Source organism: Electrona antarctica (assembly GCF_951216825.1).
Source record: "Electrona antarctica genome assembly, chromosome: 22".
NCBI lineage: Eukaryota > Metazoa > Chordata > Actinopteri > Myctophiformes > Myctophidae > Electrona > Electrona antarctica.
The window spans coordinates 11,526,545-11,587,492 of record NC_136805.1 but is presented as its reverse complement, the minus strand read 5'-3'; the positions used below and the strand labels follow the sequence as shown (position 1 = coordinate 11,587,492).

Sequence of the window (60,948 nt, the reverse complement as noted above, 5' to 3'; positions counted from 1 at the left end):
GTGCAATCATTCAAATCAAGACATCATTTTAGGATGCGTTGCGTTTGCTTATTGCTACTTCGCCGTACGACAGTGCTGCTCGTCGACAACAACCGATCTACAAGCTCGCGGCGCGTTCCGTAAACCAACCGCCGTGCGCCTGTAAATCTGTTATTTTTCGATCAACCTCCATCACGACCAACAGCATCAACCACGCGGGTGTGGGCGTGGTCGTACGGAGCCACGTGGCCGCGCGTGGACCAATAAGACGCGTGGTTGGGGCTGTGTAAGGCATCGCCAGATGATCGTCTGATGAGAGAGAGCAGTAAAGAGAGAGAGAGATAGCAGAGAGGTTGAGGACTGGTTCCCACTTCAACTTGACCACCAGGACACAACTCCACCAGAAGTCCACACACGCACGACTATTAACCAGGTAACTAAGACATTAGCAATCATTTCTTTAATCATTCTCTATAGCTGTCATTTTGTTTAAGGGTAAACTAACACAGATGGGGTGCACAAACGATCCTAAACGTGCACAAGGAGCTCATTGTTGTCTAGATCTATAGAACCGTGTTATGAATATGATATAATAGAAAACAATGACTGCTAGCCTTGCACGATGATGATGATGACTGCGACGAATGTGATGCGGGGGCCCCCCCTGCTCCTCATCAATCTGTGGCCCTGACCACAGCTTGTTGGAGATCTGCTGTGGTCAACAAGCGACACCGCGGTACGATGGGGAATAAATGCAGCTTACGACACTGCTGATGGAAGTGCCATCACCCGGATCATGTTGTTTATTCACAGATCATCCACCCTAACTAACAGTGACGTTAGTTAGCTGGTTAGCATAGCCATGCTGCCGGTGGTTAGCTTGAAAGTGGGTGTGGTGCAGTGTAGTTGTAGTGAAACGGCAACAACAACGGGGGTAAAAAGTTGTGTAGAATTTGGAGAAGTGGTGATGTTTTGACGCCCAAAGTGCTGACGCTCGGTAAAGCGGATAGCTGCTCCGCTAGCCGCATCAAGGCTAATCCCCTACCTCCATGCTTGTGTGCCAGCCTCTCATGCATTATAGTGGCTGCACCGAGAATGGTGACCTGTCAAAATCTGTGACAGAAACGTTCTAACCCACACATTATGCTTGTGTGTGTCACAATGTATGTCATTTTAATGCACATGATGCAGCATCATCGCTTCTCTGCTCACCCCCAGAAAAAACCTGTAGGTGACTTCTGGTTGTCGTAGAATTCGACGGGACACCGATATCATCTCGCTGCAATACTCCCATCCTCTCCACAGATGGTCACTCACTACTAGACAGTGACAGACAGTCCATACATTCACAGCTACTTTTCAGACAGTGGATTACGCTGTAAAATCCTGGGTGTCATGCTTAAGTCTGGAGAGTTTACAAATGCTGTTTACTTTGGATGCACGATTTACAAATAAAATCAATACGGAGAAGATTTTGTGTAACGTCCATCCTAGTAGCTACTATAGGCTGATGATCTGATATGGTCAGTCGTGTATACGTGGCATTCTAAAGCATCATTTTAGCCATCAACTATTCATTTAACAGTACAGTAGCTGGGATACGAAAACCCTCGTAAAACAGAGTAACTGATACGAGATAAGGTGCTTCTTATCAGCCCAAAGTGCCTCTTATCAGCCCCCAGTCGTCGTATCTGTCTACTTAATTGTAAATGCACAATGTTGGGCCAGTGATGAGTGCAGGGCAGCTGGGCAGGGCACCTCCCAGTTTCACCTGTTTACTGTCCTACTGTACCTACCAGTATCTGGTTTTGTCACAAAGGCTGTGAGCCGAATGCCCCCCGAAGCCATTAGTGAGCAGGTCGGTGTATAAAAGAATAATGTAAGTGTGGAGCTGGATGAGCTGGTCAGGCCACTGTGTTTGAAAGGGGAATGTCTCCAAATGGAGTACAACCTGCCATCTGCATCTGGTTTTGAATTTATTAACCCAACCGTCATCTTGTATTTATTCCAGAACACACTGTTGCCTGAACTATACTGTGATTACTTCAGCTGCTGACACACAGATAAATGAACAACACTGCAGAATTATACTGTTTTTAAATCTGAGAATGTACAAATGTATTACAGGCCATTTTAATTACATGTGTACAACACTCCATTCCAGGGTTATTGAATAACTAGTAACTACCCTGGAATGGACAGCGTAGGGGCACAAATACCTTCCACAGTGACGGGAGCTTTTAAAGATTGTGACAAGGAGGGGCGATTGGTGGTGATGTGAAATCGAATGTTTTGTTGTTGGCACTGGTAGGTCACGTCTTGCGGGTTTAGCAGCCTGTGATTCAGTTCGATTTGCATTGGGTAACCTTAATGATGCAACAACTTCCTGGAAGCTCCTGTGCTTGCATTCTAGACCTGCTGTGGCTGCCTTTTATAATGCAAACACTGTGCTGCGGTACTGAAACTAGCACGTGTCTGAATTATTTGAACACACAATATTTACTACTTAACAGGTGCTAATGAGGAGGGTTTGGCCTGGGAAATTAGCCTTTTCCTATTGTCCATTGTTCTGATAAGAGGCTCACTCTTATCAGAAAATGAACTTCAATATTAGAGAAGTGTAAGTGTCCATTCAAAAGCTGAAAGAAATGCCTGCAAGAATTTCAGCATGATTGTACAAACATTGACTGTGACTGCTGTATCCCCCACGGGACATGATGCCCACCCCAGGACTTGGTTGGAATCGTGGGATGTCATTTCCATCATGGCCACACTGTGACCTGTCCACCCTGGGACACCCCAGGATGTTTGTTGTGTCCACCCTGGGATATCATGTCTGTCCATCCCAGGGCTTGGTCACCCTGTTCACCATGTCCAACCAAGCAGAATAATAATGTAAACTACAGGACATTGTGTCCACTCCAGCAGGACGTTTTGTCTTCCCCAACAGGACATTTTGTCCACTCCAGCAGGACATTGTGTCTTCCCCAGTAGAACATCATGCATCTAGAATGCACACCTCAGAGATATGTTGTTATTGGTAGCGTGCTACATGCAGTGAGTCTTTAATTGTACATCCATCCACGTGCAGCACAAAGATGGGTCTGTTGACTGAAGGAAGTAGAATCTCTACGCATGTGTATTGCATGCACACGCACGCACGTGCATGCACGTGCATCGCGGCATGCACACAGAATGGCTGCATAAACTAAGCCTATTGTTAAATAGTGTATGAGAGTTTTAGACTCAAACACAAAAGTAGACAAACCTATTTACTGCACACTAGCGAAAATAAAAAGTTGGTGCATCTTCTCTTGAATCTAGGGGGACGCGTTCTAGCGTGCACGCACATGCACCGTTCCGTTCCGTCCCTGCACGTGCACGTCAAAAAATTACTGGTACCATGGCGTGGTACTGCGTTCTACGAGCATGACACCACTGGTTATTATGTACATGCTGGAACTCCAGGCATTGGAGTATGTCCTAAGACAGTGAACTGAACTCTCTGTCCTCATAAGAGATTGAACAGAATTCATAGTTTAAGCTAGCTTGTTATACTTTTTTTTGATACATCAGCTCGGCTGTATAATTGCTGAAACTGATTTAAGGTGGCCTTACACTAGCCGATAATCGGGCATTTCTTGACGCTCGGGGGGTGCCCGACTCAATCGATCTGCTCGGGGCCGCTCAAAGCGCGATCGGGATCGGCCCGATCAACATCAAGAATGTTTGATATTTGCTCTGCCCCGCTCCGATTATCCTGTAGTGTGTGGTGCTATCAGATTTCAGATTGAAAAAAATCGGCTAGTGTAAGGCCACCTTTACTGAAAGTAAAATAATGGTGCATATAATGGCTAAAGTCTGACTCGTGCTCCAATAAAAATTAAAATATTTTTCAAATGGCCTTGTCGGCACCCAAGGTGATTTTCTGTAGTTAGTGTGTGTGTGTGTGTGTGTGTGTGTGTGTGTGTGTGTGTGTGTGTGTGTGTGTGTGTGTGTGTGTGTGTGTGTGTGATGGGAGTGGCGTAGTCATGTTTTTGATTTGTCACACTGACAAATTTTCCTGAATTTCATGTATTTCAGCCCATCCACTCTGAAATATGTGCTCACATAAAGTGTTAATTAGTGTCCTTGCTGTTGATTTAGCTCGTGAGTTATAAATGGATAAACTAACATTGAGAATGTTACTGTGTAGAACAGCCAAGCTTCTCTGGGTAATTTATAACCCAAAGTAGGTACCGTCTCAATTTCTCAAACACAACAGAGCAATGATTGTGTTGCAGCTGCCAGCTAACCATTCAATACTACCGCTGTCTTCATCTGACAAAGTCTTCCTCAACAGAAACTTGTTTGTTCTGCCTGGCTTTTAAGTCCAAGGTTGCAGAATGCTTCAAGGCTGCTGCCTGGCTTTAACTAAACAAAGCCCCTAACTATATACTGTGACACTGGTGCATATCTTTTATTTTGCATATTTGGGCTGGTACAGTTCACACGCAGTGCAGCCTCTCGTCCATAGTACTGTAGCAATGTGACAATTCTATTACAACAGGAGTTGCCTCTTGTCCTTTTCTGACCTTGATTGAATAATGTGACTAGCATGTGTTCATCAGAAAACACAATTCTTACATTCTCTACATAAGGTCAGTCGTTGGATGTTCATGGTCCCATAATTGTTCAACCCAACATAAAACAAAGCAACCCATGTATGTAAAATCGCTCTGGATTAAGAGCGTCTGCTAAATGCCTAAATTGTATGCATACATAGTTCAGACCAGTTTTAATGTTTTTTCCACCCACACACATGTAATGTGACTTTCAGTACTTAGAAAAGCCCTACTGTAGTGTATATACATTTCAGGTATTATTAATTTGTTTTTTTTTGTTTATTTCAGCCCAAGTTCGATTCTGTGTATTCAGCACCTCCATGTGAACAAAGCATGGAGGAAGCTTAAGAAGTTAAATCAAGCTTCTAGTTACAATCTTTTGGTTTTGCCTCTATGGTCACCACCTCTTTTGTGTAGAAAGTTAGAAACAGAAACTCGGTTTGGCTCCTCCCCCTCTCCTGCTGTTAGCTGAATCTGCTAACACTGTGGCACTGTCAGGACTCAGGACAGGAGACTTAAAACGTTCAAGCTAGAGCTTCCTACCTGATCTGGTACTCTCCTTCTCTCCCCCCTCCAAGTGTGTTAGGCAGCCAGCGCAGCAGCCATGTCGGCCAAAGCCATCTCGGAGCAGACGGGCAAGGAGTTCCTCTACAAGCACATATGCACGGCGGCCGCCGTGCAGAACCGCTTCCGCTACGCCAACGTCACGTCTGAGACAGACTGGGATGGCCTGACGCAGGATCACCCCTGGCTACTGACTGAGGTAACAAACACACCATAGGCCATATTCACATGGCCTTGACCTTAACCCAGTAAGACCTGAGGCCGACCGATTCTACAAATGTCTTCTAAATCCTATAACGGTTTTCTGAAAAACGTATAATGCTATTTCAGTGTTTCTTAAACTTTTTCATGGCAAGGACCCCCAAAGTTATATGCATTTGGCCGTATTCTTCAGAATACATATGACACTGATTTATACGACACACTATGGCACATTAGGCCAACACAGTCAATGAGCATGCATGCAATATAAGAAGACAACTGCTATGGATTAAAAACAACTTTTATTAGAACCACAAGGTAAAAACAACTGAGTCAGAAGTACTTCAATTAGGTGCAGACAACCTTTCCTCAACATGTAGTTGATCTGCTCATCCTTACAGCATAACATGTCATCCTTACGGGGACATGTCACAGCTAGGGAGTTCTGGTTCCACGTGTTGTTGTGCAGTGATGCCTTCAACTCTGTGTCTTATGACGGTGCTTGTAGTTGTAGGCAGTTTTACCTGAAAAGAACAAGTTTTGTTACTTAGTTGTGTAACCAAAATAACAAAAGTAATCTTGAGTGCATATTATTATCATTATTTCGTGTAGTAGGGGGCATGATGCCTCATGTCTCTCATGAACCACTTACGTGGCCGTTTAAGAATGACGTTAGCGTTGGTTAGATTTAGTGTAGCTACTGCAATGATCTGATTCAACGTGATGTTGTCCCTTTCAGTGCATCGATGGCATTCGAACCACTGAACCATGGCTAGAACCACAACAACAACCAAACAATATCGCTGATAACTTTTTATTTTATTTTGGCTATACACTAAAGAGTTTATCTCAAGTAGGCCTACTGATTATTATCATGGGATTATTATCCATGCAGGAGTCACTGAAGTAAACGGGACATGAGATGTCTCATGAGCCAAGCTAGGCTAGCCCAGTAGCACTGTCGTGTAAACAAAGGCTAGAACCACATATGTGAAAAACAGCGTGTAGCATTAACGTTTGGATTCTAACTTAATGCCATGAACACACAATGTTGTTGAAAGTTATGTTCCAAGCCATACGATACGACGTTTCTTTGATAACTCCGACATCTCATGTCCTTGGTTTTGCTTCCACTTTGCATTGCATCCGACTGATCCGACACAACGCTGGACTGGCGTATGGTCGCGTACAATATCTAAACGGAGACGTCAAAGATAGTAGAGAGATGGAAGAGGGTATACACCAGGGTTCCCCAATTCATTTTCCTCAAGGGCCATATTTTGACTAGGGTACCAGGCTGGGGGCCGAGTCCGCACGCACGAGGTCGAGGTCTTGCCCTGAAAATTCATTTTCAGGGCAAGACCCCATTTGAAAAGGATGCCCAGTTTGACATGCATAGGCTACTGACCCCCATTTAATGTCATTTATATCTGGGACCCCCTAAAAAAATAAAAAAAATAGTGGATTGATGGAAGATCGTGTACACTGCCCGAGTTCAGTGCGTTCAGTGCTTGTTCTGACTACAGAGTGACGTAACAAACAAGATGGCGTTAACCATCTCGTTACCTCGCTCTTTCCCTATAGGTATTCGGTAACTAAGTATTTGGGGTTTATGTAGTTACTTAACCCGCCTTTATACTGACTGGGGTCTCCCAGTGCTCTATTCCTGGTCCGCTCCTTTTCTTCCCTCAAAACAAGTGGAGGTACTTCTGTGGCCTACTGGCAGCATGCATACAAATTATGGTGCCGAGTCTGGGCAGACGGACAGACGGACACACAGACCCTCTCATAGACTGCTATCCTCTTCCAGAGACTCGCTGTAAAAAGGGTCATATCTGCAAGTTGCACTGGTATGACTCTGGAGCTCTGAACATGTACAGTAAACATGTTGTCTTGTTACTGCTTGTGCTCGTATTTTTTGAAACCTGTGCCAGCTGGCTTTCTTTGAGAGAGAGGGATGCTGTCACTGGAATGTGAAGCTAATTTCAGTTGCAACGTTTAGGTTACTCCGACCCAGATCAATGACCAAAGTCTGCATATATCAAATTCTCTCACTATGATGTGATACAAGGACGTGAGAGGCAAGATGCATGCAAACAAAACCAAGCTACAAGTTTGGAGTATTTGCAATGCATCAGAATGAAGATTACAATGGCTGGCTGGATATTGATTATCTTGATGATAAAATCAGAAGACTGCCACATCTTGTAATTTGCTGTTCTGTGTGTGTGTGTGTGTGTCTATCTCTATATCTATCTCTATCTCTCTCTGAATCTGATTTGGTAATTTAATGTCAAATTCATTGTTGGTGAGGTGATTAGCATTTTCTCCCTACAGGTTAAATAGATTTTGTATGACATTTGAATATTGGAGAATGCCTCTATTCTGCTTTGCTAATCAGCCCAACACGTTGGACTGGCTCTGAGACCTGTGTGTTCCTGTTGGATTCATGTCCCCTCCTTCCCTCTTCTCCAGCGTCTTGTGGTGAAACCTGACCAGCTGATTAAACGGCGCGGGAAGCTGGGCTTGGTGGGTGTCGATCTGGACCTGCAGGGGGTCCAGGACTGGCTCAGACCCCGTCTCATGAGAGAGACCACTGTAAGTTCAACTAATACAGTGATTCTAACCTTATTTTTTTTTTTGTGATTCTAACCCCACATTGGTGTGCCTCAGGCTCAGGCCACGGACCCACATTTGATGCAATGTCTTGGACCCCAATTTACACTGTAAAATGTGTTTAACCCATTTTGGCCTGACCTCGAAATTTAAAAAAAAATCTTCCAAATCCTCCAGTTTTCTGAAATAAATATTTTCATGATTTCTGCTATTTTTCAATAGCTAAATTATAACATACATGTTTAAAACACCAAAAGGGGTTCCTGCCCAAAATGGGTTAACTCTGCGAGTGTACACTGAGTTACAGATGCACAATTCATCTGGACCCCTGGTGGTCGGTGCACTCATGGTCACATTTATCATTTAGCATTCTAAATGTTCAAGATGGACCATTTGGAGCCCTGCGCGTGGTCCATAAAGACCAATTAAACGGGTGCTCTTTGGAGAGGGTTATAACATGGCAACAGAGTTCTGTTCCTTTCCTCCACGGATCAAGCGTGTACACTACAGTGGGTAGACGATCCCAAGGCACACTGTTCAGTTGGAAACCTATTAACCTCATATCGGCTCACGCACAAGCCTCAGGGTCCACTGAATATGACGGGTCGACACGTCATTATAGCGACCTTGCACTGTCAAACATTCTCACAACGTGTGTGTGTGTGTGTGTGTGTGTGTGTGTGTGTGTGTGTGTGTGTGTGTGTGTGTGTGTGTGTGTGTGTGTGTGTGTGTGTGTGTGTGTGTGTGTGTGTGTGTGTGTGTGTGTGTGTGTGTGTGTGTGTGTGTGTGTGTGTGTGTGTGTGTGTGCAACAGATCTTTTTTGGCATAGTCAAATATTGAATTATATGGGGCTTAAGTAGCGCAAGTTTATTTGTGTGTATATATGGCCAACACAATTTGAATACTTGGAAGGTGAAATTGGTGAAGTAGTCCATTGGCTGTGGCCATACATTGTATGGTATATAGAGTGAGATCTATTATGCCAAACGTAAACTTGGTGGCATGCATGTCCTCCCGCAGAGGACACGTGTATGTTTAGCTCTGCCAGGTCAGAGGTTACATAATGCCAATGTCGGGGAGAGAGAAGTTGATACAGGGGACACGGCTCTATTCTGGTCCAGCAAGGCACATGGAAAAAAATCAGACGTGTTCACAGCAACACTTCCGGTCTCTAAAGTAAACCGGTGTGCAAAAAGCAGTGATATTTAAATGGCCTGTCCCAATACATCCTGTCCCAATACATGCAACATTTAAATGGCCTGTCCCAATACATCCCACATGCAGCATTTAAATGGCCTGTCCCAATACATCCCACATGCAGCATTTAAATGGCCTGTCCCAATACATCCCACATGCAGCATTTAAATGGCCTGTCCCAATTAAGGCTGCAACAACGAATCGATTAAATCGATAAAAATCGATAATTAAATTCGTTGCCAACGAATTTGATTATCGATTTAATCGCGGGTGTTTTCCAACATTAAAATCTAACGTAAAGCTGCTTTCTTTTTACCGTTCAGTAATGGCACTAGGCTGAACGATCAATATGCAACGGGTCGGTATAAACAACACGAGATTGTCTTGAACGTGACCTGAGCGCTCCGCATCTACCCCTCTCTCTCTCTCCCAACTTCAGTCTCCCCCACACACACACACGCGCACACACACACACACACACACACACACACACACACACACACACAGAGAGAGAGAGAGAGCGTCAAGTCGCTCTGTGGCTGCGATGAGCTCCGCAAAAACAGCTGATCTGTGAGCTCATCAACGTCATCAACAGGTTGCAAAATGCCCCAAACAGGTCCCAAAACATGGTATTTGTGAGCACCGCCACTGTCCATATTTTTTGTCGTATGACCAAAAATGCTCCCCAAAGTCTGAATCTGGCAGTCTACGGAGCACTAGCAGTGTAGCTCGTTAGCTCCTCAAATTTGTTCCACCTGTGTTACTCAGCAGCGCATTGAAGTGGGCACAGGGCAAAAGCAGAACGTTTTGCTTAACAATGATCAGTTGTTCAGTGCTGTTTAACTTTGGCAATAAGTGATACTAGAGCCTAGAGAACATGCTAATATGGCTGCTAAATAAGAACGGTTTCCTCTATCAGCTAGCATGCTGGTGTGTGTGTGTGTGTGTGTGTGTGTGTGTGTAGGACAGTGGTTCTCATAGTGGGAGTTTCAGCTAAATTATAGATAGTTAGCAAGTAAACCATGTGGACCCTAAAAGGGTCTGTAACAGAGAGTGCAAAAATGGAACCAAATGGACTCTCAAAATTGACATTGATTTTTACAATAGAAATAAAATAATAATAAATTGGGGTCCCAGAGATAGAAATGGAAAGAATATACACGGTCAACATTACAGATTACAGTATCATTACAAAGTACAAAAAAGGGGGTAAAATATAGATTTTGAAGGAGTATTCATTTTTATTGTCTTTATTGTTAGTTACAACATGCCTACAATAACTTGAAGCAAAATTTTAAAGGTAATTGCAAAAAGGTGCCATAATCCGATTAATCGATTCATCGTTTAAATAATCGCCCGATGAATCGATTATGAAAATAATCGTTAGTTGCAGCCCTATTAAGGCTGCAACAACGAATCGATTAAATCGATAAAAATCGATAATTAAATTCGTTGCCAACGAATTTGATTATCGATTTAATCGCGGGTGTTTTCCAACATTAAAATCTAACGTAAAGCTGCTTTCTTTTTACCGTTCAGTAATGGCACTAGGCTGAACGATCAATATGCAACGGGTCGGTATAAACAACACGAGATTGTCTTGAACGTGACCTGAGCGCTCCGCATCTACCCCTCTCTCTCTCTCCCAACTTCAGTCTCCCCCACACACACACACACACACGCACGCGCGCACACACACACACACACACACACACACACACACACACACACACACACACACACACACACACACACACACACACACACACACACACACACACACACACACACACACAGAGAGAGAGAGAGAGCGTCAAGTCGCTCTGTGGCTGCGATGAGCTCCGCAAAAACAGCTGATCTGTGAGCTCATCAACGTCATCAACAGGTTGCAAAATGCCCCAAACAGGTCCCAAAACATGGTATTTGTGAGCACCGCCACTGTCCATATTTTTTGTCGTATGACCAAAAATGCTCCCCAAAGTCTGAATCTGGCAGTCTACGGAGCACTAGCAGTGTAGCTCGTTAGCTCCTCAAATTTGTTCCACCTGTGTTACTCAGCAGCGCATTGAAGTGGGCACAGGGCAAAAGCAGAACGTTTTGCTTAACAATGATCAGTTGTTCAGTGCTGTTTAACTTTGGCAATAAGTGATACTAGAGCCTAGAGAACATGCTAATATGGCTGCTAAATAAGAACGGTTTCCTCTATCAGCTAGCATGCTGGTGTGTGTGTGTGTGTGTGTGTGTGTGTGTGTAGGACAGTGGTTCTCATAGTGGGAGTTTCAGCTAAATTATAGATAGTTAGCAAGTAAACCATGTGGACCCTAAAAGGGTCTGTAACAGAGTGCAAAAATGGAACCAAATGGACTCTCAAAATTGACATTGATTTTTACAATAGAAATAAAATAATAATAAATTGGGGTCCCAGAGATAGAAATGGAAAGAATATACACGGTCAACATTACAGATTACAGTATCATTACAAAGTACAAAAAAGGGGGTAAAATATAGATTTTGAAGGAGTATTCATTTTTATTGTCTTTATTGTTAGTTACAACATGCCTACAATAACTTGAAGCAAAATTTTAAAGGTAATTGCAAAAAGGTGCCATAATCCGATTAATCGATTCATCGTTTAAATAATCGCCCGATGAATCGATTATGAAAATAATCGTTAGTTGCAGCCCTAGTCCCAATACATCCCACATGCAACATTTAAATGGCCTGTCCCAATACATCCCACATGCAACATTTAAATGGCCTGTCCCAATACATCCCACATGCAACATTTAAACGGCCTGTCCCAATACATCCCACATGCAAGATTTAAATGGCCTGTCCCAATACATCCCACATGCAAGATTTAAATGGCCTGTCCCAATACATCCCTCATGCAACATTTAAATGGCCTGTCCCAATACATCCCACATGCAACATTTAAATGGCCTGTCCCAATACATCCCTCATGCAACATTTAAATGGCCTGTCCCAATACATCCCACATGCAACATTTAAATGGCCTGTCCCAATACATCCCACATGCAACATTTAAATGGCCTGTCCCAATACATCCCACGTGCAACATTTAAATGGCCTGTCCCAATACATCCCACATTTAAATGGCCTGTCCCAATACATCCCACATGCAACATTTAAATGGCCTGTCCCAATACATCCCTCATGCAACATTTAAATGGCCTGTCCCAATACATCCCTCATGCAACATTTAAATGGCCTGTCCCAATACATCCCACATTTAAATGGCCTGTCCCAATACATCCCACATGCAACATTTAAATGGCCTGTCCCAATGCATCCCACATGCAACATTTAAATGGCCTGTCCCAATGCATCCCACATGCAACATTTAAATGGCCTGTCCCAATACATCCCACATGCAACATTTAAATGGCCTGTCCCAATACATCCCACGTGCAACATTTAAATGGCCTGTCCCAATACATCCCACATGCAACATTTAAATGGCCTGTCCCAATGCATCCCACATGCAACATTTAAATGGCCTGTCCCAATACATCCCACATGCAACATTTAAATGGCCTGTCCCAATACATCCCACATGCAACATTTAAATGGCCTGTCCCAATACATCCCACATGCAACATTTAAATGGCCTGTCCCAATACATCCCACATGCAACATTTAAATGGCCTGTCCCAATACATCCCACGTGCAACATTTAAATGGCCTGTCCCAATACATCCCACGTGCAACATTTAAATGGCCTGTCCCAATACATCCCACGTGCAACATTTAAATGGCCTGTCCCAATACATCCCACGTGCAACATTTAAATGGCCTGTCCCAATACATCCCACGTGCAACATTTAAATGGCCTGTCCCAATACATCCCACATGCAACATTTAAATGGCCTGTCCCAATACATCCCACATGCAACATTTAAATGGCCTGTCCCAATACATCCCACATGCAACATTTAAATGGCCTGTCCCAATACATCCCACATGTAGATTTAAATGGCCTGTCCCAATACATCTCACATGCAACATTTAAATGGCCTGTCCCAATACATCCCACATGCAACATTTAAATGGCCTGTCCCAATACATCCCACATGCAACATTTTGTCTGTCGGGTGGAAACCGCATCTGTCCAAAACTGTTACTTTTCAGGATTCAAAAATGGCAAAAGTAGCAGATCAAAACGCGTCCCTTCATGCACATTTCTGCCGTGTAAATCTGCATGTATGTACGGCTGTACACATGTACATTCGTAAATTCGACACACACGTTCCACACCCCCACAGGAAGTGCAGCGCCCGGTGTCGAGTCCGTCGGACACACGGTTGTCCAGAACCCCCACAAAAGGCCACTGCCCGGGCTCTCGTCATATTTGGGCATGCCTGACACAGAACTCCCTGTATAGGAATAAAGGGACACAGACGGATATAGAAATCTCCATATATTATGGGCATAAAAGGGACACGGACAGATGGGTGGAACGGGTACTCTGACACGGGTACAACGAGTATTGCATAGCCGGATGGGGCATGGATCTCCAACTTCCATCGTTACCGTGCTCTCAGCCGGACACCGGTCTAGTATGGTCTAACAGTTTAGAGGCCCCAGACGGAGATCACCGTCAAGTTCATGGTCAAGTGCCCCAGACGGAGATTTATAAACGGGACGGAGATTAATGATATCAAAACCGATCGCATCGCTCCACAGCCTAGGAGCGCTTGTTGCCCAATCCTCGGAGTTGCACAACAGTGACACGTCATCGAAAATGTTCCCTGCCTGTTTAGCGGACGAAAACGAAAATCTTAAAACGTTCATAACTCGCGATCTAAATCATCCCGTCTAATTCTGAAAAAATGTCCTGTGTTAGACGGTGCTCCGCTGTCTAGTCGTGATAGATTTATTCTTACCTCCCGTTGTTGTCGAGAGTGGTGTGGCTATTGTTAGCTGCTACAGACACATTCACAACAACATCCGGTCTGTCGGTAAAAGTGATCCGGGTGCTATAAATGATGGGCACATTTTATTAATGGATTAAATAGGTCCGGGCCCTCAAGGTGTTAATAAGAGGTTTCTGCCCCACAGTAAGGATTTGTATCCCATCTGATTGGGGCCAGCTGATTAACTTTGAAAAGATCACCAGCACTCACTTGGTCCTTTTAGGATCTCTTATTTATTGTGTATCCCCAGCAGCAGAAGACTCACGAGTCACGACGGACTGATTACACCTCTCTGCTTACCTAATGATTCCTTGCTCTGCTGTTCTGCTGCTGTCTGCTGTACTGTCTGCTGTGCTGTGCTGCATTATGAAGTTTGTGTAGTCTCTCAAGCCAGGCACCTATTCCACAATCTCTGAAGGCTAATGTGCATAGTCTGTAACTAATGTCTTTCAAATGTGTTTTGGAATCGTAATTCCTGCAAAGCAGCAATCTATATAGACTTCAACTAATGTGATTTACATTAGAACGTCCCCTCCCCCTTCTGTTTCGTCTTTGAAGTCGTTACAGACTGTATGGAGGAAGCATTTGAAGATTGTGTGAGCCGACGGTTTTGCCGGTTTGAAAGACCTCCCCCGGCATCCACCTCTGGCCTTTCTTTTTTTTTTTTTTTTTTTAGATTTGTTTTTGGCTTTGTGCCTTTTTTATTGATAGTTACAGTGAAGGTGGACAGGAAAGAGAGAGAGACATGCAGCAAAGGTCGTCATGAACGGTTACGGGACTCGAACACGCGACACACTCAGGCCAGAGCCTGGTCATATTCACACCAGAAAGCTTTACTGCGATTAAAACGAATCCTGCTGCACATTGTCGGAAAGTGCGCTTCGTTTGGCAGGTGTGAAGCCTCATTTGAATTCTAATGCACATCAAAGAACCGCATTCTACTTCGACCAGAAATGGGGGTTTCGCTTCGCTTCCAATCGCACTTGATTTCGATTCGGTGCAGGTGTGAATGCAAATAAAGGAAATTAAGCAAACAATGTGGCAGGTGAATGATGAGGATGACGGAGAAGGCATATTTTACGCAGTGCAAAGATGTCCCGTTACCGTGGATCCACGTGGTCGAATGAGGAGACCGAAGCCCTGATAAATATGAGGACGAGTACATTAATCAAAACACTGCAGTGTAGCCTAAAGAATATTCTGTCTGTGCGCATGGAGTACTGTCACTGTGTGGCGAGTAGGGACTTTCTTCATCTCGATAAACATTTTGTGCTGCTGTCTGTGCTCAGCGCTGTGCCTCCATGCCCAAAAGAACAGTGCGTGCGTAGAGGGAGAGGTCCAGGGCACGACGACACATGCACTTTACCCAAATTTGACTATAATTACCAGTATAATTCATGACCGGAGAGGCGCGTGACAGCCGGAATGTAGACGGCACCCCGGGAGCAGTATGGGTTGGCGCCCCAGCCTGCATCCTCCGTGAGGAGGAAACCCAAAAAACGGTGTTGGGGGTATGATGTTCGCGAGACTCGAAACCCGATGACCTTGGGATACATCACTGAGGATATGTCCCAGGTGCATCCATGCAATGTATTTTCGTTATGAGTATAATTTTAACACCATGAATTTCGCTGTGTAGTTTATGAATTGAACACATTGATAAAGGTCCCTGCTACTTTTCCAATTACTGCGGATGACAGCGCAGTGTGAAGGCAAACGCAGCAAATTAAATATGCAGAATGGCTCAACTTCTGCGCCCATTCGCATCGAGTCTAACAAAGTATTGGATGTGGCATGCGCCTGGACCACTAGGCCCCATGGGCTCTGTTTTTTTTTGCTCTTCCGTTCCCTGTAATATCCATTTGGCAGATCATATATTTATTATGCGTGCAGTACTTAGTTTAGACAGTTTTTGGTTTAGACTATCATCCAGTTCACCCGGGTGTGATTTAATTACGTCAGAAATTATTTTGAACATAGCAACCATGGTCATTTTTTTATGCACACAAAAGCCAGTTGTAGGAGTGGTTTACACCACTCAAAAAGAGGACAAATACAAGACACGAGAACTATTAATGGACAGCTGATTGGCCGTTGCGGTAGAGCGCGACCCTCAATCACCCATTGGAATGTAAATGCATGCCTTTCAGCCTTTGTATCCCACTCGTCTGGCAGGTATATCTCTTTGAAAACCTACGATTGTGCGCGGGGAGACGACAATTAACATATCTTGCCTGGCCAAAACGTAATTCCTGGATACGCCACTGACCCCTATTATACATATGTCCATGCTTACAGGGAATTCAAGAATTGAGACTGAACCTTGATGCCAAAAAATGCTTACAGATATCTATGTATTGCTCATATTATATTCATGCTCAATAAATATATTGACTTCAGTCCAAGGGTTGTCTGACTGAACAAGCTTAGATAAACACTTGACTCAAACTGTTTTGTCTTCCCAGGTGGCAAAGGCCAAGGGTGTGCTGAAGAACTTCCTTATCGAGCCGTTCGTGCCACATGCACAGGTAACACATGTCCTGGATCCCCGCCCTGTGTCGTTTGTTTTATGCATGTGTGTTTTGGGTTATTTATTGGCAGGTGTTTGTTCATTGCAACACCAGAACATGCAGACACGCACACAGTTTCATAATCTGTTCAAGGTGTGACAACTAAGTTTGTATGTTGTGAGGTTGGCACCATGCTCAGGGTTTCTACTTGATCAATACAGGAGTGGAGGAGCTGGATGTGATTGGTGTCACACCACCTCTATGACGCATCATTTGTTGATCCATCGGGAAGGAGGAACGCAGTGAGCAGGAGACGAGATTAGATAATACCTTTTATTGATCCCTGGTGGGAAACCCCTAGCTGTGTCGGAGCAGAAATCGCAGTAAAGGTCTCTTCACATGGGAAGTGATTGATTGCCTAGTAATACATTTTCAGTGAGAGGCTGTGATTCTGCAAACTGTTAATAAATATTTCAATCAATCAAAAAGGGAGGGAGGCATGGGCCATCTGACAGGCAGAGTGACGAGTGGGAACAATCCTGAGAAACTAGCATTCCTTTTCATCTCATGCATGTTGAACTGAACTTATTATCTATACACGATTACACATGCATATTGCAACCCTATGGATTCAAGAATGTAGTGTCACCCCTGTGTGAAAAGACCGTAAGAAGAATGAAACGCACCAGGTATGTTCTTAACTGGACATTTGTGCTTCTCAACTCTGGTTCTTGTGGAATTCCCCTGGTATTAGTGCTATTGTAGATGCCATAATGGTTTTGTATCCTACCAGGTTAATCTCTTAGGCTCTATGCACACAATAACTCTTCCTACTTATGGGCCGCTTCCGCTTTCCTTCTTCCTTTGTTCCATTTAGTGTACTGTGGTTCTCAACGTTCTCAAATGTCAAGGACCCCCATAACTTTCAGATTTACAGGCCCATTTGGAACCCACTCAAGGACACTATGACCCCTTTTCCACCGGTTGGGTTCAGTTCAGAACCAATTCTTCGTCCATGAGCCAGAGCTCCAAAATTGGAATGTTAATTATGAATGCAAAACCATACCTATATTACATTGTTTATAGGGTCAATATAAGTAATTTAATACATGATGACCCTTCTCCACAGTAGTAGCTTTTTCATATTTATCACACTTTGTTATTGTCACAGTGATACATATGTGATAGGTAAAACTATAATTAAATCATTGTCTTCGTGTAAGTAATCAACAATATTATTGTATTACAAATCTTCTGAAATTGTACATTTAAAAATGCAAATTAGGCATTCTATGTGTACTACTGTGGAAGGGTTATCATATATATTTACTTATATTGATCCTATAAACAATTTTAATATAGGTATGGTTTTGCCCACTCAATTCATAATTAACGTTACAACTTTGGATCTCTGGCTCATGGACTAAGAATTGGTTCTGAACTGAACCGGTTCCCAACCGGTTGAAAAGGAGCCTTTGAGGCCCACTGGTGTAGCAGAGTGTTTACAGTGAGCCAACAGGCAGCACCCTGACGCTGTTTGACCAGCTGTTTGACCTGGTCATTAGTATCATCGGTAGTGGGGAAGTTCTTTCCAAAATGGCATGTATGCATGGAGCCCATTGCATTCACCTGGAATTACTGGTACTATAGAACAGGGGTTCTCAACGTTTTTGGCCGGGGACCCCCGGAAATGCTTTGGCAATGTCTCGGGACCCCCGCCCCGCCCCCCTCCCGACCCCCAATATAAATTGACTGCTACAATAACCTTAAACCATTTTGGGTGGGAACCCCTTTTGGTGTTTTAAGCATTGTTATAATTTAGCTATTGAAAAATAGCAGATCTACAAGCTCATAGCGCGCCACCGAGTGGCGCGCTACGAGCTTGTAGGTCTGCTATTTTTGAAAAATCGTGAAAATATTTTATTTTTTAATTTTTTTGGAAAATTTGGGGACCCCCTAAAATAATTTGGCGACCCCCCCCCCCGAGGGGTCGCGACCCACGGGTTGAGAACCCCTGCTATAGAAAACCAGCACAACTAAGGGTCATGGTCAGATCCCAGAGGACCACTGTGTTGTACTTTACTTGCTCCCAGCATGCATCAGTCCTATAGCTGTGTCTTATCTCCTCTCTGAACCCTCACAGGAAGAAGAGTTCTACGTGTGTATCTACTCCACTCGTGAGGGAGACCACGTGCTCTTCCACCACGAAGGCGGGGTGGAGGTGGGCGACGTGGATGCCAAGGCCCAGCGCTTCCTGGTGGCTGTGGATGAGAAGTTGACTGAAGACCAAGTCTCACAGCACCTCCTGGTTCACGTCCCAGAGGAGAAGAAAGAGTACGTTAACACACGCATGTCTGCAAAATGTCTATTTAAAGTTTTAAAAGGACTGCATAATCGTTTCTAAGTTTGAGAACGTTTAATAGAACGTGTGAAGTGAGAGGCACTCTTATCATCATACATCACATTCAGTGCTCAGCCAATCAAAATCATCACAAATGTCATTCCGGCCAATCAATTTTGGCGTCTTCACTTTTCTGCCCTCATTTTTATCTTCAATATGCTCAGCCAATCAAATCATCGCTATGTGGTGATCAGCCAATCACAAGCCGATGTTTACTTTGTGTTCACACAAACCCGGAAAGCTGGGCATAGGAAATAATACACATGAACTGAACTTCTACCCCCTTTTTTTAACCGCGGTTTTAGCAGCCTGGCAGCTCCTGTGAATTTCTTGAAAGAATGACCTTGAGCGTTTTGTGTTCCTCTGCATTCTGTTCTTCCACAGATTGTATCTCTCGGGTCCCTCGACTCCCTCCTTTCTTTAGCTGTCTTTGCCTCCTCTGAAAATGCTATGACACAGTTAGCTCCACTAATGAAGACATTTTCATGCTCATTGACCAATGGAGAGACACGATAGAAAATAATTGTGTGTGTGAATATCTTCACTAAATTCTAATCTTTGATGGTACACAGCATTGCCCTCTTTGATGACATCAGAACAGAAATGACTCATTAGGTTTAAATGTACCCATTTGGACCTGTTAGACATGTTGTGACGTATATGTTATACCATTTGAAATCCGGGAGTTACCTCTGTGTCTCATTAGTTGTTGCTAAACATGTAGCAACATCATTTCTTGCGCAATCATCAATTATTTTTGTTTGGTTTCCAGGGAGACACCAGATATGTCTACCCATTGACCCACATCCTCCTAATTAAATGCAATGTTTGGCTTGACTCTGTACGGTAGATAATGATCTGTCATCCTATCTATAATTCATGTTTTTAATCTCGTCTCCTTGTAGAATCCTGGCCAGTTTCATCGTAGGTCTGTTCAACCTGTACGAGGACCTTTACTTCACCTACCTAGAGATCAACCCACTGGGTACGTCCTCCGCGTGTGTGTGTGTGTGTGTGCGTGTGTGTATCCCTACACAGTTAACCTAATGTTGTTCAGTCCAGTGTAAACATTTATCTGTAAGGCTCCATATTTACACAGTTTATCACTTGTATACTTCATTATTAGTATGTCAAATAGCGAAAATAGGCGATCTAGGATCTCACAATGTGTTGCAACATGATGTGTTGTGAGCTTGTAGATTGCATTTCACCAAATGCTAGGGTTCATGTGGTTAAACTAAAAGTGACTGTTTGCTTTGCATAAACAAGTAAAACTGTAGATAAGCTCTCCAGTTTTAGAAGCTAAGATAAGAGACCGTTATTGATTTATAGATCTCTTTGGGGAAAGTGAGTGACTGGTTTGTACCATCCCAAGTAATTTGCTTCCGTTTGTTTTGACTAAATTAGATCGCATGATGTAATGCTCAAGCAAAGATGTCATGTAGATACGCCGTGAAATCCTTACAATTCATTTAACTCGAGGATGTACAGTTTGTACAATCTTTGGCGTTGTTTTTGTTGTGTTCAGTGAGTAATGGCACTTTCTTCCTGTCTGTCACCAGTGGTCACCCAAGAAGGCGTGTATGTTCTGGACATGGCAGCTAAGATTGATGCTACAGCAGATTACATCTGCAAGGCAAAGTGGGGAGATGTGGACTTCCCTCCACCCTTTGGCAGGGAGGCTTACCCAGAGGTAAGATGTGTCGACTTTAGTTTTAGTATTTTAGTGATGATATTTTATGGATAGTGATAGTGTAGTTGGATGCTAAGCGGGCACGGACATGCAGCAAATAGTCCACCTGGCCCAGGAGTTGTTGCTGCTTGATGTGGTCCTAACCACTTGGCTGTATGTAGTTTTAGTCTCTTAATGTAGGCAATAATTTGTGTAAGATACAATGTTGGTAGAGTAGCTGGGTTTTCTTTTACTTTCTGGCAGTGAAAAGGATAAAATGTTGCAACCATAGATTAATTAAAATTAAGTGCATCTACACTCTTCATATTCAGTTATCTACTTTGCTCAGGCACACCCAATGGAGCTTATTGATATGGATGCCATGAAACGGCCTTTGTACCCAGGGGGCAAAGGGGGTTGACCTGCATTTGCCATGACCTCAAAGGTTGTCCACCAGAAATAATATCTATGACCCCGTAGGATCACAACCTATATGGACAACCGGGTCAATTTTTAGCTGGAAATCCAATATGGCCGCCCCAATATTAGCCCCTATAGAGAGTATGCGCGTGACATCATCATCAAACCCGGAAGTTATGCAGGAATGCCTACTGAGTGGCAAAAAACGACTTTCTGGCCTTGACAGCCCAAACAGAAAAGTCCTATCTGATTGCATTAAACAATTAAACTCACTTTGCCTGTTGCTTTGCCACTCGATTTGCCACTCTATGTGCCATTCACTTTAAGCATGCGCATACCCTCTATTAGTTATAATGGGGGGTGAATAGGGCAAAATTTTAAACTGAGGGATATTTCCACGAAACGTCACAGGTTGATCAATTATATATATATATATACGAACATTTTTTGTATTGCAAGTTTCCACGAAATCCAATATGGCCGCCACAATACGGCCGCCATGATATTAGCACTCAGAATAGGTTTGGCTCTAACTTCTGAACCAGATGAGCTAGAAATGCAAACTTGGTGTTTATTTCATGGTTTCTGACCATGAAAGACTCAATGGAATACCTATTTTTGTGCATATTTACAAGATGGTGGCTACCCGAAATTGTGCTTTTCCATGATTTCTACCATGATTGTTGACTGTTTTGGCAAACACAAGCAATATTAATCCATTGGCTAAGATTTATGGCCCAGAAGGGACATATATCCTTGAGCTTGCATATTGTCAATATGGCTGCAAACGTGAAAAAGAAAAGAGACATTACATTTCCTGTCAGATCCTATGTAGAGTTGTAGGAATGATTTCACATAAAATCAACTTGCCAACAACTTCAGCTTTAGGGCAATCAAAATTCACAAAGAATCAATGCGAATAACAGGACATAAAGTGCAGTCTGTGGATGGGAGTGAAGAGGTTGCCTATACGGTCTTCATATTCACCTTTGTTGTGCTGCCCTGCCTGGTTCTAAGGCCAGGTGGAAAGAATCTATGAGAAGTAGAGGAGTAATGATGGATGCAAATAGGCTGCATGTAAAACATTGCTATTCACAAATTGCTACTGCGCTAGAAGAAAACATTACGGAAGCACTGCACGAGATCAACATCCGCATCAACAGACTCCATGAAGCCCACAAACAACATCTTGATGATAAGGCTTGCAGCACCAACAAGCCAAGCAAAAGCTTGGCTTGTCCTGCTCACTGACACAAATTACATCCTAGCATGCTGGGCAGAGCACTTCAGTGAACTCTTAAACAGAGATTCCTCAATTTCCGAAGATGCAATTGTCAGAAACCATGAGTTTGTATTTCTAGCTCACCTGGTTAAGAATTTACAGCCAAACCCATTTTCTGGGTGCTAGTATTTTGGCGGACTTATTGGATGTCATGGAAACTTGCAATACAAAAAATGTTTGTATTCATATCATTGATCAACCTGTGAAGTTTCGTGGAAATATCACTCAGTTAAAAAAACGTGCCCTATTCACCCCCATTATATACTGTATAGGCTAATGGGGGCTAATATTGTGGCGGCCATATTGGATTTCCAGCAAAAGAAATACCGGTGTGTCCATCCTATTGTGGATTGATTGCTTCCTCTGTCATGTTTGACAGTTGACACGTACACGCAGCGTTTATGTATATAATATTTATTTCTTGCAAATGTACAGTGGTTTGTTTGTTTTGTTGGTAATTGCCATGGAAGACAATCCACCACTTTGGTCATCATAACAACATTGTAAGATTATGAAGCACGCAGGCTTTGTCCACCTGTTTTGTAGTATACCATGATGTAATCTGGTTTTGTTTGTGTAACATGACGTAAACCGTTTTTTGCGCAGCAGATGCTAAAACAAACAGTTGGTTTTTCTGTTTGTTTTTTCACATGCGTCCCCTGGAGTGTAAATCTGTGTAAACCTGTTTGTATTGTTCCGTTTTAGGAGGCCTACATCGCTGACCTGGATGCTAAGAGCGGTGCCAGCCTGAAGCTGACCCTGCTGAACCCTCGGGGAAGAATCTGGACCATGGTGGCTGGAGGCGGAGCCTCAGTGGTCTACAGGTAGGCAGAGTGATCTAGCCTCGGTACCCAGGCTTTTAGATTTGTTTGCATTCGGCTCAAAAATGAACGCCTGGGGGAACCAGACATTTCCTGGTCTAGGAGTGAGAGTGAACTACAGTGCAGAGGAGCGTCGGTTTTCTCTGCTGTTTTCTACCGCGGAGGGGGGCAGGGGGCCGGCGCTCAGATCGGTGAACCAATATTATACAGCGCTTGCTCCATGCGCTACCCGCTCCTCTATACCTAGAAAGCACGCTGGCTGGGCCAGGCTAACACTGATCAGGCAACAAGAAGGTTTTGTTGTCACTTCAAGCAGTGGAATGTTCTGCAGAACTGTGCTAACCTAATGCAATAGCAGGAATAATGATAACAAAATGAGGATAAAATAAATGTGATAAATAAATGTTGGTTGTAGTCTATCTTTTAGCAGCAGTGTAAAAAAAAAAAGAAGTGTTGAGAGGCAGGGTTTCAAGTGTGAGGTGTGCCCACCTGGTGAGGTGCCAGAGCATTGCAGGTGGGTGCCAGAGGGATTTGGGAATTATCATCCCTATATGGATATTGAGATATTTGTTTTTTCCCCCTCAGTGACACCATCTGTGACCTGGGCGGGGTGGATGAGCTGGCCAACTACGGAGAATACTCTGGAGCACCCAGCGAGCAGCAGACCTATGACTACGCCAAGACCATCCTCTCCCTCATGACCCGCGAGAAGCACGCAGAAGGTGGGCATCGATATATAGATGGATATCTTGTTTCAGCATGTGAGGGAAAACGTAACCATAGACTGTGTGTCTGCTGAAAAGTCACAGCTCATAATGCTATATTCCCTTGTAAATACATTTATAGTACATATAATAAGTTCAAGTTTATTTGAAAACATCATTGCATAACAGTATGAATTATGATGTTTCTTACAAGAGGGACAAGAGACACAAGAGGATCGCTCTATAAAAAAAACTAATACAAATGCAACACTAAAAAAGTTTCTATTACTTCTGATAAAGCTTGTACGCTCTCGGGTGGAACGACATCTGGTGCCTTTTTGTGTGACTCACAGGTTGTGTGAGTGTCCTCCCATTCCGTAGGGAGTAGCGACTTGTATGTGTAGACAGGCCCTGGATCATTGGACTGGTCCCTTCTCTCAGTAGTCTATTGAATTCCCTTAGAGTGGCCTACTCTCCTCGCCAACAATATATCATAGATGCTTCTCGAAGTGTCCACACGCTGACCTCCTTTCCACCGGTTGGTTCCCAATGGGAACCGGTTCAGTTTTGGAGCCAGAGCTCCAAAATTGGTGGGAAAAACTAGAATTATATTTGTTTATAGGATTAATACATGATGACCCTTCCACAGTAGTAGCTTTTTCATATTTTCGATTATTTTGCATATTTTCCTACATAATGCCTCATTTGCATATTTAAAAATTTGTAATAAAATAAATAATTGTCTTCGTGTAAGTACTCAATTGGGGAAGTTTCATGGTGACCACAATCTAGTATAGGTGTGATTTTGCCCACTCAATTCATAATTAACGTTCCAATTTTGGAGCTCTGGCTCATGGACTAAGAAACAAAAAGAACTGAACTGGTTCCCATTGGGAACCAACCGGTGGAAAAGGGGCCTCTGTAATGTATTGTACTATGGTGTGGCAATACACTGGCTGTGGACTTCCTCTCACCAAGCCAACCTTTCTCTCTCTGCCCCTCTCACCCCACAGGTAAGGTACTGATCATCGGTGGAAGCATAGCAAACTTCACCAACGTAGCAGCAACGTTTAAGGTGAGAAATAATGACAATATTAATACTGTAATAATGACAATGAATATGCATGTATATTCCTGACAATTTGTCAGATACCGATGTTTGTTTATTTTACTTTTTGGTGTTATGTATTCCCCTTTTTAAAGGAAACAAATCTTCATTATAAAAGACAACTGTTCCTAATTAGATAACCAACATAGCCAACACGAAATTGATGCCGCAAATATCTTCTATTCTATTTTTAGGAAGGAAATTATGCCAAGTCACTGCACACATGCCTGCAAAGCGATATGTCTCCCTCTCCCACATAAATGATGTCCTGTCTGTGTATGTAGGGAATCGTCAGGGCCATCAAAGACTACCAGGGCCCTCTAAAAGAGCACGAGGTCACCATCTTTGTCCGGCGCGGTGGACCAAACTACCAGGAGGGTCTCAGGGTGATGGGGGAAGTGGGTGAGTAGTCCTGGGCTCCAACGCCCTGTCACAGAACAGGGGAGTGATGGAAGAAGGCCCACTCCACTTTAATGTTGGTAGAAAATTGCAGGCCGATGTACAAACTTGAGCTCGAAGATGGGCCATTTTCTCTGAAAGGAATTGGCTATAAGGCGGGAAAAGGAGGTCAAGTAGACTCCCGACGACCCCGTTTAAGTATACAGGGTTTAACCCTCTGGCGTTTTTGTCTCCACCAGGCCGAAGGCATGGGGAGAGAGTATGTTTTGCACTCCGTGTGTGTGTGTGTGTGTGTGTGTGTGTGTGTGTGTGTGTGTGTGTGTGTGTGTGTGTGTGTGTGTGTGTGTGTGTGTGTGTGTGTGTGTGTGTGTGTGTGTGTGTGTGTGTGTGTGTGTGTGTGTGTGTGTGTGTGTGTGTGTGTGTGTGTGTGTGTGTGTGTGTGTGTGTGTGTGTGTGTGTGTGTGTGTGTGTGTGTGTGTGTGTGTGTGTGTGTGTGTGTGTGTGTGTGTGTGTGTGTGTGTGTGTGTGTGTGTGTGTGTGTGTGTGTGTGTGTGTGTGTGTGTGTGTGTGTGTGTGTGTGTGTGTGTGTGTGTGTGTGTGTGTGTGTGTGTGTGTGTGTGTGTGTGTGTGTGTGTGTGTGTCCGTCCTTCCGTCCGTGAACAGCTAATCTCCGGCACCGTTAACCTGGTCGATGCCAAACTTTGCGCACACTCCCTGGATGCCAACGATGAACCTCTGCCCCACATTTTCCAGAACGGCCTGTTATAGTGCCACCATGAGGCAGCTTTTCACATTTTTTACCTAAAACTGCACCGATCTGCGTGAAACGTTCCATGCACACTCCCTAGAGGCCAAGGATAAACCTTTGACCTGCATTTGCCGCATCTGCCTTTTATAGCGCCACCAGGAGGCCGACTTTTGTAAAACACATTTTTTGATATTACTCCTCCAGATTCTGTCCAAAAATCTCACAAATCGTTACACAGTATCTCTATGGTCATGTGCTCAAGTCGGATCTGTCCGATATTTCATATTCCATCCTAATTGCCTATAATTGGCTTTCACAGTTTGCAAGATTGCCCCGTTTTGAACAAAAGCCTCAAATCATGAACGCAGCATGCAATTTACGTGAAATCTTTCTCACATTTTCTTACTAGGCTGAGGAATATATCCCACCCTTTTCACATTGGCCTGTTATAGCGCCACCAACAGGTTGATTTTTGCAAAACACATTTTTGGAACAAAATGCCTCAAATCATCCAATTGCCATCAAAGGCGTATGAAGAAATGGCACCCTTTTCACTTTGGCCTATTATAGCGCCACCAGGAGGCCACAGCCTGACCTGCCCTGGTGGAGACCTGTGCCCCGAGGGGCACTTTTTCTAGTTATAATGTAATTTGAATGGGTTGAGTGACTGGAGGTTGAGTCACTTCTAGTGTAGAGGTTAAAATTTCTAAATTAGTTAGTTTTACAGCTGTATGATTGCCAGGGCAGAGCTAAACTTCATTAGCAAGGTTTGAATAGAGACGTGGGCCATCGGTTAACGTTTTTCAAGTACCGTTGCTTAGTTACATGACTTTGTTTCAAGATGTTGATGATGGCTAAGTAGTACATACAGTATGACTTCACAATGCTTCTTTCATTCCTACAATGTTCATTTTGGAATTCAGTTCATTTTGGAATTCAGTGCATTTCAACAATGTGAACCATACAGCAGACTGTTTTGTTTTCCTAGTTACGTTGAGGATGTTGACGTATAGACGTCTCATAGAGGCCACTGGATCATACCTTTTTTTTGCCACCATATTTGGCAGGGGTGGAAACTTCCTAGAAGTACAGTACCTGAGACAAAAACCTTTCTGTTGTATTAACCCATTTTGGACGGGAACCCCTTTTGGTGTTAGCATTATGTTATGCTTTAGCTATTGAAAAATAGCAGATCTACTTGTAGGTCTGCTATTTTTGAAAAATCGAAGAACGAAACAGCTTTTTCAGAAAACTGTCAGGATGTAGAAGACATTTTTAGAATCTGATCTCAGGTCAGAATGGGTTAACCATTACTGTCTACATAGGATAAGGTGTTATGGTATTTTTAATTCAACCAATATCTTATAACTCGCTGCGGTTTTATTTTGTTGGTTATATTATGATGGTTTTATTAGTAAATGGATATACCTGTACGGGGGGATTGGGGAATACATGCATTGGGAAGCATGGCTTGCCCATGCCATTATGTCAGCTGCGTTGACTCATATCTCTAATGATAGAAACGTGCTGATGCGATTACCCACATTTATTTTATTTTTATTTTTTTTATAATTTTTATCCCACGATTTTGCAACCCAGTTTTTTTCACCCAGTGCCAATTATCTAATGTAATCCTGGGCGCTACACTTCCTCTGCCAACCTGGGGGGGCAGCGGACTGACCTCATGCCTCCTTCTATGCATGAGTCCAAGCTGCTTCTTTTCACCTGACAGGGGGGAATTTCCCTGGCCGGACGTAGCGTGTGGAAGGAACACGTTATTTTGACCAGTTCCTTTCCCCCCCATCAGGTGCCCTGGCTGGCCAGGGGGAGGTAGTTTAGAGACCAGGATTACTGCATGTTTTTGTGAGGGTACCTACCCTAGGGGACACGGGGAGAACATGCAAACTCCACACAGAAAGGCCCTTTCTGATTACCCACATTTATATACCGTGTCTATGAGGTCGCTTTCTCACTGATCGTTCTTCCCACTCTGCAGGAAAAACCACGGGCATCCCTATCCACGTGTTCGGTACGGAAACCCACATGACGGCCATCGTGGGCATGGCCATGGGCCACAGGCCCATACCTAACCAGCCCCCCATGGACTCACACACCGCTAACTTCCTCCTGAACGCCAGTAACAATGCTATGGTAATGTAAATGCTACGGTGTCTTCAAATAATGTACCTGAATGGTGTATTCAAATACTGTGACTGACCACACAATTTCACGGGCCTTACCACTTTCACAGTAAAATCCTTTGTGCAAATTTGCATTTGCACACTTGAGTTACATTAACACACCAAACGCCCGGGGTTATTTAATCCATTAAATCAGAGCGCCCAGCGATTTATAGCAGCGGAGCACATTTAGCGACGGACCAGGCGCTATCCCGGATGTAGCTGAAGTAGCTTGATGTAGCCAAAACACACACACACGCATATTAACTAGATACTTCCTTAATGTTAACGAAGTCCACACCCACAACACCAGAGGGAGTGCAACGAACCATGTACAACCCAGATTCGGCACAAACAAGGGACTAAATTCTTTTCGCTCCTATGCCACCAAAATGTGGAACGCCCTACCAACTGTCATTAAGACATGCGAATCCCTTGACTCCTTCAAAACCGCTCTCAAAGGGCACCTACGGATGGCTGCAATTCGAAACTGGCCCCCGTAAAATCTGAATCCCCCCCCCGCCCCCCCCTTTTTTCCCCTCACTGTATATATTTCTTTTCCCTTTTTACCTCCTTTTTGATGAATTCTTTTTTGATGATTTCCTGTTCTGTCTATAGAAGTGTCTATTTGTACGTCTCTAAATGTTTTGATGATTTGAACATGGTGGACCCTGTTGGAAACAAGTGTAATGCTTAATTGGGTCGTCCACTCACAGTTAACAGCCTTTGTATTGAGTTTGTGCTTGAAATGTACTGTAATTCTGCAAACTGTTAATAAATTCTTCAATCAATCAATCAATCAAACTGTATATATGATGATTTTGGGTGTGACAGTAGAGGGACCCCCCACACTGTAATTTGCCGGAACTGGGCTGGCCCCCTGAGTGTGTTCCTGGGGGTTTGGATCTTCCGGGGACGCCCACACGGAGATGCACCACTCATTTCACACGGGTGTGATTTTTAGCCAATTGTGATAGCCCTAATGAGAACAGTGTTCCAGAACATCCTGTGCTCCCTTCATATTACAGTAGATCACGTTGACATATGTTTTCTATTTTTGCCATTAATAACACGTGCTGGACACATGACACATTCTCAAATGATAAAGGCTGTTGCTTTTGTCTGTCTTATGCTGTATAACCCCAGAACCGATCAGATGGGGATGCTAGAAGTAAGGTAAAAATCACACCCGTGTGAACTGAGTGGTGCAAATCCCCCCCCACCCCCCCACCCCCACCCTCTCTCTCTCTCTCTCTCTCTCTCATTAGCAGGCAACAGTGCATCTCTCTGTTTCTGCCACAACAGCGCCCCTACTGGTACTCATGAGTCACACGAGTCACACACATTAACACGAGTCACATAGGTTAACACGAGTCACATAGGTAGGTGAACACGGACATTGCTGTTCCTTGGAGTGGTTGCACCACTCAAAAATGTATTTAGTTAAATGAGCTAAAAGGTTCATTAGTTCAGGGTAAAAAACGTGATATATGGTAGCTACTGTATTTTACAGGTACAACTCTTGAACATGTAGTTGATAAAACTGTTTCTCTCTCCCTCTCATCCTCTCTCTCAGACTCCTGCTCCTACCAGAACGGCATCGTTTTCTGAACCTAGAGCAGCCAATGACGTCACTCCGCCCAAGAAGTGTAAAGCAGGCGTCCCGCCAGGTAAACATCTCTGCCTCCTCCATCACTCTCTGCTCATCCTTTCCTTCCTGTTGTCCTTCTCCTCGTATTCTTTCTTTACCTCCCTCCTCCTGTCGTTTCTGTCGCTGCTCTCTCTCTGCCCCCCCACTCCCTCCTGCCCTCATTTCGCTATGCACTTGCACCCCCTCCTCCCGACTCGTTTTTATTTATTTATTCATGTATTCATTTATTTTTCTCACACCTCCAAAGATTCTCTACATTCTATACTGTGGCCCCTGAAGAATGTGGTCACAGGGAACTGGGCAGGTAAGTCGGAGGGTGTGTTGTGGTCACACCGCCACTGTAGATCCCTGTGCCTTCACCCCTGTTGTCCTGATTTGCTTTGCCCTTCCTCACTGCCCCCATATGAGCTACACAGTCAAATGAGTGTTCTAAGCAAATGGACCTGTACGGGTCCATTTGCTTACATTTTTGTTCACTGTGTGTGTGTGTGTGTGTGTGTGTGTGTGTGTGTGTGTGTGTGTGTGTGTGTGTGTGTGTGTGTGTGTGTGTGTGTGTGTGTGTGTGTGTGTGTGTGTGTGTGTGTGTGTGTGTGTGTGTGTGTGTGTGTGTGTGTGTGTGTGTGTGTGTGTGTGTGTGTGTGTGTGTTGCAGGGAAGCTTGCAAAATTTGCATCTCTGCATCATCTTACCAGTACCAATTTGTAAAAAAGAATTCAACCAGGTTCATATTGTCCTTGAGAAATCTCTTCTTTCAGTGTAGAATGCCCACACGGTGGTTAAATGCAAACTTTACCATGTTATTGTCAGATCATAACCTTACATTTAAAATCTGACGAATTGAGATGATTGCACATTTAGAGGTTTACTTAAGATGTTTGTGTGATTGAGATGTCAAAATCCTTTAAGGCTCACCTAGATTGAGCCCTGTTGTATTAGACAGCTGCACTGAGGTGGTTGACAATACTGTATGTCAAGCTCTACACTAAAAGAATTGTCGCTGTTTATCATAACGGCTTGAAGGAAACGTACCTGGTTGAAAAAGGAAAGTACACTGGAAAAAATCATTGTCAACAGCCTTCATGTCATAACCTTTTAATATCAGAGACGTGACATGGTTGTCAACTGTAGCCGTTTGTCGCATTATGGTTTTTATGTTTCCATTTTATTTCATTAGGATGCTCTTGTCCAGAGCAACTACATTACTCTGTCTTCATGTGCAAGATCAGACAGAGTAAATGGCATGGAGCCCAGTCAACAGATTAAATGGCATGAAGCCCAGTCAAATAACAGAAGGTTTAAATGGTTGCATAAGTAGACTGCAAAGAAAAGAAATTGGTGCTTCAAAGATACTAGGTAAACATCAAACCAAGCATCTGTCTAAGCGACATGCTATCTAAATAACATTCTTAGGCATACCGTTGTTGCCATCTATAAAACACAAGTGAATAAGTAACAAGATGCATAACGTAGCATACAAGGAGTGAGTAGTGCTAGGGGATGAGGTGGAGTCTGAAGAGGTGAGGTTTTTTTTTTCCCCCAGACTGCAGTGGAAAATGGGTAATGAATCTGCAGTGCTGACTGAGCCAGGAGGGTGTCATAGGGAAGAGAAGAGACTAGGATGTGTGCAGCGTTGGCCAGGATGTCATAGGGAAGCTGATGAAGTGGTAGGGTGTGGGAGTGGGTCATCTAGTGAAGGTACAGGGGTGCCATCTCCTTGATTCCCTTGTGGTCAGGCTCATTGGTTTAAACCGTGACATGAAGGTTGCTAACGATAGTTTTTCTGTTGTCAATGAATTGAGGATTGCTCTGATGGTTTCATGACATGCTGTGTATACAATATTTCATAAATTATCACGATCTCAGTACATCATTCTCAGTACACCATAGACCTGAATTCAATGCTCTATCTAAAAGTGTATCTAATAGTACAGATAACGGATAATGTTACTACTGCTTTGGTTAGTCCGCTAGACATAGAGTTAAGAATGCTGCCATTGCTTTTGCCATTGTTGTGGAATTCATATTCCATATTGCACTGATAAACGCTTATGCATATAAGGTTGCTTAATACATTTTTATTTGCTTCCAGTGAACTTATGTATTGTTGGCAGACTGTATTAGATCGCACACGGATCAATGAATACATTAAAGTCTGTTTTTTCTTTTTTTTTTTGCCTTTGTGTTTGACTATTCTTTTGTCATGTTTGTGTTTCCATCCTGCGGGGTCGCAGAAGCACAAACGTCGGCAGGCCACAGTGGAGGTAGGGAAGGGTGTGATGGACCTGCTCTGCTCCCCTCTCCCTTTGTTTGTGTCTGCTGCTTTGATGTGACTCACCTGCACAGAGCTCTGGTGGGGGTAAAACGATTAAAACTTGCCTGGGACAGAAAGATTTCACTGTACGATCAAACGCTATGCAGTGTTTTCATCTTCCAAGACATTCGCTGATTTGTGTGATGTGTGTCTCAAAGAATTGCAATCATCCAGCCACTTGGGTGGTTCTAATGCTGCTTAAAGGACATGTTTGTACAATCACTGTTCTTTATCATTCTGCTTGGTGTGATGCCTGCAACGCACTGCTTTGGAATGTAGTTAACTGTCTAATCTTTTAAACTCTAAGGTGCTTCCCATAGTTTAGGTGTCAGCTTTGACATTGGCTTCTGATATTGAGAACACAGATCTGATCTTTAGGAACACAGGGCTGGGAGAAGTCACTTAGATTAAAATCCCTATGCAAGTGAATGCCAAGGGATAAACTACCTTTGTTATCCAAATAAATGAGTTACTCAGAAAGCACATTGTAATATACTAATGTTTACGTTTAAAGGAGCATTCAGTGATTTGGGTGATGTGGAAAACCACCCAGTCCGCCCCGGTAACAAAATGTGCACATGCACGCTCTACAGTGGGGGGGAAGTGCAACAGGCCAACAGCATGTGCACCAAGGCCCGCCCCCACTCGATCATGATTGGAGGAAGGCCCCACTCATCCTGATTGGATGACGGTTTTGCCACCCGCCACCAAAACTGAAACTAGGGTTTTTTGACCCCAGGGGCTCACTGGGGACAGGGAGGAACTCCTTATATGGTCAGCACACTCTATAGTAGGGAGGATTATCCAGAAAAAAAGAGAAAATAAGTGATATTTGAATTAAGTCAAATCACTGAATATACCTTAAGGAGTCAACATGTCTCTTGCTCTGTCCATCCACTGCCAGTGGGGTTTCCATGTGTTTAACAGTGTGGGGACCCACCTCTTCCTCAGTGTTGTTGCTTTAATGTGTCTACCATGTGAATCCTGTGTAATCCTCCACCTCCTGCTTGTCACCGCCTTTATTCCTGCTGCGACACTAAGCCGTTCCTCTCGTTTCTTTTTTTTTTTTGTGCTTTCTCCTCCTTCCTCATCTGCCGAACTGTGTCGTGCCCCCCCACCACAGCCAAAGCCACCACGCTCTTCAGCAGAGACACCAAAGCCATCGTGTGGGGCATGCAGACGCGCGCGGTGCAGGGCATGATGGACTTCGACTACGTGTGCTCCCGTGACGAACCCTCGGTGGCCGCGATGGTGTACCCGTTCACGTAGGTTCCAACCAACAAGTCCTCGACTAAGCAGACAAGAGGTCGGGAAAAAAAACTTTTCCATTTGCCCTTTTGGTTGTCGTGCAAACCTCTTCCCTGTGTGTCTCCTTTAGCGGGGACCATAAGCAGAAGTTCTACTGGGGCCACAAGGAGATCCTGATCCCGGTCTACAAGAGCATGGCCGACGCCATGAAGAAGCACCCCGAGGTGGACGTGGTTATTAGCTTCGCCTCGTTGCGCTCTGCCTTTGACAGCACCATGGAAACCATGCAGTACCCACAGGTACATGATACATATGCATATTATGTTCCATGTTTTAGGTTTATGTTTTTATTGTATTGGAGCTTTCGAGTGTACTTTTTTTTTTTTAATGTATACCATGTACCTAACAAGTGCATTGAAGTGACCGTGAATCTGAAAACTACACAGTACCTACTAGGTAGTAGGGTTGCGTCCCTTTTTTTGGGGGGGGGGGGGGAGATTTTAAGGATTCGGTTCCTTAACAATTCCTACTTAACGGGCTGAAAAGATATAGCTTTTCACTTCAGTTCCGGATCTAACATTAAAAACTTGGACCCATTTGGACGAAGTTCTGGCAATCGGCTATACTAGTCCCTCATTGTCTTACTGTCTTATCTGTGTCTTCAGGTCCACACCATCGCCATCATAGCTGAGGGAATTCCCGAAGCCCAGACCAGGAAGATGATCAAGTTGGCTGATCAGAAGGGCGTCACCATCATCGGGCCAGCCACGGTAAACTGCTTTATATCCTACAGTATAACACCACACACACACTTCATAGCACAACAGAGGTGTCTATTTTAGGCATGCCATTCTTGGCAAAAAGCTTCAAAACCTTCAAAAAATAGTTGATCTGCAAGCTCACAATACGTTGCAGCGGTGTGAGCTTGTGGATCGCCATTTTAACCATTTGTTTTCTTGACATTGTGCAAGTGGTTAATCGTTTTGTTGATATAAAAAAGAAATTGCATAAAAAAAATGTTTTATAGTTGCAGCCCTAAATGTGTTTATTGTTTACCAAATGTCAGTGTTTATCTTATTTTCAAATGGCCAAAATGTATATACATTTTTAAACTTGAAATGGGACATTCTGCATAATGAGTACTTTCTACTTGTGTTGCTTTAATACATTTTGATGCCAATACTTTGTTACGAGTAAAAGTCTGGTATTCAAAAATGTCCTTGAGTAAAAGTACAAGAGTAGTTCTACATTGCATTATTGATACGTTTACTTAAGTAAAAACATGCAATTACCTTTTCCACCACTGTGTGTCCGCCAGGTGGGAGGCATCAAACCCGGCTGCTTTAAGATCGGCAACACGGGCGGCATGCTGGACAACATCCTGGCGTCCAAGCTGTACCGGCCCGGCAGCGTGGCCTACGTGTCCCGCTCCGGAGGCATGTCCAACGAGCTCAACAACATCATCTCGCGCACCACCGACGGCGTCTACGAAGGAGTGGCCATCGGAGGCGATAGGTATGGATCTGAGCCACGTGAACACTGACAAAATGTGTCCGTGACAAATTTTTGATTTTGTGTTTTACACACCCTTATGATCTTATTTTGATCATAAGACCCAATTACTGCATGTCAATCTCCAGGTTTTCTTCAGAATATGTATGGTACTTATTTATTATGACACATTAGGAGTCCAACTAGTACTAGTGGTTCTCAAATGTTTTATTTGCAAAGACCCCTGTAACTGAGTGTTCAAATGGAACCATGGTTCAAATGGTTTGGTTCCATTTGAACGCTCTCAGGAGTTACAGACCTGTTATTCAGGGCTATCTATTTTTTTTTGTTTCTGGTACTTTTATTGTCTACTCATTTTGTATCGTTCGTGGCAAAAACTATATGTTGACAAAAATGTCCACCACAAGCCAACATGGTGATGACCCCTGCATGTGAACATGACGGTTTCTGCCAGACGGCGACTATTAGCAGATGTTGTGATTGGTCTCTAAGCCTGTCTGTTGTTTGGACTCTGTAGGTATCCGGGCTCCACCTTCATGGACCACGTCATTCGCTACCAGGACACTCCGGGAGTGAAGATGATCATCATGCTGGGAGAGGTAGGGATGACGTTACATCCTTAAGTGACCTGTGCATTCAATTGACCTCGCCATGTGAGAGGATGTTCTGTCTTTTGAGGTCTCTGACTCTGTCATCATGTTGGCATTCAGATTGGCGGCATGGAGGAGTACAAGATTTGCCAGGGCATCAAAGAGGGCACAATCACCAAACCTGTGGTCTGCTGGTGCATAGGAACCTGCGCCACCATGTTCACTTCAGAGGTATGTTGCAGGGAGGGAAGGGCGTGAGGAGGGGGTGGGGTTTCTGTGAAAAGGGTTGCTTCAAACCCCAAAGGCCATTTTGACGGATACACACAGCTATGGGTAATGTGAATTGAGGGTGTGACTTTTGTGCCAGAGTGGATATCTCCTGTAGAGGCACACATAAACGCCTACATGAAATGCACCCTCAATGTAATGAATTACCTTAAACTGCGTTGACCTGTGGAAATGGCCAACGTGAAAGGGTACATTTTTGTGTTTAAAAACATGGGCGTAAGATTACAATTCCAGAACCTAACCTTGTCAAATGTGGAACGATGGCGCCATCTGTAGGTCCAGTTCGGCCACGCAGGTGCTTGTGCAAACCAGGAATCTGAAACGGCAGTGGCCAAGAACCAAGCCCTGAGGGATGCCGGGGCCTATGTACCAAAGAGCTTTGACGAGCTGGGCGACGTCATCAGGTGAGACATTTGACACGCAGTCACATCACATTATGGATATATCTACTGTACATATCTTCCCTGTCGGATAGAAACATTGTATGCCCAAAACGTTACTTGTGTCTTCAGTGTAGTTATTATTTAGTCACAAGCTCCTGTTAAATATTAATAAAACCAGACTTTTCATTGCTTAAACATTTAAAAAACCTGCAGACAGCCTTTACCACCTTCAACCTGGTGCCCGTCTTTTGGGCATGCCATATATATACTGTAGCATATAGCTGATCTACAAGCTCACAACGCAGTTCAGCTCACAACACACCGTGATGCATTATGAGCTTGTAGATCCTCTGTTTTTCAATACTATTGTCTATACTAAGTATAAAAAAAGAAATGGGGCGTTAACCCATTTTGGGCGGGAACCCTTTTTGGTGTTAGCATTATGTTATTAGCTTTAGCTATTGATAGCAGATCTACAAGCTCATAGCGCGCCACTCGGTGGCGCGCTATGAGCTTGTAGGTCTGCTATTTTTGAAAAATAAAAGAACGACTGACATAGAAACATAGCTTTTTCAGAAAACTGTCAGGATGTAGAAGACATTTTTAGAATCTGATCTCAGGTAAAAATTGGTTAATTTATGAAAAAAATGAAATGCAAGGTTTCTGCCCGATAATGACGACCTACTTACTTGAGGGGGGCATGTCATTGACACTGTACATGGTTGAACAGGACGGTGTATGACGAGCTGGTGGCCAATGGTACTATTGTTCCTGCTCAGGAGGTACCTCCCCCAACAGTTCCAATGGACTACTCGTGGGCCAGGGTAAGACACATACAGTACTATTGTAACTACTCCAGAAAGAGTTTGTATTCCTTTATCTATATAGCAATGATTGTCGGAATATGGAGCTTTAAAGCTTAGTCACTATATAGTCACATGTAAGTAACTGCTTCTAGCAGTGTACAGTGGAACAGGGCAATTTAGAACCCCGGTTCTACTAAGTATACAAATAGACATTTGGTTCCATTTGTATACCGTCATAGTTGAGGAGGTCCTTGAAATGTAAGTCTCTCCACCTCTTCAGTATGACATGAAAGGGTTTATGAGAAGTCTCTTGCTAAGTGACACTTAGGAATAGACATGTGCTGACCGGGGTACGAACTGTGACCTTCTAATTACCACTTCTAATTACCACATCACCACCTCTCTACCAATTAACGAACTGCTACTTTTGAAATATAAACTACTATTATAAAAAAAAAAATGGAGCAGTATAAACATGGGCATAAAGTCTATAAACATGGGTATAAAGTCAGTGTTAATATTGGCTTGTTGTCCATGTTCCCCAGGAATTGGGTCTGATCCGCAAGCCAGCGTCCTTCATGACCAGCATCTGTGACGAGCGAGGCCAGGAGCTTATCTATGCCGGCATGCCCATCACTGAGGTCTTCAAAGAGGAGATGGGCCTCGGAGGAGTTCTGGGTCTGCTCTGGTTCCAGCGCAGGTGTGTACAAGAATGTCGGTATCATGAAAGGGTTAGTCATAAACTCTAGAAATGAGTCATTGTTGGGAATAGAAGTGAAACAGTTAGTGATAAACTCTATGGACATGAACACAGGAGACTATGAACAGGCCAGTTCACGTGTCACAGACACGCTAGATCATGCCACTTCAATTATCGACTGCAACATTCTAAAATGGTTCTGTGGCGTCGGCAGTCTTTGATCTGAACCGACCTTTAGGGAACTTGTAGGTTTAGTGACATATTGATACGGAACAGGTAATCACACAAGCTACCTACATAGTTTAGATAAACGTCTTCAATAGGGTACAAGAAAGATATAGGCAACTAAGCACTTAGCCGGACACCTGGAAGTAACCAGACACTTGGAAGAATAGTATAGAAGAGATTATACAAATGCCTATAATTGTATGTACACTAAATGTTTTCAATCGGCTATTTTTGGGCAAATGTTCTCCCCACAATTGGGACACTATGGTTGATGTGGTCAAGTCTGAAACTTGAACTTGCAAGCTTAGCGAAATCAAGCCTACTGTTCTATTCGCCTTCAGGATTCAAATAGTCTGAACTGTACTGCAGTAACATGTCTTTGTAGTTTCTTCTTTTTCTCAGTGACTCTTAGACCATTGGTTCTCAAACTTTTTTTTATATATTTCAAGGACCCTTTTTGGTATGCATTACAACACGGACCCCATAATTGAGAGCGTACAAATGAAACCAAATGGACCCGGAACCCATTTGTACACTCGGAGTTACAGCTATCAATCAATGTTGATGGGGACCCCCTGGAACACCCTCAAGGACCCCAGGGGGCCCCCATATCCCACTTTGAGAACCACTGAGGTAGACTGTCTCTTCCCAGCCAACAGATGATAGTAAAAACTGTTCATTTCCAGGTTGCCTAAGTACGCCTGCCAGTTTATTGAGATGTGTCTGATGGTGACCGCCGACCATGGGCCGGCTGTCTCCGGGGCGCACAACACCATCGTCTGCGCCCGCGCCGGCAAGGACCTCATCTCTAGCCTCACCTCAGGCCTGCTCACTATCGTAAGTGTTAACACACACACACACACACTATGTGTTTCTTTGGAGTAGGGTGGTAGTGGTGCATGTCAGTGGTTGAAAGAGCAGTGTGAAGTACTCGGGTGGCGCCAGGGGTAAAGTACCTGCTCACCACAGCAATGTCTATGGGTTGATCAAATCCACCTGAACTGACAATAATCAAATAAATGTACTCTTGCTAAAGCTCTAGCTAATAAGACACATTTAGCACGGGGGTGAAAACAGCCCTCAACTGCTTCTGACAGCAGTGGCCGAACGGATTGCGGAGCGGTCTTGATACCGGAAGGTCGCCAGTTCGAATCAGCGGTCCGACACGTTAAAATTACCACCGCTGAAGTGCCCTTGAGCAAGGCATTGAACCACTACCATGAAATGTTCTATGAGCAGGGCCTGGCTGGAAACAAGTTCTTGAGCTTAGCCCAGATACCCTGGGTAAATATAGTAACTTTGCTTTACATGCATACTAGGGGTTGGCCCATGCATACTAGGGGTTGGCCCATGCATACTAGGGGTTGGCCCATGCATCCAGCAAGCCCAACCTAGTAGTCACTTTGAGTGGCACCACATGAAGCCACGGGTGAACGTATGTACTGTATGTCAGACATTACTAACCCTATAACTGTTTTATGACGACGTCCAACTCATGTAAGAATAAATCACAACCCCAGCCAGTAGGGGAGGGGTAAGAAAAGCCCTGCCTAGTATAAGGGAGGGGATGGCGATAGGGCGAGGCTTCTCTCCCCATCCCCTCCTCATATTTCTGACAGAAACCGTTGAGGGCTGATTTCAACCTTGTTGTGTCTCACAATAAAGGAGCATTTTTGAGTGGTGTAAACCACTCCTACAACTGGCTTTGTTAGTTTGTCTGTCTGTCTGTTCGTACCAAAAAATGAGCATGGTTGCTATGGTCACCCAGTTCACACGGGTGTGATTTCATTACGTCAGACATTACGTCAGACCACAGCTGATCAGTCTATATAAGACCTTACACCACTCAGTTCACACAGGTGTGATTTTATTTTAAAAATGTCCTTGTTTCAGGGGGATCGTTTCGGGGGTGCTCTAGACGCAGCAGCCAAGCAGTTCAGCGGGGCGTTTGACAGTGGGATGCTGCCAATGGAGTTTGTCAACAAGATGAAAAAAGACGGCAAGCTTATTATGGGCATCGGTCACAGAGTCAAGTCGGTGAGTGTTAATCAATATTCGCAAAATGATATAAAAGTGAACTAAACTACCCTCCACTGCTGTGTGGCCTTTAAACCAAGAGGCAGAACATTTTGATAATTTCTCACATGGTCGAGTTTTTCCTTAGATTGATGGCTTTGTTTATTTGGTCAAAAAAGCAGCACAACTCCTAAAACAGGATTACGAAGGTTGGGTTTAGTTTCCTGTGTGGTTCCGGGCTAATGTGTGGGGTTGTGTTTTCAGATCAACAACCCTGACATGCGAGTGCAGATACTCAAGGAATTTGTGCAGAAGCATTTCCCTTCCACCCAGATGTTAGACTACGCTCTGGATGTGGAGAAGATCACAACCTCCAAGGTACAGTATCTCTACTGTCCCCTGCTGCCCCCTCCCTCGAGGACCGACGACAAAAATGCTTTGGGTGTTACTCCGCTGAAATTAGGCTGGGTTGGGGGGAGGGGATGTCCTTCCGTCCGTCCGAGATCTTTTCTGACGCCACATGTCCTTTAGCAGCGACTCCTAATCTCTCTGGACTGCTTGTTGGTTTACACAATGTTCAAATGCGTCCACCTAACATTCTGTACATAAGCTTACACAATGTTCAAATGCTTCCACCTAGCATTCTGTACATTGGAAGTTCAGTAAATGAGTAGGAAAATAAAGCGCATATCCTGCTTCCCCACTTCCGTTTGACCCCTTGTCACTTAAATATGTCCTGCTGTAAATGTAATTAGACGTCCTATTGCTTTGGGTGCTTGAGGATACTTTAACTCTTTGAGAGTTTCAAGGATTTCTATATAGTTTTTAGACTTCTCTATGGCAGAATGGCGTTTTTGAATGATTTATTGAAAATTCTCTGTTGTGAATGTGTGACAACGAAAGACCTTCAGAGAAAGCTTGGCTTGTCTGCTTCCAGGAAAAAAATTAACTGAGTTGATAAAATGTTTAGTTTTTGTGTTGGAAGCCATTTAAAAGAGCCTGCATTTACACTGGGTAGTGTTTCTAGGACAACAAAAAAGGTTATGCCCGGTTGAAGTTTTATTTTCTAAATAACTTTTTTTCTGCTGGGCGTACATAGCCATGCAATATCTCATTTTAAAGGGTGAGTTGTCTAGTTCAATTAAAATAAAATAAAAAGTTTCTCACATGTACCACTGTAGATATTTTGCCATCTATAAATAGCATGGTCAGTCATGATCAATCTGACCTATCCAGCTAAAAGTCCCCCTAGCTCTGAAATGGAACATCATATAAACTCAATTCTTTTTGGGGTAAAATTAGACATTCTAACGCACATTTTGATATATACCATGTTTACATAGTCTTACCAGTACCTTGTCTATTCATGCATGTATCTCAAAAACCTGTTGTGAAGAAACAGTTTTGATAAAAAACACATCCAAGGACATTGTTTTGATATGACTTTGTGCCCATGATATGTATCAAAATATAGACTTGAATGTATACTGTATTATAACAAAAAATTGGGTTCTTACCATCTACCGTTACAGAGTAAATCACAGTTGAAACTCGCTTAGTCAAACCATAAACCTCAGAATAGTGAACAAAATAGCCATGACAGGTCTAACTCATTGTAAAAGCGTCTTTTATTTGTTATGACTACTAACATAATACAATTATAATAAATATTACAGAAAATAAATAGGCCTACATACAAAACAGTTGTCCCCAAACTCCCCAGTGTCCCCAAACCACTGCATTCCAGTTGTTCTTGACGGTGTGTGTGTGTGTGTGTGTAGGCTAAATTTAAAAAAAACAACAACTGAAATGAATGAATGCATCCGGTTCAGTGTCGGAGAACTCCATCGCAGTCTTGACTCTTCGTCTTCATCATCATCATCATCATCATCCTCATCCTCATCATCCTCCTCCTCCTCCTCATCTGATGCCAGTTCTAAATATATAAAAATAAACATTTAGCTGTAGTCAGCCCGGCCAATAGCCAGTTGGGGGGGGGGGGGACGTAGGCTATCTGACATCATCGTCATCATCATCGTCACACGGAGACACACTAAACAATGTACAATCATGATAGTATACAATATTCAATGAATGCGATTATCATGCAAGCTCAGACGTCAATGAAACGTCATACAGATCTTATATAATACGCTACTGTTAGCTTCACTCCCCGTCCCCCCTCCGATCCTTGTAGCAAGGTCATCATAGCTTCAGTAAACGATGCATGTTTGTTCTCCGTCTTTGTAGACAGTAAATAAAAGGAGCGAACATTACTCTAAAGATCAGATCGCCTATAAGGCACGCTACAATATAAAATACTTGTACTGCCATGCGTGCATGCCTGCTACGATACATTTGTACTGCACCGACCAACCGATCGACACCATTAGCCAGCACCTTTGGTGCTGGCTAATGGCTGGGGGCCATCGTGGTGAGTCATTCTGGCGTCATGATCTGACTAGTAGTAGTAATTATCCAAGCATCTATTTGTAGCGATCATCTTATGATTTCTGATCACTATAGAAGGGCATTTTCTACAATAAGATTACCTCAAAACATTCCGGGTTGATCGTCTTCTTCAATGGTTTCCCGGTATAGCTCATCGGACGACGATGGGGAGACAATGAAAAAAGGAGGGAGGGAGCAGCGAGTCTCGCTGTAAGCACTGGACCAGGGCTACTCCGCCTGGAGAAGGCGACTGGGACGCGTATGGATCAATACTACTACCACAAAACTCGCTCAAATAAATAGTACTGCTTTCAACTTTTTCTGCTAGAAAATCGCTCGGGCGAGACGGGTAAACGGGCAAAACAATGAAAACTATGAAGACTCCCTCTGCCCCCACTGTTTACAGGGGGTGGGACCAGCTTCCAATGGCAACACGTACACGTGTGTCACGTGACACGGGTTTTCTGGGTAATGTAGTTGGAATATAAGCTCAGGAATTTAAACAGCGCTTCGGAGCATATTAATATGTTTAGATTAATCAAAAACGGCGAAGACGCCAATTGGCGTCATTGATCATTTACGGAATTCTGATGAAGACGCCAATTGGCGTCTTTCACCTTCTAAGGGTTAAGGTTATGAATACATGTCTTTGAATTGGTTCCCAAACATGTGCTCGAGACCCGGTGCTTGTGTCAACCGCATTAATTCAATAGTTGGAACTATACAAAAAGTTATGATTTTTTTTTTGTACTTTGTGCGCACTGATTTCCCAACCAAGTGGCAAATTCTATATTTTAACCACGCGGTTCAACCTGGTGTCCCTATTTTGGCCATGGAGCACTGATTTAAATGTTTCTTCCCCCGTTTCTTTCCAGAAACCTAATCTGATCCTCAACGTAGACGGTTTTATCGGCGTGGCATTTGTGGACCTGCTCAGAACGTGTGGTGGCTTCACACGGTAAGAACACTGTATTCAGCCCTGTGGTGACTTGACTTCACATTTATTGGGTAATCAAGGATGCACCGATGGCCAAACCGACTGACTGACTAAATGTAAAATTACTATCCACCCACTTTCACTGAACAAGACTTGGACCATTATTTTTGCAATGTCCCGCCCATAACCCTGTGTAGAGAGGCTGCCTGGTAATCAGAATTGGGAAACCTTTTAGAATTTATATGGATCATTGAATCCCCATTTATTGGGGGAAATTAATGTTACTTACTTGCATTTTAGATACCCAGTTTAGTTGAATTTGCTTATTTCAGCTGACAATAATGACATTTGTGGTCTCTGGATAACATTTACATTTTGGGGTGGGTGTGGTGGGTGTGGATGGATCTTATTGAGTTTGTTTTAGCTGTGGAAATTCTCACAGGCCAGTATTGTATTTAGTTTATATTTCCCCAAATCAGGTATTGTTTCTCACATGAGTTTGGATGAATGATCAAATTGTTTTTTTCAGGGATGAGGCGGATGAATTTGTGGAGATCGGTGCACTGAATGGGATCTTCGTCCTGGGCCGCAGTATGGGCTTTATTGGTGAGTGTAACTAATTGAACTTTCCCCCCTGGCATCAACATGCGTCCTGGGTGATTAATATTGTTTATATTGATAATTAGTTGATATACCATCAAAATAGCAGATCTACGATCTAGTTGGTGTCTTTGTATTTTTCCCACAAAACGCATCGTTTCCCGATGTTGGCGAACACAGGGTATTTCATTTCCCACACTACATGAATAATATCCAGTTATCCACACAGTAGAACAATGGGATTTACTGCAGGTTCAAAATCTTCCCTTTGATTGCTGGTGTAATTGTCTACATACCATCTATATTTATGATGGATGTTAGTGAAGACATTGGGGAAAATGAACACGACTACCTCTCTTGCAAAATAAAGATGGATGTCAATGTCGTAAAATGGTGCAATTGCGCTTTTATCCAAAGCGCTTTACATGTGCATTACATTCTCTCTCTCACACACACACACACACACACACACACACACACACACACACACATTAATTCATACACTGATGGTGGAGGAAACCATGCAAGGCACCAACCTGCACATCAGGAGCAATTAGTCTTGCTCAAGGACACTTCGACAGTAACTCTGGGGGAGCCTGGTATCTAACTGGAAACTTCCCATCCAGCCACTCTACCGGCTACTCTATCCCTGAGTCACTGCCGCCACTGGAAGATCTAACCATCTAACTTGTGTTTCCTGTGGCAGGTCACTACCTGGACCAGAAGAGGCTGAAGCAGGGTTTGTACCGCCACCCCTGGGACGACATCTCCTACGTGCTTCCTGAACACATGTCCCAGTAATGCTGACCTTGTGCGGTGAAATGTCCCTCCACATGGTACCACCGCCCAAGAAATGCAAGGCTGCTGCGGTACCCTGCCGTTCAGCACCGCTCACCGCAACAGCACCTGCTTTTGGGAAAAACTGTGCCGGATTGATCCTGGAAAGATTCAGGAAATACTGTTTTGATCCAGATGAGCCTGAGTAGAAGGGGAGGGAGCACTGGTTTTTATGGGGGGGGGAGAAATGGGAGCCGTTGTTTTTAGATTTTGTTTTTCAAAGACTATTTAAATAGACAAAGATGTAACTTATTACGTTGTGAAACAAAGAACCAAATCAATGCAAACTGCAAGTTGAATTGGTACTTGGGAAGCAGGAAGCCCCACCGATCTCTTATTCTGATTTATACTTCATCGTACAGTGGCGTCGCTCGCCGCAAATAGCCGATATATGATCTCACAAAGCGTTGCAACGGCATTGCGTTGTCACCTTGTAGATCTTCCATTTTCAGACAGGTATGAGGTTAGAATTGGCTGCACAGATTTGACCACGACCCCTGCGTTGTGGAATTTTATTAGTTAGCCTGAGGTAGTCTCTTTGTGGCGAAGATTTCTGCTCCTGTTCAAGCAATACTGTAAATTGTCGCTTCTTTTTTTAATAATATTTTTGCAAACGGTAACCCTTAGTTTAATATGTCTGTTCTGGGCCTCTAGGACGGTGGTTCTCAATGTTTTCATGTTAAGGACCCCCAAATTAATATGCATGTGGTCAAGGGCCTCCATCTGTTTTGCTATGGACACCCATACAATATTTGTTTTTAAAATGTTTTAAAAATATCCGAACATTTTTATGATTTTGTTTTTGAAAATGGCAAGTGGTTAAACCGTTTGATACTATATTACCACATTTAGCTTGGGACCCCTGACCCCACTTTGTGAACCACTGCTTCTAATCTAGAACTAGGTTCTTAAAGCCGTATTTGAGGGAGCAACTCATATTTTCTACCTGGACCTTCTTCATGTTGAAGAACTTCACGCTTGTTCAGCTGGTTTGGTAGAACCACTCATATCGCACCTCATGTTTTTAAACTGAATGTTCAAAGCCTGAATCTCACCTTTCCTAAACGTATTAGTTTAGATGGCGACTTCCTCTCTTGAGGCTTTCGAGTTGTTTGACTCTTATCGGCTGAGAGGGAGATGACTGTAGATCTGTGTTAAGGTGCTTCACCTTCTCTTAAGGCTCCAGAAACGAGCTTTACTTTTCAATTTTAGTTTCACCATTTCTGCGGCTAGACTTTGAGAATGTGTAAGATTATTACCTACCTAGGCTATTCCCTACACAGTATAGATTATATTTAGTACAGAATTTAACAACTGCCGACAATGTTCTCATGTAGGGGTCCCTGGCACAATATTTTCAAATTAGGGTCCGTGGCCTGAAATGTAACAATTTGGGGGTCCTTGGCATGGAAACGTTTGAGAACCATTGCTCTAGAAAGTGTGTTTGGGTATCATTTGAGGCCCACTTGGTATTGCACCTTAATATAACACTAGTGCACTAGAGCTAATTTTAATCTGTCAAGTTGCTTCTCTAAACGAAAAGAGGTCTGGTGGTCTACAACCTCCATAAGACTAACCAAAGTATGTTTTTGCTTTAACTTTATCTCTATGTAACTGATTTGACAAGATGGTCACTTGGTAGAAATTACACTCATTATCCAAATGCCATCGGTTTAAGGTTACACTTACACAAAAATGTAAGAATTGGGATATAACTGTACTTTATTTTAAATGTTTCGCCTCACTGTGGCCCTCAGGTCTTTCACATTATAATTGATATTTTAAGTACAATTTAGACTGACTTGTTTTTGTTGTTTTTTTGGTCAAAAGGGGGTTAAATGGTTAAAATGCTTTATGAATGTGCCCTGTGAGTCTTAAACGCACTTTTTTTTTTATTGCGAGGGACCATGAAGGCGGTTTGTTTTATTCGGTGGATGAAGTAACATTCTTGCACGTACAGCTCTACATGTCTGATTCTGTCAACAACCTCTTTCTGTTAAGACTTGACCTCACCTCAAGAAGCTTTGTTACTGTCCAGTGTATGGCCTGCTACTGTACGTTTGTCCCTTGTTTTTGCTGTTTTTATTTAACTGTGAAATAAATGCTTTGTTTTCTTTTTTTTTAATATATGCTGTTATATAGTAGCATAATAAAGAACCTCTTGTTAAACTTTTCATTCAGAATATTTTAATTCTAAATGTTACAATTGTTTCGTGTTTGTGGTATAGGTTAGTTGGAACTTGCATGGTGTACAACGAAGTATGACTGCTGTAGATGTGATGTCCTTCAGAAGTGAACAGTACATTGTATTGTGTCTGGGACGATGATTGCAGGACACCACACCAATTGACACCACACCAATTGAAATACCTAAACTTGACAACTGGAACATCCCCACCAATTATTTAAATTAGAAGTAGAGTGTCTGAAGAAAGAGCTGTGTCCAACTATGGAAATCCATTAAAAATGGAAAGATGCTTTCGTCTTAAACATGTTATGTGAACTCAAAACTAAGAGTCAAAATCAGTCGTTTCTAAACTTCCCAGTTTCATCCCTGTCCTTCAAGGCACTGACTGAGCCCGTCTCTGCTTGTGCGTGTGTGTGATTGTAAAGCGCTTTGGATTAGTGTGCAAAACGTTTGGATAACGACTCAAACACCTACGACAGAGCGAGAGAGAGAGGAGTGAGTTTAAAGAGACTGTGTCCAGTGTCTGGCATTCATTCCATCTTCAAATGTGACTCGGCAGTCCCCTTATGTTGGATCATTATTTGAGAACAAAGTCTAATTTAAAGTCTGATGGACTTGTGTCCTGATGGACATAGTAAAATAAGAGACTTTATTATTATTTACAGTAACTGCAAAAGGTTTGCCTATTTATTAGTCCCCTGAGACGATCAATACATCATCACCAGACATCATCATACTGTACTTTGCGAGCTACTCGAGCACATTATCACTTGCCATTTCCTAAAATTGTGAATTTTCTAGTTTATGAAGTGATAAATGCCTGAGTCTGGGCCCCACTTGGGGCATGGCAAAGATCACAGGGGGGCATGAGGCCATGACTGTTTGGAGGTAGTCCAACATTTTAAACATGTTGCACAAGATCATAAATTGCTTTTGCCCACTGTCTGTCTGTATGTTTCCAATGTGATGTCAGTCCAACTTGTCATGGTAGGGTGTGAGCCTCAGGGTATGTGGGACATTAAATTGGGACAACTATATGCACATCTATATGCCGCTCCTATGCACATCTTTGTGTTTGTACTGTAGGTGTTTGAGCACGGAATGTGTTTGTAGTACAGGATGTGATTTCATTGGCTGTCAATCAATAGCAAATGCCACTAAATTATGGTTTGGATTCGGTTCAGGCTATATATTGGTCTACATATACTGTTTCCTATTCTGTACTGTTAAGCCGTTAAAAGTAACAATTATGAAGATATACTTTATACTAGAAAGCAAAATAAAATTCATAAATAAACATGGAAGTCACCATAGTGTCTCTAACCAAGGAAAATTACATAAGCAGTTCTTATGCTACATAATATTAAGACGTCTCTGAAATTATGACAAATATGAACCATGGTGTAAAAAAAGCTATATTTTAATTACAATATCCTCATAATATTATAATTATAACATGAATGAATAATATTTGCCTGGCTCGAATAATATCCTATATCCTATATATATTCCTACTGCTGAGTCTTTTAACGTGACCTTTCATCCAAACAGAGTCTTCAAATAGGTTGGCCTACTGAAGGGCCAGTGGTACTGGTTGGGCACTGGTCTGTTAACATTGCATTCAAAGAAAGTGAACATGGGGAACCATATACGTGCTCGCCGGCTGCGCTGGACGGTGCGATAGTTGGCCAAGGTGTGGTAGTAGAGGAACAGACGCGTGGTGATGTAGAAGGCTATGGACACGTCAATAGAGTAGTGCTCGTGAGCTGCCAGGATGAAAAAGATCCCGAACAAGTTCAACACCCAGGAGATGGTGTGGATCAGACCCCAGCTCCGTGGAGTGTACTCGGTGACAAAGAAGTTCAGCATGGTGAGGACAACGGTGTGTCCACTGAACATGTAGTCCCCACAGGTTTGAACCCCTGTCAGGGACAGCCCCAACCCACTCCAGATCGCCATCGCTCTCTGGAGCTTTCCCCATGTGTCGCCGTAGATCTTGCTGGAACAGTCTAGATGTTGTCCAGGTACGGAGAGGGAAGTGACGAACATGGTGAAACAACGGAGAAGAAATACCGTTCCGATCAAAGAACACAGACGCCGAAACACAATTGATCGATGTTTGTGAAACAGCAGGATCAACATAAATATGTAACCTAGGATCAGGCCACAGGCCTCAGAGGCCGCAAATGCCCAGGGGATTCTGGGAACTTTGTCCAGAAATATGTCCGGCAGTGGTGGGTACGTCCTCATGTCTGGGACGCGTTCGTGCACGAGAACCGTGACAAACGATGTGAATGCGAACACAAACGTGACATAGACAAAGCTGATGGCCGTCTTCCACAGTTCTGGGTCCAGACGACGATCGGCGGCCATGTGCTGCCTGCACAACTTCCCGTTAAAGTAGCTGTGACAGGCCGCGTCGTCCGATCCATAACCCTGTCTGTCGCAGTTGCTCAGGCAGAGCTCAGGCCCTTTACAAAAGTGCTCACCCCTGTTACACCGGCTGCATTCATGTCCCACTGACGATACTCTGGTGCTGAAACCCAGCTCCTCCACCTGGGCCCGGTTCTGCCTCTGGAGCCGCCTAAGGGCTGAGGTCAGCCTCTTGATGTCGCCCAGCACGCCAAGACACAGCGGGGGGCCACGTAAGTCTGCTTCAGTCAGCGATAGCAGGCTGGCGCCATCCAGGCGGTGCGTTGTACACAGGAGCTCCACATATTCCCCGAAGCCTTCTTCACTCAGCCATCTGGCCACTTGCTTACAGTCCCAGGTGCTGGCAGACACCTCTAGTGGAGCCATATTCCTAAGAGACCACTGTCACTCCTGGGACTGTGCTTGTTGGCTCTTTACGTGGACTCCAATTGTTGAATCCCTAACCAGAAACACACAAATCCTTTGTATATTTGTATGGATTGAGACCTAGTGCCCCTATTGGTGTGACTACTTGCATTCATGCTTCTTTACAGTTATTGTGTATATTCCTATACACAAAATATAATACAATATATACTATTGAGCTTATATTGAACTATGGAGTCATACGTCATAGATATGACTGACGTCATAGACTTCAGAGCCCAGTTATGGAGTTCCACCCGTCCTGATAGAGATATGCATTCCATTGCGTGCATAATTAATAGTATAGGGCTTTACTCTGTGGTTGTTACTGTGTGCATGCAGTTACTGATGAATGTTTACACTAACCTTCCTGAGAAAATGGCGACAGCTATCACGTCATTTCCAAATCTCTATAAAATAGAACAGTTCTAGGTTGTGTGATGTCACTAATCAACAGTGTACGATGGAACCGGCTGTGGTCAGATATGTCTCCGGGGAACCCAAACTCAGCATCTCATTCGACCTGGATGGCAGCAATAAACACATGCTTAGGGACCCAACCGAGGAACTGGGTAATGTCCTGACGAGGATATCCATCAGTGCTTCCAAAGGCCGCAATTGTTTGGCCAGAAAATCCAAGAGAAACAAAATTCAGCAGAAGCAGCCTACGAAACCTCCAGTGGTCAACCTGTTTTATAACAATGAGTTGGTGCCAGAGGGTGTGATAAATTCCCAAGCATGGCTGGACGGGGCGATGCTACATGTCGGAGAGGTCAAATATGCCATACAGCGAAATGCGCCAACTTTCACCACGGCGGTACTCCCGACATCTCTGCTGGCTGGGTTCCCCGTCTGTCCTAAACTGGAGGTGGAGTTTGGCCGCCTGGAGGAGTGTGAGTTTACCTGGTACACAGCAGGAGGAGACAACAGCGGCAACATCTGGAGAGTGGCGGGACTGGAACGGGTATACATCCCTTCCAATCTGGACATCGGTTTGCGGCTGAGGCTCCTCTGCACCCCCAAAGATGGCGACAGGCGAGGGAAAGACACAGAGCTGATCTCCATAGCGACCGTGGATGCCGGTCCGGGGGTGTGCACCTTCGACAACCGTCACATGTACACTCTGAAAGGGCCGGAGGCGCGGGTGCTGAGGGTGGTGTCATACAACATACTCGCCGACATCTACATCCAGGCAGAGCCGTCTAAGACGCCATTGTATTCCTACTGTGCCCCCCATGCCCTGGAGGTCGACTACAGACAGAACCTCATCAGGAAAGAACTGGTAGGGTACAATGCTGATGTCATCTGTCTCCAGGAAGTAGACAAAAGGGTGTTTATTGACAGTCTGGCTCCGGCTCTTGATGCATTTGGTTTGGACGGGTTTTTCAAGGAAAAAGGGAAACAACATGAAGGCTTGTCCACGTTCTACCGTAGGTCAAAGCTGAGATTGTTGAGTAGGCATGACATCATCATAAGTGAAGTGCTGACCTCCGACCCTCTATACTCTGACCTGTTAAAGAAAATATCCACCAACCTCAAAAAAAGGATCCAAGCCAAATCCACTGCTCTGCAGGTGAGCATGTTTGAGGTCTTGGAGGAACCTTCTAGGAAGATCTGTGTGGCCAACACCCATCTGTACTGGCACCCTAAAGGAGGAAACATCCGCTTGGTGCAGATTAGTGTTGCTCTGAGACACGTAAGCCATGTGATCAGCGAGGTGGCACCTGGCGCTGCACTGGTCTTCGCTGGAGACTTCAACTCCACCCCAAACTCAAGTCTGTTCGGGTTGTTGACCCAGGGCGTCATCCCACCTCCAGACAGCCACCCGGACTGGAGGTCTGGAGGCTTGAAGGAGGCCTGTCCACCGACGGTGTCCCCGCCATTCCGCCCTCTCTGCAGTGCATGCGGAGAGCCGGCCTACACCAACTACATAGAAGGTTTCCATGGATGTCTGGACTACATCTTCACCGAGCCGGACAAGATGGAGGTGGAGCAGGTGATCCCCCTGCCGAGTCACAAGGAGGTGACGGCATACCAGGCCCTGCCCAGTGTAGCCCACCCCTCAGACCACATTGCACTGGTATGTGACCTCCGCTGGAAGCACTGAAGCACTGCTCCTCAAGGTCGGGTCATGGGACCAAACAGGGTGCCCTAATTGACCCTTACAGGCGTCTACTGTAGCTCTGACCCTTACGGATAATTAACACAACAAAAAAGCCTTAACAAAAAAGTGGCTTACAAATGTTATACCAAATATAAATGAATGGATTGATTTAATCTATAGTATATTTATTATGGAGAGAATTACATTCAGCTTTAGAGGTCAAGTTGAAGTCTTCACAGATAACTGGTTTAGATGGATTACTCATGTTTCTACCATAAGACCTGATTTTGTATAAATTCAGTTAAACCTGTTTAACCTGTATATGCACCTGTTTGAGGTACTTATGTATTATGATCATCAATAGAGAAGAGAGGCAGATATCTCCCCTTGTGTGTATTGTATATATATTGTCTTGTTTTGTTTTGTTTTCGGTTGTATGTATTGTCAATTGTCAGTCGTTTCGTTTACATGTATGTTTGATTAAAATTCAATAAAACGTAAATTGAAAAAAAAAAAGAAATAGGGTTCCGTGGCTGAGGGTCTCAGTGTCCTTGAAATGAAAAATCACACCCGTGTGAACTGAGGGGGCTTTTATCGTTAAACATCATCTCATGAACAAATAGAACATAACAAATGTTACACTCTCGGAATAGATGGTATGCGCATGCATAAGGTGAGTGGTAAAGTAAGTTTAATGTTGTTTAATGTAGTTTAATGCAATCAGATAGGACTGTTTGGATGTATGGGCTGTCAAGGCCAGAAAGTCGTTTTTTGCCACTCAGTAGGCGTTCCCACATAACTTCCGGGTATTATGATGATGTCACAGTGCACACATACCCTCTATTACAGTCATGTAAGGGTAGGGGGACCCTGCATGTAACCATTCAACTTGCTCTGATGAAGGCTACACACCAAAACACGATAAAAGGAGGAGGAATAAAGAAAATAGTCAACCGAGCTACCTTACCTGTCTTGCATTTTTGATGGCCACTATCCCTCCAACGTCTGGCTTTCACTCGTGACGTCCTGTAGCAGCCATGTCTATGGACTTTTGGCAAAAATCGTTTGCCAGCCAGGTCTACGGACTTTTAATTTGTTGTTTATTTGTAGGCTACTGATGTGACGACGTGAGACGTCATGTGGCCAATATGAATACATCTTGTGACTGATTTCGTGTTATGCAATAATAACACTGCGTTCATGTCTCGTACCATATGTGGCAGTGAATCTGCAATGACGGATTGATTGATTGATTTGATTGAAGTAGGCCTACTTATTAACAGTTTGCAGAATTACAGTAACTAAAAAATAAAACCCAATATGGATGACCCAATAAAGCACTACACTGTTTACAAGAGGGTCTTGTTCAATTCATCATAACATTTAGAGACGTACAAATATAGCCAATAGCTATATAGCCAAAGAACAGGAAATCATCATAAAGGAGGTAAAAAGGGAAAAGAAAACATATACGGTGAGGGGGAAAGGGTGGGTGGGGGATTCGGATTTTACGGGGGCCAGTTTAGAATTGCAACCGTCTGCGGGTGCCCTTTGAGAGCGGTTTTGAAGGAGTCAAGGGATTCGCATGTCTTAATGACTGTTGAGGGCGTTCCACATTTTGGTGGCATAGGAGCGAAAATAATTTAGTCCCTTGTTTGTGCCGAATCTGGGTTACATATGGTTTGTTGAACTCCCTCTGGTGATGTGGGTGTGGACTTTAGAGTACCACAGACGAAAAACAGTCCAAGTCCAAATTTCATTCTGACCCCTCCACGAAAAGGCCTCGTTGTCCTGAACCCTTATCTATCATTTATACATTATGGATAAATAGTGTGGACTTAGACTGTTTTTCGTCTGTGACAAAAACGTGATTCTGCCACATATGTGCAGGCTTCTAAAAGTCTAAATGATGCTTAATTTCAACATTACCAGGCGCCCCTCCACACAAGTGTGATTTTTATTTTGGAGTGTTGCTTTTCTGCTTTTTTAACAGGATTTACAGTCTAGTAGCCTATACATGATACTTGCATGTAAAATAAATAAATAATCTCATAACTACTGAGAGCTCTGTTAGTCCAGAAGTTAGCTGACCTAACTGACCTAGTACAACTGGACTTCTATCCCCTGACAACTTCCCTTAAAGGGGAGATGGTGATTTGGGATATGGTTAATAATAAATCAATATTACTACTAAACAAATGGGTTAATTTGCTAAGAGGAAGTCAGAGGAGAGTTACCATTTGCAAACGTTTTACGTTAGTGGTGTGTGTGTGTATGTGTGTGTGTGTGTGTGTGTGCGCGCGCGTGTGTGTGTGTGTGCTGTAGAAGGACACCGTCGTACTACGGACTACGGAGTATAAATGCGCGCATGCTCAGCGACACACGTCACACAAACAAACGGCCCGTAGCAGCTACTTCCGCGTTGTGAGAGTCGTCGCACCAGCAGCAGCAGGCAGAGCTCAGCTACGCATGTTTGACTGTTTGTTTACCTGCGTTGTTTGTACATATGAGCTGTTCCCCGCGGCACTGCACCACACCAACACCGCTCCTCCACCCGCCACACCTGCAGCCGACATGATGGCGGCCACGGTAGCAGTAGCAGCGGCTGGCGAGGACGCCACCACCACCACCACCGTCACCACCACCACCAGCACCGCCAACCTCAGCCCCACCGCCGCCACCACCCCCGCCCGGACCCCCAGCGTCCCTCCTCCAGGAGACACCGAGGAGACCGAGGGCTTCTGCTGCCCTGTCCACTGCTCGGAGCTGTCGCGGCGGCAGAACGAGCAGAGGAGGTCCGGCTTGTTCTGCGACGTGACGTTGGCCTTCAACACGGGCTTACAGACGCTGGAGATGCCCGCGCACCGCTCCGTGCTGTCCGCCGCCACGGACTACTTCACGCCGCTGCTCGGCGGTCAGTTCTACGAGTCGCTGTCCCGGCGAGTGGAGATCCGAGAGTGGAGCTCGGAGAACGGGCCCGACCCGGAGACGGTGGAGGCCGTCGTGCAGTTCATGTACACGGGGGAGATCAGGGTGACCATCGGCAATGTCCACGAGGTTCTGGAGCTTGCTGACAGGTGAATTATATTGTTTTCATTTTATCCTCCCCATGTTGGAGGTGCCTGGTGCATGCCCAAAACAATGGTATTGGTATGTCGAGTATGTCATGTGAGATGATAGGCCTATACGGTATATACACGGTAAATGTAATATTGTGGTGTCTCATTACTGGATCATGTATGTAAACACGTCACAATGGAAAAGCAATGGCATGCCTTTCTTATGTTTGAACTGCAGCCACATAACATGTGGCTACAATATTCTATAATCTAATTATACAATTATTTTAAATTGCAACATATTGATATTGGCCATACGTTGAATGACAATGTAACATATAGCCTATTGCAACAGAAATATGAAATGGATGATGGAAATGCAGTTGTAGAAAGAAACATCAATTTGATGTTGCAAGGACAAATTAAATCTGTCCTGTTTGTTTTCGCTGCAGGCAATTTAAAGTGCTGTCCAGAAGATGGCATTAAGGTTTACTAACTACTGTACATGGTTATGGGGAGGAACATTGTAGATAAGATGTCTCTCGCTAGATCTAATGTGAGTTTGTCAATGAATTGGACATAGCTAGTCATATCACTAAACAATCCTACTCTTTGTCTTATGAACCCAAGTAGTACTACTTGGGTTCACCCTATGAAATATGGTCAAATATTATGTATAGAAGCTAATCCAAAGTACCTCTTATACTCAAGTGGTCTAAAAAGTCAATTTTCACGATAGGTTCCTACTGGTGCAGCTGAAGGACTTTTGTGGCGAGTTCCTGAAGAAGAAGTTGAGTCTGACCAACTGTGTGGCCGTGCACAGCCTTGCCCACATGTACACGTTGGATCAGCTGGCACTGAGAGCCGCCGAGATGATCCGACGCAACTTCCACAAAGTCATCCAGGATGATGAGTTCTACACACTGCCATTTCACCTGGTGCGCGACTGGCTCTCTGATACTGAAATCACTGTAGACTCGGAGGAGGTACTGTTTGAGTCTATAGTGAAATGGGTGCAGCGCAACCCAACCGATCGAGTGAAGTATTTCGAGGAGCTGTTCCAACTCCTGAGGCTGCCCCAAATTAAGCCTGCCTACCTGATGCGGGTGGTGAAAAAGGAGCCCTTAGTCGCCAACAGCGCGGCTTGCCTACAGCTGGTGTGTGATGCTGTGGAAGGTCACGCAATACGCTTTGAGCACCTCAAGTCGGCTGAATTGGAGCCCTGCGCCTCTGGTTTGCCAGCTTTCCAGCCACGCTTTGGCCAAAACATGGATGTAATCATGGTCGTGGGCGGAGTGTCAGAGGGTGGTGATTATCTGAGTGAGTGTGTGGGCTACTTTGTGTACGAGGACCGTTGGGTCAACCTGCCGCACATCCACAACCATCTCGACGGACATGCCATCGCGGTCACAGACTCCCATGTCTACGTCGCTGGGTCTATGGAACCGGGTTTCGCAAAGACTGTAGAGCGCTACAACCCCGTTCACAATACCTGGGAGCAGGTGAGCAACTTGACCACACGCAAGCACTCCTTTGGCCTCACAAGCATAAAGAACATTCTCTACAGCATCGGCGGTCACGGTAACTTCAGCCCGGGCTTCAAGGACGTCAGCGTGTATGAGCCTGAGACGGACAAATGGCACAACCTGGAGTCGGCCCCGAAGATCCTGCGAGATGTGAAGGCAGTGAGCGTTGAGGACCGCTACGTGTATGTGACAGCCCGCACGCCCGTTGACACAGACAACGAGGATGGACTGAAGACGGTAACAACACGCTACGACACGGAAAGCCGCCAGTGGCAGGAGGTGGAATCTTTACCCCTTATCGACAGCTACTGCGTCTTCCAGATGGCGGTTTCTCCCACCAACTTCTACCACACGGCATCCTGCTGCCCCAAAAGTTACAAGGTGCCGGACGAGATAGCTCAGCAGAAAATCAGCGGACGCATCTCTGACGACATTCTCGAGAGCCTCCCCCCGGAGGTCACCAGCATTGAGGGTGCCGCCATCTGCTACCTGGGAGAAGACGTCTTCGTCATCGGGGGTTGGAAGAACAGCGACGATGTGGAAAAGCAGTACCGCAAGGAGGCGTACCGCTACTCTGCCGAGAGGAAGCGCTGGCTGTTGCTTCCGCCGATGCCCCAGCCGCGCTGCCGAGCCGCCGCATGCCACGTTCGCATACCCTACCGATATCTGTACGGCAGCCAGCGCTACCCCATGCCCCAGAACCTGGCACGCCAGCGGGATCGCATGCAACAGATGCAGCAACTCCATCGGCGCACCCTCACCCTGCGCCGGCAACTTCAGTCTCAGATTGAGTGCTGAGCTCTCTCGTGTTCCCCTGGAGGGGAAGCTGTTTTGCACATGGCTCATTTCCTCGCTGCTGTTTGCTGTCTTCGGCTGATGAGCGGCCTGTAGATAGTCCAGTACTTTGTCTTAATGTTTTTTTGTCTTTTGAATTGAATGTGCGAGTGAGATGTACAAGCACATGTTTGTATAGCAGGTTTAAGTGGCACATAAAGATTTGGCGAGGCTATGTGTTAAATTCCGTTTAACTTTAATCATTTTAGCCTTACTTAAATAGCCTTACCTTAATTATTTCAAGAAATGTAACCTCTTAAATCTTTTGAAAATGTCCATTCCTTTTATCAACCAATGACTTTCCATTTAGGTTTGCGTTTAATATTGTGTTAAAACTTAGTAAATCATGTTTTTCCACACTTTACACATTGTCGGGTAAAGGTTTGAGAAAAAAGCTTTAATTATTTACTTTAGTGCTAAGCCTATCCTCAACCCATATTTATTCTACCTCTCATTCTTTTAGGTGTTGGCTTTTGCACGAAGGTGAAATGAGGATGATCTTGCGTCGCACGTGTTTATTTTGAAAGTGTCTAAATCTGCTTGGAATTGCGGAGGAGAGTGTTAACTATTTTCAGTGTAGACCTCACAATCATACTCATGACATGATTCTGCTTTTTACATTGTTGCACTAAAATCTGTGACAGTTTTGTTAACCTTTTCATATGGTTTCATTCTCTTTGGCCTTTACATACTTTTTCCTCTAATATTTTCATGGACTTAAATATACATGCTTTAATTTCCCAGACTAAGCACTATTTCTTTTTGTAAATCTGCATATTTTGGTTAAAATTGTGCCTCTGTAATTTCCAAAATGACGGCCCATGGCATGTATAGGCCGATGACATTGAATAACAAGTTTGCTATTTGAAATGTTGCAGGGTTTCTGATTGAAGACGCTTGATTTGCACTGGTTTTCTATGATGTGCTTAAGCTGGTAGCCTCTGGATATTCCAATATGTTGGCTTATTTTTCAAGACTTTGTGGGCTGATGTGTGTGTGTATAGGTTGAACAAGCACAGGTTTTTCGAATGAAGACTTTGATATCTTATGAACTGTCTTGATAAAAGCATCTCCAGCAGGGTCTGTTATACCATTCAGTTTTTGTTAAAACATTCCCATCAGTGGACCAGTTACTTTAAAATGTTGTTCTTTATTAGTCCAGATATAGTGTAAAACACACTCTTTTTTTTTGCCTATCGAAAATCGCAGATGAGCTTATAGACAGGCTATTTCCGGCATGTACTACATCATATAGCAGTATAAATCAGGCTGTCTGCTTTGCCTCTTAGTCAGTGTTCCTCTCATATCGTCGCTGTCGGGCAGAAACTAAGTGATCTTCATTTCTTTCATCTTTTTCCCCCCCTTTTTTTTGATCACTGCTATTGGACACCCTTTATGTCTCCACATTAATGGTCAAAAACCTTGTAACTCCACTTGAGCTGTTTTGGGGTAAAGTTGTGATAATGACACATTCAAGTATCTGACGATGTATTAAGTCACCACCATACCAACTTTGATGAGGCAGTGTTTTAAAAACGTTAATGTCCTTAAGTTAATATTTTGGATATAGCTGGTTTCTGCCCAACAGCAGAGATATGGACACCACTGTGGGCTATACAACAAATATAATGAATAATAATAATGAAATTTGGAACATCTTGTATCCAAACATGTATCCAAACAGACTAAATTAGAAGCATTGACATTTCCATTCACCATGCATTTAAAAAAAGCTTTTACTGCAAAAGAAATGCAGAAAGATGATATGTCAATCTCATGCACCTGGAAAATAAGTATGACTTTTTTTGTGAAGGGGCAGGTCAACCTTTGTTTTGCAACTGGTCCAGTGAACCAGAATGTGAGTTTTCTATTTATTTGAAGGTAAAGTTATTCCACACAAGGACGCAATCGATTTAAGTTTAAATTTCACACAGTGAAGGAGTTAAAATATATTTGATATAACTTTAATGTCATGCTCGTTTTGGACTTTGACTTGTATTGCTGTTGTCACATCAAAGTGTTGCGCCGTTGGGACTGTTACATGTACGTTGAAGTTGACTGCTTTCATCTTGACTATTTCCCAGCCAGACAGCCAGGCTCTATGTGAATCTTGTTGTTGAGCTAGCTTCTGGTGTTGTGAGCCACATCCATCACATTCCTTGCATTAACCACTTTAAGCCTTATTTTAAAGAAAACCTACATGAGCCTGTATTAAATTCAGATTTTCTTTTTTTAAAACATTACAAAATCTTCACCTAAAATGGCATGCCCAAATGCCAGGGTGAAAGTGGTTAATATGACAAATTTAGTATTCATAGTGTAGATAACGCAAGCCTGCAGCTCTTATTGTTCTCCAATTTCATGATTTCCATACTGGAACAGCACTTAAGTTACACAGTCAGTTCACAGGACTTTAAATGTAAGGGAATTATTGACTATACTAAGTAGGGTGTTTTGCTCATTGGCCATGCTATATTGATAATCACCATGTAAAATGGCTTTCCAGTTCATATATTTTTTTTAGGTGAGAAAACAGCCCAGTTCCAGATGTCATTGGGAGTGTGGTTTCATACATTAGTGCAAGAGTTGTAAGAGTACCTTCATTTTAAATAAAAATCATATTTCACTGAACAATGAACGTGTAATTTGATTATTTGCAAACTGTGCACAATACTGACAGTCTAGATAAATAATGAATTATGCTTCAGTATTTAATTATGCATTAATTGACAAATCAGTGAAATCACCCACTCTGCTTCTTACCAAAAATATTTTTAATTGTCTGCCATTGCAGAAATGCTCTAAACGACATACAGTGAGAGTAGGAACAAATGATTCCGGAACCAATGGTATAGTGTGTGTTCTACTGGGAGCACTGCAGATGCAGGAGCTGACAACGTAAACAGTGAAAGGAATCCCATCGTCCAGCGGGTCTAACTCAGTTATATAATAAGGTCTCGCTATTATTGGCTATTGGTTGTTAAGGAGACAACGTACAAATGTATAGACTGCTCTTGCTATATAATCTGTCGCCTGTTTTATTAGACAAAATAGTCTTGACGAGGAAATACTGTAATAGGTAGCCCTAACCAAGTAGCCAATCGGCACGACGGCCCCTTCGACCAATGGGATCTCAGTTACAGTGTAAATAAACGCTCCCAGCCGGACTTTAAATTGATTTTGAATGAATCAATTTACGTTTTCAACTCACCGCTTCTGACATATTGGACTCCTCCGTTTGGAAATGGTATGTTCATGTACCTGGACTCTAGAAAGTGAAGTGGAATTTTACATTATTTCGCTCTATTATTATGCTACTAAGATGTTATCCTCAGCAGTTTACAGCTGTGTTTCTCTTCTGTTTTAATGAATTTCTGTAGCCTGTATTGACATTTTATTGAAATAGATTTTAGAGTAATTTTCAACGTTTCCTGGAATTGGATGTGAATTTGAAACAGTTTTGCATTTTGTTAAACTATCATATGATGTATATTATGCA

At 43.7% G+C, this 60,948-nt stretch overlaps 5 protein-coding genes across 7 annotated transcripts in view; 4 read left to right on the top strand and 1 right to left on the bottom strand.

The window, feature by feature from the left end:
- The first annotated feature begins 281 nt into the window (after positions 1 to 281).
- On the top strand, positions 282 to 47,069 carry LOC306915353 (ATP-citrate synthase). 3 transcript variants are annotated; one of them, XM_079492667.1, is made up of 30 exons: positions 282 to 412; positions 5,162 to 5,346; positions 7,824 to 7,946; positions 16,564 to 16,626; positions 18,752 to 18,942; positions 19,915 to 19,994; positions 20,572 to 20,702; positions 23,089 to 23,207; positions 23,790 to 23,926; positions 24,922 to 24,983; positions 25,301 to 25,418; positions 28,160 to 28,314; positions 29,920 to 30,013; positions 30,242 to 30,298; positions 32,225 to 32,254; positions 33,428 to 33,569; positions 33,683 to 33,851; positions 34,218 to 34,322; positions 34,871 to 35,067; positions 35,582 to 35,663; positions 35,775 to 35,885; positions 36,219 to 36,346; positions 37,056 to 37,149; positions 37,677 to 37,831; positions 38,746 to 38,896; positions 39,953 to 40,096; positions 40,340 to 40,453; positions 43,402 to 43,484; positions 43,993 to 44,069; positions 44,770 to 47,069. In XM_079492667.1, the coding sequence occupies exons 2-30, from the start codon at positions 5,188 to 5,190 to the stop codon at positions 44,862 to 44,864; spliced, it is 3,366 nt and encodes a 1,121-aa protein (XP_079348793.1). In that variant the 5' UTR covers positions 282 to 412; positions 5,162 to 5,187; the 3' UTR covers positions 44,865 to 47,069. The 3 variants fall into 3 exon arrangements, with proteins under 3 accessions (XP_079348793.1, XP_079348794.1, XP_079348795.1); XM_079492668.1 differs by lacking the exon at positions 30,242 to 30,298; XM_079492669.1 differs by lacking the exons at positions 30,242 to 30,298; positions 32,225 to 32,254.
- A 1,558-nt stretch (positions 47,070 to 48,627) lies between these two features.
- On the bottom strand, positions 48,628 to 49,887 carry LOC306914976 (sphingomyelin synthase-related protein 1-like; the record flags this gene model as incomplete). The annotated part of the gene is made up of 1 exon (XM_079492218.1): positions 48,628 to 49,887. The coding sequence occupies one exon, from the start codon at positions 49,885 to 49,887 to the stop codon at positions 48,628 to 48,630; it is 1,260 nt and encodes a 419-aa protein (XP_079348344.1).
- A 502-nt stretch (positions 49,888 to 50,389) lies between these two features.
- Positions 50,390 to 52,033, top strand: LOC306914975 (2',5'-phosphodiesterase 12-like; the record flags this gene model as incomplete). The annotated part of the gene is made up of 1 exon (XM_079492217.1): positions 50,390 to 52,033. The coding sequence occupies one exon, from the start codon at positions 50,390 to 50,392 to the stop codon at positions 52,031 to 52,033; it is 1,644 nt and encodes a 547-aa protein (XP_079348343.1).
- A 2,399-nt stretch (positions 52,034 to 54,432) lies between these two features.
- On the top strand, positions 54,433 to 60,083 carry LOC306915980 (kelch-like protein 11). Its single transcript, XM_079493681.1, has 2 exons — positions 54,433 to 55,107; positions 55,829 to 60,083. The coding sequence occupies exons 1-2, from the start codon at positions 54,500 to 54,502 to the stop codon at positions 57,411 to 57,413; spliced, it is 2,193 nt and encodes a 730-aa protein (XP_079349807.1). The 5' UTR covers positions 54,433 to 54,499; the 3' UTR covers positions 57,414 to 60,083.
- A 471-nt stretch (positions 60,084 to 60,554) lies between these two features.
- LOC306915247 (7-methylguanosine phosphate-specific 5'-nucleotidase-like) overlaps positions 60,555 to 60,948 on the top strand; it is an 8,615-nt gene continuing 8,221 nt past the window's right edge. The window contains exon 1 of the mRNA XM_079492533.1: positions 60,555 to 60,696. Coding sequence (XP_079348659.1) covers positions 60,694 to 60,696 — 3 coding nt within the window. The 5' untranslated portion in view covers positions 60,555 to 60,693. The remainder of the gene's footprint in view (positions 60,697 to 60,948) is intronic.

Coding starts and splice junctions, on each gene's coding strand:
- LOC306915353 (XM_079492667.1), top strand. CDS start 5,188: ATGTCGGCCAAAGCCATCTCGGAGCAGACGGGCAAGGAGTTCCTCTAC. Junction 16,627..18,751: donor CGTTCGTGCCACATGCACAG/GTAACACATGTC, acceptor GAACCCTCACAG/GAAGAAGAGTTCTACGTGTG. Junction 36,347..37,055: donor GAGCTGGGCGACGTCATCAG/GTGAGACATTTG, acceptor ATGGTTGAACAG/GACGGTGTATGACGAGCTGG.
- LOC306915980 (XM_079493681.1), top strand. CDS start 54,500: ATGTTTGACTGTTTGTTTACCTGCGTTGTTTGTACATATGAGCTGTTC. Junction 55,108..55,828: donor GTTCTGGAGCTTGCTGACAG/GTGAATTATATT, acceptor TTTTCACGATAG/GTTCCTACTGGTGCAGCTGA.